The sequence below is a fragment of the Dipodomys spectabilis genome, unplaced genomic scaffold (genome assembly GCF_019054845.1).
Source record: "Dipodomys spectabilis isolate Male_0828 unplaced genomic scaffold, ASM1905484v1 ptg000173l, whole genome shotgun sequence".
Classification (NCBI taxonomy): Eukaryota; Metazoa; Chordata; class Mammalia; order Rodentia; family Heteromyidae; genus Dipodomys; species Dipodomys spectabilis.
In genome coordinates, this window is record NW_024870850.1 from 9,990,596 (window position 1) to 10,062,684 (window position 72,089).

At 41.6% G+C, this 72,089-nt stretch overlaps 1 protein-coding gene and 1 pseudogene across 1 annotated transcript; both read left to right on the forward strand.

The window, feature by feature from the left end:
* The first annotated feature begins 25,297 nt into the window (after positions 1-25,297).
* LOC122119631 lies at positions 25,298-41,651 on the forward strand (annotated as a pseudogene).
* Positions 41,652-50,003: 8,352 nt separating this feature from the next.
* LOC122119632 (vomeronasal type-2 receptor 116-like) lies at positions 50,004-62,809 on the forward strand. Its single transcript, XM_042693635.1, has 8 exons — positions 50,004-50,082; positions 50,552-50,622; positions 50,761-50,927; positions 56,359-56,647; positions 57,025-57,834; positions 59,209-59,436; positions 60,455-60,578; positions 61,893-62,809. Exons 1-8 carry the CDS (start codon positions 50,004-50,006, stop codon positions 62,807-62,809), a joined length of 2,685 nt encoding a protein of 894 aa, XP_042549569.1.
* Positions 62,810-72,089: the final 9,280 nt, after the last annotated feature.

Sequence of the window (72,089 nt, forward strand, 5' to 3'; positions counted from 1 at the left end):
ACCTCTTCAAGGCTCCATGACTTCCTGATAGCATGAGGGGCTGGATGTCGATTCTCCATATATTCTTCAGGTCATGTTACATGAAACTGTAAGAAGGCTCAATCAATTCATTGGTTATATGTATTTAAAGATTTTGTGTTTTGATTATCTTTTCCCCTAAAGTACTGGAGTGCCTGGGATGTCAGGTAAAAGGATGAATAGTCACTACCCTTCATCTGAATGTTCCCAGACTCCTCAGTCTGTCTGCACTGAGAGCTATGGTCCTGGATTCAGGAAGGCCTCTCTGGAGGGAAATGCTACCTATTGCTTTGACTGCATTCTTTGCCCAAGAATGAGATTTCTAATGCGACAGGTGAGTCTATGACTTTTAGAGAAATTCCCCATCTCTCCTTCTTAACCTTCAGTCCATCCAAACTAGTGCAGTGATATACAGTAAAACAGCAGGAACACACATGCACCTTCACCCAAAGTTCTATGACTACCGTTAACCATACTTCTTAGAAGAAACAACCCACTGCCCCTCCATTACAATACCCTGTTCCCCTCTCCTCAGTCACATGTTTTTGTATTAAAAGAATGTATATAAAAAGAAAATATCAAGGATTAGTTGTTGATGTTTGAAATGACGTGCAAATCTAAATGGAATTGTGGATGTAACACAGAATTTCATTTGTGAATGCTCATTGCCACTCTTTCCTAATTAAATGTTATTTTCTATATAGCATACCTAGTAATACAAGAGGCTTTGGGTGTTTTTGGGGTCTTTTGCTATGATCACTCCATATCTGACACTGCCATTAGGTTGACTAGCAATTACTCAAATATCATTGATTCAGAAGTAGTTCACTATCTCCATTTCGTGTCTCTTCTCTCTCCTCAAGCTGATCTTTCTGAGATCATCTCATATCAGTGGAGGACCATTGTTTTTTTTTTTAATACATTTTTATTGTTAAAATCTTGTACAGAGGGGTTACATTTACATAGGTGAGGAAATGAGTACATTTCTTATTGAGTATTGTATTGATCAAATGCTCAAGAAGTTTGTGTTTGGGGTAAGTAGTAGGTTGAATTTTGGATTAAACCTTCTTTTTAAATTGAAGTGCTTGGGCTGATTTTATATTTTTCCATCATTTCTTGAATGAGTAGGAGAGAGCCAGGGTGGTATGACCAGTCAAGAATGTAGCAGGATGGCTAGGTAATTATACATTAAACCTTTAATCCAAGCGACTCAGGCAATTGAGATTTGAGGATGCAATGATGCAATGATGGGCAGGAAACTCAGTAAAAATCTTTTCCACAATTAAGTGCCAAAAGAGCTGGAATGCGAGCTGTGACTCAAGTGGTAAAGTGGTAGTTTTGAGAATGAATACTCTGGAAACATTCCTAGTGGCAGAGTTCAAGTACTGGATGAAAGACAAACAGACAGACAGACAGGAAAGAAAGAAAGAAAGAAAGAAAGAAAGAAAGAAAGAAAGAAAGAAAGAAAGAAAGAAAGAAAGAAAGAAAGAAAGAAAGAAAGAAAGAAAGAAAGAAAGAAAGAAAGAAAGAAAGAAAGAGAAAAAGGAAGGAAGGAAGGAAGGAAGGAAGGTAGGGAGGAAGAAAGAAAGATAGACAGGAAGAAAGAGAGAAAGAGAAATAGAGAAAGGAAGAAAGAAAGAAAGGAAGAAAGAAAGAAAGAAAGAAAGAAAGAAAGAAAGAAAGAAAGAAAGAAAGAAAGAAAGAAAGACAGACAGAAAAGAAAGAAGGAAAGAGAGAGAGAGAGAAAGAAAGAAAGAAAGAGAGAGGGGCGAAGATGGGAGGGAGGGAGGGAGGGAGGGAGGGAAGGAAGGAAGGAAGGAAAGAAGGAAGGAAGGAAGGAAGGAAGGGAAATAAACAGAAAAAAGAGAAAGGTAAGAAGGAAAGAAGAAGAAATGTGTGAAAGAAAGAGAATTCACGTGAATGTATTTTGATACGGAGAGTTATACTAGTTGATATTGAGAGCAATACAGGTCAACTGGTGAATCAGGGAAATTTAGTAGTTTGAGTAGAGGAGGATGTGAGGAAAGAGAAATATGGAACCCAGGCTAATAGTGATTCTCACTCCTCACCAAACATGGAACAGAGTGTCAGGTGTGCAGATCATCAGTTTGCCAACACCCAGAGAAACCACTGCCTGATGAAAACTGAGATCTTCCTTGCTTATGAAGAACCCTTGGGCATGGCTCTTGTCTGCATGGCTCTCTGCTGCTCTGCACTAACAGCTGCTGTTCTAGAGGTGTTTATCAAGCACCAAGACACCCCTATTGTCAAGGCCAATAACCCGGCCCTCAGCTACATACTGCTCATCTCCCTCACCTTCTGCTTCCTCTGCTCCTTGCTCTTCCTTGACCGTCCCAACACAGCCACCTACATCCTCCAGCACACTACATTCGCATTGGTCTTCACCGTGGCTGTCTCCACAGTCCTGGCCAAGACCATCACTGTGGTTCTGGCCTTCACACTTACTGCTCCAGGGAGAAGCGTGAGACAGTGCCTGGTGTCCGGGGCTCCTAACCTCATCATTCCCATCTGCACCCTCATCCAGGTGACTCTCTGTGGTCTCTGGCTGGGAATCTCTCCTCCCTAAATTGACACAGATGCACACTCTGAATATGGCCATGTCATCATCCTGTGCAACAAGGGTTCCCTCACTGCCTTCTACTGTGTCCTGGGATACCTGGGTGCCCTGGCCCTGGTCAGCTTCACTGTGGCTTTTCTGGTCAGGAACCTGCCTGACACCTTCAATGAGGCCAAGTTCCTGACCTTCAGCATGCTGATGTTCTGCAGTGTGTGGCTCACCTTCCTGCCTGTCTACCACAGCACCAAGGGGAAGGTCATGGTGGCCGTGGAGGTCTTCATCTTGGCCTCCAGTGGAGGCCTCCTGAGCTGCATCTTTGCCCCCAAGTGTTACATCCTCTTGACAAGACCTGAGAGAAATTCACTGCACAGGTTTAGGGAGAGACCAACTGAAAGAAATAAATATTAAGATGAACATAAATTTTGTCTTTGATGCTTAGAGGTTCTGAGACAAATCTACACAATTTGGGCAGGCAAAAACCATTTTAATTCGTTCATTTTGCGGGTTATGTTAGAGTTAGAGCAAGATTCCAACTAGACTGTGTAAATTTTTATTTCCTCCTGGATATCCTTTGCTTCCTCCAATGTAATCTGCCTTTTATGCTATCAATCATCCTTTTGATTACAAATCTACTGTGATTCTTACTTTCCCTATACGCAGGCTATAACACTGCTTGAATATCATTATATTGCTCAGTTCACTGATATATGAACATTCATTTTGGTGAAAGTTTCCATGCTTTGATTACCGTTACTTGAGTATATTTTCTGAGCTAGTTGTGTATTTCTGTTCAAATATTTGCTGTTCTTCAATATTACTGAGTGTATTTTCCTAGGAAATATCTCTCCATCTCCCCCTCTGTACCTCTCTCTTCCTCTCTTCCTCTGTAACCCCCCCCCCTCTCTCTGCATCTCTCTCTCTCCCCTCCAGAATTTTAGATCAGGGTATTAAGCAGCACCAGTTTCCCATGGGAATCTCTATGAGTACTTTTTTCTGGCAAAAAGGGCCAGGGCATCCATGTGACTTAAGATGAACTGGAGAAATAGTTTGATTATTGGTCATTATTCCTCATGAGAAGTTGAAGGTACAGAGTGCATGATGGTCTGAGTTGAGCCTTGTCACCTGTCTCTAAGGATCCTCAATATTAATAGATAGCAAAAAGAAAAGGATCCCAAAAGAGGGGAAAAATACATTAGATCATGCTCAGACTCAATATCTGCCCATGTTCTTTAAAAAGTACAAGAGAAGGAACAATTCAACCATTCAGAAGGCTCCTTGAAGAAATCAGACTCTGTTGCCTGCTTATTTGGACTTGAGGCTCCTTCACTTGCCATTTATGTTGTGGTTCTATGGCTTGTTCTATCCCACTTGGAATTGGCAACAGAGCAGTCAATGAAAAACCTAGAGGATAGTTCTCAAAATGCTCTAGAAACACTACTGGCAATCATGCTGAATGAAAAAGGCCCATTTGGTGACAGAGTGCAAGGGAAAGTTTATAAGGGAAAAAATGGGAATCCAGAGGTGAAAGAAGTTAAAGAAGGCCAAGAAGTGTCAGATGCTTTTAGTTGGACAGAGACAGGTGGTAATTGAGGAGGTTCTATGGTTATTATTAAAGGGATATACGGGGGGTTACAGTTACATAAGTCAGGTAAAATATACATTTCTTTTTGGACAATGTCACCTCTTTCCTTGTCTTTCCCAGTTTCTCCCTCTTTTCCCACACACAAGTTATATAGTTCCTTTGCCCCAACTGCTGCATTTGTTCACTTTGTCCCTCCATTTCCTAATCAAATTGGAAAGGCCTCACCTCTTAATACTGTCATATTGGAGAAGACACTTTCAAATGACAGCAAGGAAAAAGCTGGAAGAAAAGCTGTAGATCTGAAGAAAGAAAAGTTCAGGTGGTAGAAAATCGTTACCTTTTTAAAATCAGATGATAACAAAAATCAAAGCAATGCTTTAGAAAGACTGATTTAACACTGTAATGCTGGAGGGGAGAATGAAATGAGAACAAACTGAAGAATGATTAAATTGAAGTAGAGATTTTGTATCTTTGCATATTTAATATAAATAATACGTGATATATATGTAATAGTGTGGCAGATTTTGCTAGTTTCCGGAATTTAAGTCTAAACTATAAACATACAAATAATTAACTAAAAATGGTACACTTGGGGGAGGATTCTGAGGATACAGACCCTTTTAACAACTACTGATCAGGTGGTTTGATATTTGGCTCAGCTGAAAGGCTGAAGAGAAGGAGGTCACATTGAGGAAGAAAACTAGGGGACAGGTTGTGAGTGGTCAAGTCCTGTTTTAGGATTTGGTCAAAATAATGTCGGCAGTCTCTAAATCCTTGAGGCATACTGTCTGGGTTATTTGCTGAGCCTGGAGAGTATCTGGATCTTTCCTAGGTGAAGGCAAAGATAGGCCTTGAGGTAGTAGGTAATGGGATAATAAAGAAGGTGTCGTTTAAATCAAAAACTAAAAAGATTGGGGAGTTGAACATGTGGGACACAAGGGTTGGATAAATGAGAACAGATGAGATAACTATGATTAATTTTTGAGGTTCCTGAAGCAAGCAGTAGGAGCCATTAGGGTTTTATTTATTCCTAAAATCGGGGTTTGTGGATGAGTGAATGGGAATTAGGAGAGAGGCAGAGAGAAGCTGAAGGATAATGGACTTTAGCCCTCAGCAGGTAGCAGGAAAGAGGAGATACTCATTTGGGGTTAAAAAAAGGGATGTGAAAAGCTTTAAGGGAAATAAGAACTTGGTCATTGTGGGAGGAAATGGGGAAGAGGTTCTTGAAATGTCCCAAACTAAGAGGATTTACTTCTAGAAGGGGATTTGGGGGAGCAGAGGATTGGGTTCATTTCACCTAACATCAACTTATCTGACCTTTTCTGCTTGTCTCAGACATATACTTGTTATTGCAAATAAGGGAAACCATGGGACCTATGTTTCTTTGGGCCTGCCTTACTTCAATTAATATAATTTTTTCCAAGTCTTTCCATTTCCTAACAAACAGGACAATGCCATTCGTTCTAATGGAGGCATAGAATTCCATTTGTGTGTGTGTGTATATATATATATATATATATATATATGTATATATACATATATATACATATATATACACATGAATATATACATGAATGGATCAAGAAAATGTAATATATATTATAATAATATATATAATATACATTACATATTGTATAATATATATTATATTATACAATATGTAATATATATAATATACATAATATAACCTCAGTACATGACTGGATCAAGAAAATGTAATATATATTTATAATATTATATATAATATATAATATGCATATTATATACATTATATATAACATATATTATATATAATATTATATATTTTATAATTATATATTATATAATATGTATTATATAATATGTTATATATATTATATATTTTATATGATATATAAAAATATTTATATTATATATTTTATATAATATGAATTATGATATACATATAATATATACTATATATATTATTTTATACATATATATATTACATTTTCTTGAAACATTCATGTACTGAGGGGCATCTGGGTTGGATCTATACTTTGGCTATGGTAAATAATGCTGCAATAAATATTGTTGTGCTAGTAGCTTTAGTATGGTCTTCTTTGTGGTCTTTCAGGGGGCAAATACCCAAAAGTGGGATCGCTGCGTCATAGGGAAGCTCTATGTGGAGTCTTTTGAGGAACCTCCATACTACTTTCCAAGGTGGTTAAACAAGTTTACACTCCCACCAATAATGCAGTAGGGTCCCCTTCTGTCCACATCCCCTCCAAGATTTGTTGTTATTAGAATTCTTGATTATAGCCATTCTAACTGGGGTGAGGTGGAAACTTAATGTTGTTTTGATTTGCATTTTCTGGCTAGGGAGGTTGAGTATTTCTTCATGTGTCTATTAGCCATCCTTCTTTCCTCTTCCTAGAAGTTTCTCTGTAAGACTCTTGCCCACTTATTTATTGGGCCGTTGTTTCTTTGAGGATTTGTTGTTGGGGGATTTAATGTTTTAAGTTCAGGTATATTTTAGGTATGAGACCCTTGTCCATTGTATGGCTAGTGAAGATCTTTCTGTATTACTCTTTGAATAGCTTCCTCATGTTCATACAATTCCTGTAATTGTCTGACTGTTCTCAGCTTGCTCACACAATTCCTGTGTTTCTCTTTGACTGTTCTCAGCCTACTCAGGCAATTCCTGTCTTTCTCTTTGACAGTTCTCAGCCAGCTCAGGCAATTCCTGTATTTCTGTTTGACTGTTCTCAACCTGCTAACGCAGTTCCTGTACTAATCTTTGAGTAGCTTCCTCATGCTCACGAGATTCCTGTTAATCTTTGGTTTGCCTCCTCTTGTTCCTTATCATGCTCACACACTGAGTCCTTTGCAGGTTTTCAATCTTTTCATTCACCATGTTTACTAGTAGTGTTTGTAGAGCTTTTTGGAAAATCCTTTCTGGATTATTTATTAAATGTTCTGTCACCTCATTATCATGAGTGGGAGCTGAGATACCCAGACTTGCCATTCTTCTTATGTTTCTCTGGCTTGTTCTGCCTATTTGGTTTGAAACTAACTGCAATTTTGTGCTAGAACACTATTTTAAGGCAAGCATCAACCAGAGTCCTGTAGTTGCACAGTCAAAAAGCTGCAGATACAATCTAGTTCAACAGATACAATCTGTTCAACATCAAATAACTATGGGTAAATGGGCTAAGAACAGCACCAAAGGATTTGGCAGAAATTTATTAGATTTAGGGAGAAATATGAGGAAAAATAGGATTAGAGGGATGTGGAGAGGTAAAAGGAGAATGAATTTAACCAAATCCTAATCTCAGAGAGGGAAATGGATTGGACAGATCATAGGAGAAAGATTAAAAAAAAGAAAAACTGGAAACACAAAAATTTAAATTTAAAAATTGAAACCCTTAAAATTATTTAAGTTTAAAGAAATGATATTTGAGAAGAAAAGGATAGGATAAAAGGAAGGGAGGGATAGAAAGGAAACATGAAAAACTAAAAAATAAAATTCTTAAAATTGCTTACTTGAAAATTATAGGGGTTAAAGAGATAATACAGCTGTTAAAGGAGTTAAGCCTAAGAGTTGTGAAATGAGTGATAAATTCCTGGATTAAGTATGTACACAATGAGCAACAAGGTCTAATAACTGATGACAGGTAAATAGTTGGGGTGAGCAGAACAGCAATTAAGTCACAGAAAAAAAGAAAGAAAGAGAGTTAAAAAAATAAAAAGAATTTTTAAAAAGACCAAAAGGTTAAAGGAGATTTTAAGAAAGCACACACACACACACACACACACACACACACACACACACACACACACACACACACCTAAAATAAAAATTATGAGAAAAAACGATTAATAGAAAACATTATAAAAATAAAAATTAAAAAAATAGGTAGAAAAAAGAGTTCTTTGATTTTGGGGGATGGGGCGGGGAGGAATTGGAAGATCCTGTATCTTACATGTGTCCATAACCAGTCTCTTAGTAGAATCTGTGGTCTGCTTGTGGTGTTTTGTTTTCCTGTGGCTTGATCGGTTTCATAAGTCAGTTTGTTTGAGCAGGCAGAAAAATACTTTGCTTTATCCAAGATTTTGTGATCATCCTCCCAGGCTAGTTCAGAGGGAAGGAGATCTACTTTGAGTATCACAAAAGAGGGAGCTGGCTGTTTCCTCTAGTTTGGAGATGCTGTGATGAGGCTAGGTTCTGGGTAGGATTGAGGCCTTTCAGCAAACAGTTGCTTTTCCCTGAAGGGCTAGCTCCTGAGACACTCACAGAGCCCAGCCTGGAGCCATTCTCAGGGTTTATGTTTACTGAGTTTCAATTGTTTGTCTAAGCTGCTGTAGGGAGGGACAGCCTCTGGCTCTGTTTACCAGTGAAGAAAGTCACTCTTCTGGGGACAGAGCTGACTCTGCTTGGGCAGCATGACTTTCTCTTCGGTGGAGCTGAGTCTAGCAGGTCAAGTCAGTGTCCTGGGACCTGCTAATGGCTCCCATTGTTTCCTTCCAAGGCCTGTGTTGAAGCTAGCTACTCAGCAAGGCCTTTGTCAGTATCAAATATGGAGATCTCTGGTGGTGGGGGAGGGGTGGCCTTCCCTCTTCTGTTCTCTGAGGAGTGAGGATGTCAGGGTTCTCCTCAAGCCAGAGCCTTGGTTCCTGGGCGGTCTCTGGTCTGTGATCTGCAGGATGAAGATATCTGTTCCTTGTCACTTCTTACTGGTGTTGAGTAGAATCTGCTCACGCACCTCATCTGGAGCCTTTGTCCCCAAATCTCTCTGTTGGTATGTTAGCTACTGCCGCTGCCACCACCGCCACCGCTGTAGCCGCAGCCACAGATACAAGCAAGTGCTCAGATATGTCTCCTGGCCTGGATTTTGCCACTCTGGCCAAACTCTCTGTACTGTAATGGCACACTTGGTGTGATTCTCTAGCCAAGGACTGTTCACTGGAACACTAAAACTGTTTTCTATGTGAGAGCTTGTTTAGCCTCTAGCTTCCCTGCTGACATCTTCCTCTGAATCCTCAACATATTGTCTTTTAAAGGAGGAGTCAGGAGAAGATGGCAGATTAGAAGCACCAACACTTTTTTGGTTGGGTGGGAGGAATAGGTTGTATGTTTTAAACTCTGGGCTTTGGCACAGTCCCTGTGCTCTTCAGCTCAAGGTGAGGGCTCTAACGCTTGAACCTCAGAGCCAAATGTGGTTTTCTAGTGATTTATTGGAGATAAAAGTCTCACAAACTTTCCTTCCCTGGCTGGCTTTGAACTGCAAGCCTCAGATCTCAGCCTCCTGAGTAGCTAGGATTACAGGTGTGAGCCACCTTTATCCAGCTGCACCAACACTTTTGTCCCCATGAATGTGAAGAATCAGAATACACAGGAAAGAAAGTAGAGCTGTGGTTCAAGTGTTAGAAGTTATTGAGCAGAAAAATTCAGGGACAGACCCCCAGCCCACAGTTCAACCCCCAGAAACACCTCAAACACACACACACACACACACACAAGAAAAACAGGAAATTCTATACTGTAGGGAAAAAAATAGAGGAAGAGCATTGGGAATCTCAACAAGAGCAAGGATAAGATCCACATGGTTATCTCAATAGATGCAGAAAAAGCATTTGACAAGATCCAACACCCATATATGATGAAGGCTCTGGAAAATCTAGGAATCCAGGGAACATTCCTCATTACAATAAAGGCTATATATGACAAACCAACATCCAGCATTATAATTAATGGTGAAAAACTAAATCCATTTTTCTTAATTCAGGAATGAGACAAAGATGTCCACTCTCCACTGCTCTTCAATTGAATATTAGAATGCCTAGTAGCTACAGCAATCAGACAAGATGCAAACATACAAGGGATCCAAATAGGGAAAGATGAAGTAAAACTCTCCCTCTTTGGAGATGAAATTATATTCTATTTAAAGAATCCCAAGGAGGGGGGGGAGAGAGATTTGGTAGAGGGGGGGAGGAGGAAAGGGGAAAGAATAGGAAGGGGAAACAAAGGAGGAGGCTACAATGCTTGATAAGAAATGTACTAATTATCTTGCCCATCTTTACAGTATTTTCACAATAAAAAAAAAGAATCTAACGACTCCAATCCCAATTTACTTGAGCTGACTTAAAACATTTGGCAAAGTAGAAGGGTATATAATTAACCCTCAAAAATCAATGGCTTTTCTGTATGCCAACAATCAGAAAAGCATGGCTGAAATCAGGAAAGCAACTGCATTTGTAATAGACCCACAAAAAATAAAATAACTAGGAATTCACCAAAGAAGTGAAGGATCTCTATGATGAAAATTTTAAAAATCTGAAAAAGGAAATCAAAACAGAACTTAGAATGTGGAAACACCTCCCGGGTTCCTGGATTGGAAGGATCAACATCTGAAAATGGCAATACTGGGGCTGGGAAGGTGGCTCAGTGGTAGAGCGCTTGCCTTGCAAGCATGAGGCCCTGGGATCGATTCCTCAGCAACACATAAGAAAAGAAGAAAAAAGTCGGAAGTGGCGCTGTGGCTCAAGCGGTAGAGCGCTAGCCTTGAGCTGAAGAGCTGAGGGACAGCGCCCAGGCCCAGAATTCAGGCCACAAACCGGACCCTCCCCCCCAAAAAAAGAGAAAATGTCAATACTTCCCAAAGCTATCTACAAATTCAATGTGATACCTATAAATATTCCAACCTCATTCTTCAAAGAGATAGAAGAGGCAATCCAAACATTCATATGGAACAATGAAAGACCCCAAATAGCAAAAATGATCCTTAACAGAAAGAATTGTGCTGGGGGAATGTCAATACAAAATTTCAAACTCTACTACAAAGCCATAGTAATCAAAACAGCTTGGAACGTTCACAACAACAGACTTCAGGACCAATGGAATACAATTGAAAACCCAGAAATGAACCTACAGACATATAGCAATCTAATCTTCAATAAGAGAGCTAAAAAAATAGAAGGGAAGAAAGACAGCCTCTTCAGTAAATGGTGATGGCAAAATTGGTAAACTGCTCGTAGAAACCCAAAGGTAAATCCTTATATGTCACCCTGCACCAGAATCAACTCCAAATGGATCAAAAACCTTGGAGTCAAAGCAGACACTCTGAAAATATTACAGGATGGAATAGGAGAAACCCTCGGTCTCCTTGGCTCAGGCCAAAATTTTCTGAATAGAGACCCGGAAACACAACAAATCAGAGAAAGGTTGGACAAATGGGATTGCATGAAATTGCAGAGCTTCTGCATGGCAAAGGATGGCAAAACTACCAAAATCAATAGAAAGCCCACTGATTGGGAGAGGATCTTCACTAGCCACACAACGGACAAAGGTCTCATATCTAAAGTATACCTGGAAATCAAAAAATTAAATCCCCCAACAACAAATCCTCAAAGAAACAACTGCCCAATAAATAAGTGGGCTAAAGACTTAAAGAGAAACTTCTCTGAAGAGGAAAGAAGTATGGCCAATAGACACATGAAGAAATGCTCAACCTCCCGAGCCATAAAAGAAATGCAAATCAAAACAACATTGAGATACCACCTCACCCCAGTTAGAATGGCTACAATCAAGAACTCTAATAACAACAGATGCTGGAGGGTATGTGGACAGAAGGGAACCTTACTGCATTGTTGGTGGGAGTGTAATCTTGTTCAACAACTTTGGAAAGTAGTATGGAGGTTCATCAGAAGACTCCACATAGAGCTCCCCTACGACCCAGCAATCCCACTTGTGGGCATTTACCCAAATGATCACAAACAATACCATATTAAAGTTAACAGTACAACTATGTTTAAGGCAGCATTATTTACCATAGCAAAGACATGGAACCAACCCACATGCCCCTCAGTTGATGAATGGATCAAGAAAATGTGGTATATATACACAATGGAATTCTATGCCTCAATCAGAAAGAATAACATTGCCCCATTTGTTAGGAAATAGAAAGACGTGGAAAAAATTATATTAATTGAAGTAAGCCAGGCCCAAAGAAACATAGGTCCCATGGTTTCCATTATGTGCAATAACTAGTAAATGTCTGAGACAAGCAAAAAGGGCAGATAACTTTAAGTTAGGTGAAATGAACCCAAAGATAAGAATTCAAATATTTTTGCTTTCATGCAATTGTTTCTTACATATTTATAAGATTATTTCTTCATTGCTTTGTATGTCCTTCCCCCACGGTATAACCCCTGCTTTTACTGTATTTGATGTTGGTATAATTTGTGGAGAGTAAGGGAAAAAACAAATCATTTAAACAGGGATACAGGTGGAGCCATTGCAACAATGAGATGCACATGTTGCTATGTCAAAAAGGAACTTTACAACTTTAATGGGGAGGGAGGAGGGTTGGGTTGGGGACCTGGGAAAGATGGCAAGGGATGGGGAGGGGAAACGAAGTAGGAGGCTACAATGCTTGAAAAGAAATGTACTCATTATCTTGCCCAGGTAATTGTAAACCCTCCATACATTATTTTCACAATAAAAAAAGAAAAGAAAAAGAAAAACGAACTTTGCAACTTTGCCAATTGAGGGGTGGGGACGAATGGAAGTGGGACAAGGGAAGGGATGGGTAGGGGAAGCAAAGGAGGAGGCTACAATTCTTGATAAAAAATGGAGTCATTATCTTACCTATGTAATTGCAGCCCTTCTGTATGATATTTTCACCAAAAAGAAAGAAAAGAAAAAGAAAGGAAACCATTAAAATGAAAAAAAGAAAGAAATGAGTCATGTTGCTTAAGTTTTGGGGGAGCATTTTCTCAGGAAGATATATTTCCTGCCAGACAAATATTAATTCTTGGGGTAAGATATGCACCTCACAGGAAGGAATGCACCCTGGTGTCTCTCTTTGAAGCAAAGATAGTGCTTCTGTATTTCTTTTTTTTAATTTTATTTTTGTGAACATACTGTACAGAGGGGTTACAATTACATGGGCAGGATAATGCGTACATTTCTTATCAAGCATTGCAGCCTCTTCCTTTGTTTACCCTTCACATCCCTTCCCAGCCTGTATGTTTCCTCAATTTCTCCTGCCTCATTTTCCCCTAAAATGACTTTCTTACCTTAATATTAAGGGAAGTGGATGGATTACCTTTAAGCATGAGGGTTTTTTGGTCATGTCTGGTAACCATTTCCCATGCCTCATTTTCCCTGGATTACCTTGCATTTTCCCCTGAAATGACTTTGTTCCCTGAATCATAAAAGATGTAGATGGGTAAAAATCTTCTGTATTAGCTACTAGCTTTTTTAATTACTGTCAATTATTTACCCTGCCACAGTTTTCCGAGGTTATCCTGCCTTACTCCCCTCAAATGACTTTGGTCCCTTAATATTAAAGGACATTGATTGGTGAAAACCTGTTTCTGTCACTGCATTAGGCTGAGCAGGGACATTGACAGTTCAAGTCTTGTCCTATCTTATCAATGGGCGACATGGGAAGTTCTGTTGTTGAATTGTCAGTTGGGGACAACATTAGGAGCATTCTTAACCAAAAACTGGAAAGGAAGTCAAACAAGAAATTCTGAAGCATAATAATCCTCAGAAGCTATATAAGGTGCAGTAGATCAATACACCCTCACCTATTAATGCCATAAATATAAATAACAAATTTCCCCACAAGTCATTCCAGAGAACCATTAAGCAAGGCATTTGTTAAAACTAAGAGCAGAGTCAGACTTAGTATCAATTTGAGTGTGTAGAACCAGAGGGTCTGGGGAGATATTTGAGTTGTGTGGAATATACACACAGCATTTAACCTTTACAGTTCTGCAGGTTCCTCCTTGGGCTGCAGGAATGATAGCTAAAGTCTTCCTGTTCTGCAGGAGAGTTTTTCCCATCCCATTGACTATAAGTATGAGAGTGCTATTTCCAGAAGAGAGAAGTCTTTGAGCTCAATTGCCCAAGAGTGGAAGTTAGTCACAAATAACCTCCCTTGTATAAAATTGGGCCCACTGTCAAAATGGGTTACTTTCCAATTCAGCCCAGGAAATAGTCATTAGAAAAGGTGACTTCTTATACATCCTAAGCATAATGAAGGAGCTTTAACAATTGTTCTGAGACTAAAGAATGCTATTTATAATTGAGTCAACAGAAATTTAAAATTGGAAACTTGATCACACCATTCAGGCAATGTGGTTAACTCTCCTTTTATTAATCTTGAAGAGGAATCTCAAGCCTTTTAGAGGCTTACAGGTAGAGAAGTCCTGTGAGACCTCGTGTCTACATGAATCTGAAACCTGAGATTGGGGATAAAGATATAAAATTTTTATTCTAGAAATGTGTATCCAAGAGGTAACAACAGACAATTTTACAGATGTGGGAATACTGAGAAGAACTGAACAGGGTCACTTCCATTTAGGTAAAAGTTGATCTGAAGAAATTTGAGCATAGAAGGGATCCAAGCCATTTTTGGGTGGGGATTCTTCTTAAAACTATTTATTTTATTGTAAAGATGCTGTACAGAGGGCTTACAGTGACATCAGTAAGGTAATGAGTACATTTCTAGTCCAACATTATTACCCCTCCTTTGTTTTTCTCCTACCATCCCTTCCCTCTCCCACCTCCCTCACTCCTCTCTCCCCCAAATACATAAAGTGCATTTCCAACATAGCGTCTTGTGAATATTATTGTTGCAATGGGTCATCCCGTGTCTTTCCTTCAGAATTTTCTTATTCCCATTTCCCCTCCCCAAATTTGATAAATGTAGATACATGATTCAAGGTACTTAAATCAAATACAGTGACAACAGGGATATACCATAGGAGAAAGAACATATATAAGAAACAGAAAATCACATAGTACATTAAAAACAACAACAAAGGAAAACCTCATGTGTCTGTACCTTGGGGTTCATTTTGCTGAGCATCATTTTATATGGTCATATGTACATAACTTTTGAGCTTTTCAGATCATCTGATAAGATTAGCCTAGACATATACCAGAATTACAATTAAGGGAAACCATGGGACCTATATTCCTTTGGGTGTGGCATACTTTACTTAATCTGATTTTTTCCAAGTCTTTCCATTTTCTAGAAAATTGGGCAGTGTCATTCTTCCTGATGGAGGCATAGAATTCCAGTGTGTGTGTGTGTGTGTGTGTGTGTGTGTGTGTGTGTGTGTGTGTGTGTGTGTCACATTTTCTTGATCCATTAATCTACTGAGGGGCATCTGGATAGGTTCCATATCTTAGCTGTGGTGAATAATGCTTCTATAAGCATAGTTGTGCTGGTAGTCAAGCCATTTTCCTACAGCAGATCACTACAGCCTGCTTAGCACTCTGGTGTGCAAAAGCATTTCCCTGGTTGACTGGAGATCCTGAACTGTGGTGACCATTACACTGCATATCAGCTTTCTGTGAAGCTTCCCAGATATCTTTGAATGGGGACAAGATCTTAGATCCATGATTAATTGGGGTTTTACAATACCAAGAAAGAATATTTAGAATGTATATGAATACTGCTTTACATCTGTGTGAACTCTATTAGAGCCAAATGGCCAGATGTCCTATTTTGGGCTTGTGAGAAGAGGCTTTTGATTAACTAACACTCCAGCCTTACCCTCTTTATCAGACCGGCTGAGTATATGTATCTGCTTCCATATCAAAAATTTACTTCCAATCATAGCCTTGAGCAGAGAGTAGAGGCTGCCCTTTGGATAATTTTAAGCTATCCCCAATTTCACAACCACAGCCTTAAAAACAAAATCTTACCTTACATAAAAATAATAGGTAATACATATAAATTCCTGCCCAGTTAGAAGGAAAGCAGATATGGGCATCAAATAGACATACTTTTCAACTATTTTCTTTTGACCTCCCACCTGTGCTTAGTTTTGCAAGGACAAGCACAAAGTGACTCCCTTTAGGATCTGACACCATCCCTCTTATGAATGCAGTTTCCACTGGCATCGGGATGATCACTCATCCCCAGGATCCCTCCAAGCCAGGACAGACTTTTTGTTCCAAGAGATTGTCTTTTTCCTCAGATAATGTCCTTACCGGTAATGGCGATAATGATGATTATGATGATATTATTATTATTATCATTATCATTATTATAATTATTATTATTATTGTCGGTAGTGGGGCTTAAACTCTGGTCCTGGGCACTGTCCCTGTGCTCTTCAGCTCAAGGCAAGCACTTTACCACTTTACCCACAGCACCACATCCGGTTCTCTAGTGGTTTATTGGAGATTAGAGTCTCTTGGGCTTTTCTGCTCCAACTGACTTTGAACTGTGATCCTTAGATCGCAGTCTCCTGAGTACTTAGAATTAAAGGCATGAGCCACTGACACCCGGCTCTAATTGCTGTTTTTGCCAACTAGGATCTCAAACATTTCTTCATTTACTTCAGATACAGACCTAATCTTCATATATTTCATACACAGACCTACTTCAAGGTACTCAATGACTTGGTGAGGGAACTAGACAAGCTCTATGGCCCAGATATTAGTGCTTCTTATGTATCCACAAATGACAGAGAGGAAAAGTCAGCTCATTCCCTCTCTATCTCAGAATAGCAATCCAGTGTTCATTGATCAAATCCTGGTTCAGGAACTCTCCCAATTTTCATTATCTTCCTAACGATCCAAATTCTAATTCCATCCTCTTTGAAGACAGGCTCCAAACATATTACTGTGTGTACAGAAAACCATTCAATTCAACAAAGTATTGAGATTTCAACTTAATCCTTTGTAATACATGTTTACATACCTGAATCTCTGTGCAGGTTCAACTAAGGAAATGCCAATGAGTTCTGTCCCTGACTCTCGCAGTTGAGGAAATCAATACAATCCCCATCTGCTACCCAACATGACCCCAGGGTTTGAGATCTATAATTCACATTATGTAGAAACTGATGTGTTAGAGAATCCATTGACCTCGCTGTCTGGGAAAAATCAAAACACCCCTAATTGCACCTGCAGGAGAGACAGCAAAGATTTAGCAGTACTCACAGGAAAATCAAGCACATCTGCCCAATCTTGACACTTCTGGACCTCTACAAACTTCCACAGGTGAGTATGGGAGGGGAGGGCAGATGTAAAGCTAAGTCCACCTTGAACCTGTCCTCAATAGGTTGAAGAAGTGGTGAAAAGAGGTGGTATTATGAGCCTCACATACTGAATGGCCTCAAATGAAAAAATCCCCACATTGGGTGGGCATCCACATTATCTTTGTTGGAAGAGATCAAAGGAGAGTTTATAAGAGAGCAAAGAATGAGCCCAGGCTCTGATCCTGTTCTATACAATTCTACAAAAATCTTGGAGCATGAGAGATAATATTACAAGTGGGATAAGCAAGCCAGGCACTGGTGGCTCACGCCTGTAAACCTAGCTACTCAGGAGGCTGAGATCTGAGGATCGTGGCTCAAAGCCAGCCAGGGCAGGAAAGACCATGAAACTCCCCAAGAAACCACTAGAAAACTGGACATGGTGCTGTAGCTCAAGTGGTAGAGCGCTTGCCTTAAGCTTAAGAGCTGAGGGACAGTGCCCAGGCCCAGAGTTCAAGCCCCACAACTGACAAAAAAAGAAGTGGGATAAGCAAACTTTCACTACCACCACTGCAAGCGGTTGTTGGCTACTCATCAGGACTGTGACCCTGACAATGACCATCCTCTTCCAGCTATTGTGATTATTTTTCCCCCTTTAGTTAACCTATTGGTCTTTTGATCCCCTCCTGAATGACCATGGACAGTTCGGTGCTGTCAATCAGATAGTTGCCAAGGATTCAGCTCTAGCCCTGGCCATAGTCTCCTTGATGCTTCAATTTGGCTGGACCTGGGTGGGACTGCTCATAACCTCTCAGAATTGAGAGAGGAGATGGACAGGAATGGAGTCTGTCTTGCCTTTTAGAATATGATCCTGACAAACAGCTCATTAGATTTATCAACTGATCAACCAAGATATCGCCAGATCATGGAATCCTCAACCAATGTGATAATCATTTACGGAGAAATTGAATTGCTACTAAGCTTTATTCTTAAATTGGGGATTTTTTAAATACAGAGAAAGTCTGGGTGATGAACTCACCCTATGATGACATGACCCTTAGCAAAAGATACTTCCTGCTACACTCCTTCCATGCACCTCTCATCTTCTCTCACCACCATAAAGACATTTCTGGATTCACCAATTTTGTCCCAAGAGATAACGATTCCAAGGACTCAGGAGATATTTCTCTTCCTAGGTTATGGATTTGGGTTGTTCACTGCATACTGATTAAATCTGATTATAGAAAATTAGGGCAGTCTTCATCCAATGCCACTGTGGCTTGGTGCAGGGACACACTTTTGATATGGCTGTGTCACAAGAAAGTTATAATATCTACACCACCATGTATGCTGTGGCCCACGCCCTCCACGAGGTGCTTCTTCATCACATAGAAGAGCCACCAGCACACCATGAGCAACAAAGGACATTTCTGTCCTCGCAAGTAATGACTTTTATGTTAGGTGATATGTTCCAGGCATAGTGACTTTCTAGAATCTTTCATAGCAGATGGAATTAGGTAGTCTGCCTCCTTTAGTGAAAATACAAGGTACACTTGCCCTGTCATGCTCTCCATGACGTGACTTGAAGAACACAGCATCTGTGATAAGGAAGTGCTATGTCTCCTGTCCTCATCCTCACTTTGTGTGATATAAGCTCTCAACTTTTCAATAGTATAAATCCAAAATATCACTCTGGAGGAAGATGGCTGAGGAGAAGCTGGAGGCTAAATAAGGTCTTTCATAGAAAGCAGTTTTAGTGTTCCAGTGAACAGTCCTAGGCTAGAGAATCATATCAAGTGTGCCATCACAGTACAGAGAGTTTGGTCAGACAGGAAAAATCCAGGCAGCGTGGTCAAGAAGACAGATCTGAGCACTTGCCAGTAGTCACAGCGGGGTGGAGGTGGCAATGGTGGAGACAGTTACCCCGCCCACCATCTCAACAGAGACGATCCAGGACAAAGGCGCCAGACACGGTGTGTGAGCAGATTCTATTCACCAGCAGCAAGAACTGACAAGGAGCAGAAATTTTCTTCCTGCTATTCGCAGACCAGGGACAGCCCAGGAATGGAGTCTGGCATGAGTAGAAGCTAGATAACCTCAATCCTTCTCATAGAGCTGCAGTGGGAAGTTAGGTCCTCCCCAACCACTGGAGAATATCTCCATCTTTGTTACTGACAAATGCCCTGCAAGAGTAGCTAGCTCCAACTCAGGCCTTGAAAGAAAACCATAGGAGCCATTCAACAGGTCACAGGAACCTGACCTGACTTGCCAGGTTCAGCTCTACTCAGAGAGAGGAAGCTCCACTTTGGGAGCAGTGACTTTCTTCACTGGGTAAACAGAGGCAGAGGTTGCCCCTCTCCACTGCAGCCTAGACAGCAGAAGGGGTAAACCACAAAGAATTGAAACTCAGTAAACATAAACCTTGAAAATGGCTCCAGGCTGGGCTCTATGTGTGTCTTAGGAGTTAGCTCCTCAGGGAAAAGCTACTGATTGCTGATAGGCCTCAACTCTACCCAGAACCTAGCCTCAGCACAGCAACTCCAACTTAGAGGAAACAGACATCTCCAGCTTTTCTGATACTCAAAGTAGAATTCCCTCCCACTGAACAAGACTGGAAGGAGGATTACAAAGTCCTGGGGGAGGCACACCTTCTTTCTGCTTGCTCTAACAAACTTAAGAAACCAATCAAGCCACAGGAAAACCAAACACCACAAGCAGACCAGAGACTCCACCAAGAGACTGGTTACAGACACAGGGGAAATAAAAGATCTCCCCCTCCACCAAAAAAAAAAATTAAAGAACTCTTTTTTCTACTTAAATTGTTAATTTTTTGAAAAAGTTTGTGTTTTACTATTTTTTTTCTTTCATAATTTTTATTTCAGGTGTGTGTGTGTGGAATCTCTTTTAACCATTTAGTCCTTTCTTCTTTCTTTTTTGAGTTATTAATTGCTCTTCTGCTGATCCCCAAATATATACCTGTCATCGATTCTTAGACCTTATCCCTCATTGTGTACATATTTAATCCAGGAATTTATTACTTAATTCACAACCTCTTAGGCTTAACTTCTCTAATACTAGTATTATTTCTTTATAATTATATAATTTTTAAGTATTCCATTTATAAAATTTTTTATTTTTTCATTTTTCCTTCTTATCTCTCTCCTTCTCTCATCCTATCCCTTTCTTCAGCAATAACATTTCTTCATTGTTCCATAATTTTAAGTAAGTCAGTTTTTAAATTTAAATTTTTGTTTTTCTTATTTCTTCTTTTTTTTATCTCTCTCCTTTCATTAAGTCCTATCCATTCCCTCTCTGAGATTAGGATTTGGTTAAATTCACTCTTTCCTTTTACCTCACCACATTCCTCTAATCCTATTTTTCCTCACAATTCTCCCTAAACCTATTTAGGTCTGGTCCTCTGAATCCTTCTTTGATGTCCTTAGCCCATTAATCCATTGTTGTTTGATGATGAATAGATTGTATCTGTTGAACTAGATTGTATCTGCAGCCATTTTAATGTGTAACTACAGAACTCTGGTTGATGCTTGCCTTGAAATAGTGTTCTAGCTCAAAATTGGTATTACTTTCTTACCAAATGGACAGAACAAGCTGGAGAAAGACAAAAAAAATGGCTAGTCTGGGTATCTCAACTCCCACTCATGATAATGAGGTGACAGAACATTTAATGAAAAATCCAGAAGAGAGTTCCCAAAAAGCTCTACAAACACTAACGGTAAACATGATGAATGAAAGGTATGAAAATGTGTAGAGGATTCAGTGTGACCATGATAGGAAGCAAGGTGAGGGCAACCAAAGATTAATATGGGAACTTCATGAGCATGATAAGGTTAACCAAACATTAATATAGGAATCTCATGAGCATGAGGAAGCTAATCAAAGATTACTACAGGAATTGCATGGCAGGCTGAGAACAACCAAAGAGAAAGACAGGAATTACATGAGCAGGCTCAGAACAGTCAAAGAAAAATACACGAATTGTATGAGCATGAAGAAGCTTATCAAAGAGTAAGACAGGAATTGTGTTAGCAGGATGGGAATAGACAAAGATCAATAGAGGTATACATGGAATCCATAAACCGACCGCTTGATGCACCAGGTGAGGCCTGCACCCTAGGTTGGTTGGCCTGGTAGGGGTAGATCTGGAAGCTCCCAGAGGCAGAAGCTGCACTCCTGCACTAACAGGTGGTGAATGGCTCATGGACCAACCAGACTGGGTACTGTGATCTGGAAGTCTCTGCATCTGTTCCCAGGAGGATCTGGCAATGTACTGGTAGCTTCCACCAGCCAAAAGGATAGAAGGTAGAAATTTTCTAACTGGCTTTGAGACCATCCAAAGCTAAGAATATTGCCTTGAGTTTTATGGTTTTCTTATTTTTCTTCTCTTATTTTGCCACTTCTTGCCAATATTAACTCATCCAAACTCATATTTGCCTTTTTCCCCACCCCCCAGGATTCCTTTGATAAAACAATGGTGCAGTGTGTATTCAGATTTTCTACTTTCTTATAGATATGGGTCAGATAGATAACTCTGTATGCTCTACATACATATTTTTCCCATTGTGGTTTCTTTTAAAGGACAAAAAAAAGTAGAAATTACGTTTAAATTTTCATGGCTTTGGTTAGATATTTACTTCAATGAAGAACCTATGTTACTCGATTCTTTTTTTTTTTGTCGGTCATAAGGCTTGAACTCTGAGCCTAGGCTCTGTCCCTCAGTTCTTCAGCTTAAGGCAAGCAATCTACCACTTGAGCCACAGCACTCCTAGTTTTCTCAGTGCTTTAGTGGAGATAAGAGTCTCACGAAGTTTTTTGCCAGGGCTGGCTTTGAACCGTGATCCTCAAATCTCAACCTCCTGAGTAGCTAGGATTATGGGTTTGAGCCACTGGCTCTCAGCTATTGCTCAATTCTTTTATTATTATTATTATTGCTCAATTCTTTACACACCAAAAGGCCAATGTATGAGTGTTGTTAACTAAAAGTTGCTTTCCTTTAAATATTACCTGAAGAAAGTTACAAGTGTGATATGTAAAGTGATGCAATCAGCTGCATTTTGAAAACACCAAGAGATGGTCTGAGATCCCTCAAGTTTGTTAAGTTTGGACTCCTCATGCAATGTCAGTCTACATGTGATTCTTCTGTTCTCCCTGCTTTAAAACCAAACGGGAAATATCAATTTATAACCAGTTTGTCTAAGGATTACTACTTTACATCTTTAAAAATGTCATTTTGAGATCAAATGTTTTCAAAGAGTTAATTAAACATGTAATTTTTAAAAATTCAGTAAGGAATCCAGGTGCCAGTGATCCACACCTGTAATCCTAGCTACTCAGAAGGTTGAGATCTGAGGATCAGGGTTCAAAGCCAGCCCAGGCATGAAACTCTGTAGGACTCTTATCTCCAATTAACCACCAGAAAACCAAAAGCAGTGCTGTGGCTCAAGGGATAGAGCATTCTCCTTGAGCTGAAAACTGAGGCACAGCACCTAGACCCAGAGTTCAAGTCCCATGACCAAGGGAAGTAGTAAATGAAAGTCTTGAGGAAGAGGTGTCATTTGGATAAAAAATGACTTCAGAAGCAAAAACAGTCTTCAATTTTTTTTGTTGGGTTGTGGGGCTTGAACTCTGGGCCTGGGCACTGTCTCCCAGCTCTTCAGCTCAAGGCTAGCACTCTACCACTTCAGTCACAGCACCACTTCCCGTCTTCAATTTTTATACCCACAAAATGTTCAAGTAAGTAGCAGATGAGTACATCTTGAGTTTCATAAAATAGAACTCATTATAAAATAATTAGCTATAAATAAGTTGATTGATTTTCCAGAAAATTAAAAACAGACACTAATGTGGATATGGCCAAAAGAAATATTATAACACCGTTGGTAATATAATATGACAAAAGATATAATTTTATATGCATATTACACACACAGGAATATTGGTGTTTGTTATGTCTATGTTTACATATGGTGAGTGTTTATCATGGCACTACTTAGAAGCTGAGTTGCAGAACCAGGCTCCATTCCAATCAACACATGAATGGAAAAAGTAAATTGAGTCACACAGACACAAGGAGTCTTGAGCATGCAATTCTATGTTAGAGTCAGGAATATGGGAGGAAGTGGAGAACATCGTGTTCAGTTAATCACCCTGGTAAATGCAGCAGTGGTATATACTGGACACCGTGTGAACAATGAAGCATACAACCTGTGGGTGGGACAGGGAGGGAAAAACTGGGTAACATTGTAAAAACAGAAATGTACTCAATACCGGATTTACATAATGGTAACTCCTCTGTACAACACATTTACAATATACACAGACAAACAGACATACAGAAAGAAAGCACTCAGATAGACAGAGGCAACACATTTCCCCAAGATTTCTTTTATTTTTGAAATGTAGGGGGAAGACGGCATAGAGTACTAGAACAGACATCAATGACAATGAAGTAGAAATTGTTAGCTTCTCCAGCAAGGAAACCTGATACATGGATCAGGCAGAAAAGGCAAATTGCGCACCCTCAGGAGATGGAGGCCCATGGAGATGACAGAGGAAAAGGGGGAAAACAAGAAAATAAAAAGAGAGAGAAAGGGACTTGTGCTGAGCCAGGACCACAGCGGATGTGGAAGTGACCACAGAGTCTGGGGAACTTCTCACTGTGCTAGGGAAGTGTGACCAGGATGGTACAGGAAGTGACCTCTATGGATGAGGAAGTGACCTCAGATTGTGGGGTCCTTTGCTGACTCCCAGTCAGGTGATTGACAGGTGACTACTGGTTTCAGGCAAGTGAAGATGAAGTGGGGAGGGCCTGTTCTCTTGGGCAGACTGAACAAAAATAGTTAGAGTAATAGATAAGGAGAATGGGATAAAAGTTTGTCCTCTGAGCCAGCCACAGCTGGCTCATACCGATAATCCTGGGTCTAGAAGCAACAAAGATTTCTACCTCAGAACCCAAGTCAGGTTGGCCCCAGCACTGATGCTCTTGCAAGTTCTTGCTGGCTACCAACACCAAATAGCATTTGCATCCTTACTTTTCCAATTTACATTTGCCAAGACCTTCCTAATAAATATATGCCGCCAATTCACAGAACCAGCCACCATGGTGAAGTCTGTGCAGAGCAGGAACCTATGTTGTGACCGTGGTTTCACTTCTAGTATGAGGAACTAATAGAGAAGACAGGTAGGGAGACATGGACAGAGCTGGCACCACGCAGCTGTCCAAGTGGGAACAAGAATTCCCGGGGTAGTCAGGACATGATGGGGACACAGCAGAGCAAGACCCATTCATACACCCACAGCTACCAGGATCCTCAGTGTGTAGGCCTGCTATGTTCCCAGAAAGTCATAGATCATAGAACATCTCTGTCTAACCATGGACTGCCAATATATTGATAGGTGCAGTCTGATGGTCAACAACATGCAAGCACTGAAGTAGTTCAAGATTCAGAGTGCAAAGGTCTAATTGGATAAGTGCATTGACCTTGAAGTATTGATCTGTAATGGTAGAATTCCAGGACACTGTTGGTAACACCTGCAGCAGTAAATAAATATATTGAGCTCTTCTGGATTCTTATGCATGTGCAGTTGGTATAAAAACCTGAATGGGTCATTTCACCAAACTTCTGCGTCTCCCTTTTCCCTAGGTTGTGAGCCTGCCCATCCTCATCTTTGATAGTGCTCCAATAACTTTGACTGCGCCTTTGCTGGCCATGGCGTTCTATGATCATTTGACCTTCACATGGCATCCACTGCTGCCATCCATTCCCATCATCCCTAGTGACCCTTGATTGGTTGTGCTTTTTTTGCTTTCAACTTTTTGCTTTCACACAAGTTTGTGAACAACTCAACAAGAGAGGAATCCATCCCTGGAGTTTCATTATCTACAGTCTTGGATGAAATCATGGTCCTAAGAGTGTGGAGAGGAAGATGGTACACATGTTTTCTAACTTCTGTTTTGACCTTGAATCTGGGCCCCAGATGCAGAGCCAGAGGGCAGAACAGGCTCTGTATTCCTCTAGGACAGTGGAGGCCATCCAGGAAACAAGAAGCCACAAAAAAGATCCATTTAGACACCCACCTGACGCTGCAGGCACAGTCTACATCCAGAATCACAGCTCCATGTCAAATCAGCAACAATGTTCCCTGTGGCTCTGACACTGCTTCTCCTCCAGCATCCTCTCCTGATCACTTTCTCTGAAGATGGCAGACACAATTGCACAGAGAAATCTGTGGCGTGCAGCAGGGGAGATATGGTCATTGCTGGGTTTTACCCCCTCTATTCTTGGGAATTGGTCGTTCAAGGCATGAATGACCCTACCCTGCAGCAACAGAACATTCAGTAAGTAATTTCTTGGATTTTCTTAAATTTTGAATTTTCTCATTGTGTTACAGTCAGATGTGGGGGAAGTTTGCACACAATCATTGATGTGCTCTGCATCTTCTACACTGCCCTCACTACAACAGCTCTACTTCATTTCAGGTGTTCCCAATGAATATTTTCTTTCTTTGAAGGGTACAGAGGTTTCTGTCTGTCTTCACTCTCCTCCCCTTTCCAGAGATGTCCAGACCACCCCACCATCACTGTGACTCCTCCACTCATCACTGTTACTCAGGGTGACTGGGGTGACCAAGAGTCCATACAAAGACATTAAAGTGCAATGTCCCCATCCATAGGGCAAAGGCCAGGGAATCTTCAATCCATTCTGTTCTTTATACTTCTTAAAACAGGACCAGTGTTTGGACCTCCTTCAGGGCAATGTTTCTTAGGATAGACATGCAGTTTCTGCTTCTGGGGTTATTTCATGTCAGCAAAGCTTTGGAAATGGGGAGCTGTGGGAAGATCAGTAATAAGAGATGCATGACACATTTGATTTTTTCCCCTTAACTAATGCAAGTAAGCTTCTGTCCTGCTATCCATGTCTTGGCCTGTCTCCTATGTCATTCCCAGAAACTGTGTTTCCATTCCTTGTTCTCCAACATTTTTCCAAGCTTATTTATTTTTCCCTGCTCATAACTTCCTAAACTAGATTTGAATGTTTTTTTCATATATATTAACAGTAATGGGTCTTGATCTCAAGGCTTGGATACTGTCCCTGTGCTATTCAGCTTAAGACAAGTGCTCGATTGCTTGCGGCACAGTGCCATTTCCAATTTTCTAGTGGTCTATTGTTGATAAGAGTCTCATGGACTCTTCTGCCCTGGCTGGCCTTGAACCCTGATCCTCAGATCTCAGCCCCCTGAGTAGACAGGATGACATGCGTGAGCAAAGGTGCCTAGCTTTTTCATATGTTTTATACACACTTTCATTCATGCATTTGACCCAGGTGAGTTCACTACTTTCAGATCTATAGAATTCTCTGTGAACTAAGGAAATCATGGATGAATCTTCTCAGACAAGTTGTGTGAAAACACCCTGTATGGGGTTTGTTCAGGAGAGGAATACTTTATTCCATGAGAGATTTATGAGAGATACTGAAACCAAATTAATGTGGTGAGGAAGTGAGCGAGAAAGATGTGGCTTATGTGTAAAGCCAGCATTAGAAACATACCCCATGGGAGGTGGCAGACATCAGAGCTATCCTCTTCTCTGTCCATTCTCTAATTGAGCTGTGTGTGTGTGTGTGTGTGTGTGTGTGTGTGTGTGTGTGTGTGTGCATGTTCACACACACTCTGGTACTCAGGCATCATCTCAAGTCCTGATGGCTGTCCCTTGGCATTTTTTCTGTCATGGCTGGCACTCTAACACTTGACCTACAGCTCTGCACCAGTTTCTGTGGAGTTGTTTGCACATAAAATGTGTCACAGACGTTCCTGCCCAAAGTGACTACAAAACATAATTCTCCTATATCATCTTCCTTAGTAGTTATAATTGCAGGCCTGAGCCACCAGTTCCCAATTCATATTTATTATTACTGACATTCAAGATGTCAAGCCTCAGTTACATTGCACACAATGACATCAGCAAACATCCATGAGAGTAGAGATTCTCTCTATGAGAATTTCCCTAAAATGATTATATTGAATGCTAGGAAAACTCATCGTTCTGGAACATTCTTGATTCATATTGACATGTGATATCATCTGGCCTTTGAAATGTCTCCGAATTATACCAGTCTGACTGGTCTGGCTTTGTGCCTGTCTTTCCAGAAATTCCAGGCAGGCTTCACTGTTCCTGAGTCTGTAGTGACTTCCACAATGGCAACACTAGAGGGAGCTCAAGGCCTATGAGAAGTCAGCTGTGAGGCAATAAACCACTTCAGTACCAGAGAAAACCAAAGGCAATTTTAGTCACAAGTACTCTGTGGTTCTAAAAACCTCATGAGAACCCCAATGACTCATGGGTCCAAATATGCCTTCTCCTGGGTGCACAGGGGGACCATATGCCTCATCCACAGGGAATGGCCTTGTGCATAGATTCTGCCTAGTAATAGAAAGATCTGTGTGCTGGAACAGGCATTAGACACAGCTGTGGCCGCCGAACTCTATTACACCTGGAATACCAAACAGCAGGGTCGCCAAAGTAGATGAAGGCTAATGAAGTTTCCCTCTAAAAGTAGGGACTCTTCTCTTGGGATCCTGGACTCTGATCGCAGAAGAAGAAATTCTAGACAAGTCACAACAGGAAGAAAATGTGGCAGAGCTTTCCTGAGTAAGGAAGCAAACAAACAAGCAAGTAGACAAACAGGAAGCAGAAAGGCAAAGACACAATCTAACTGAGGAGAGACACAGCTCTTGGGCTGCCAGGGGTATTCAGATGGTAAAGGCAGGACGTCTGACTTCAAAGTTACACAAACATAGGTTTGTCGTCTTTGCTCTAATCACTCCTGGTGTTACACTTTCTGAGTTTCTGTATGTTTTGGCCATTCTTTCCAGATGATTATCCTTGAGGGAAGGAAGGTGTGCTGTTGCCTATATTTGGCATAGGATGTTGCATAAGTTTTGGGGGAGTGTTTAGGGGGGAAGGCATTTGCCCTACAAGACAACTGCTAATTCATATGATGAGAAATGCATCTCTCAGGAAGCAATGCAACCTGTTGCCTCTCTTTAAAGTAAAGATAGTTGCCCTGTGTTTCTAAATCACATGTTTCTGAGTTGCCTTCTCTAGGACTCATTTTTTCCTTAATTTATCCACATTCTTTTTGTGCTCAATGACTTTGGTCCCTTAATCTTAAGTTATGTAGATGGATGAATAGCTCTCTGTTTGCTGTGAGCTTCCCATACCTCATTTTTTGCTAATCTATTCTACTCCATTTCCCCTTAAATGACTTCATTCCCTTAGTAAAAAGGGAAGTAGATGGACAAACTTTAAGCTTGAGTTTTTTAATTCCTGGCATGCATTAACCAGTACTCATTTTCTTTAGTCTATCCTGCTTGAGTACATCATCCTCAGTCTACTGATATCAAGACCAATAAAGTGCTGGGTGAGTACTAAGATTGACTCAGGTTGAATGTGGTAGAGGTGTGCTCATGAGCCAAGATGCCCACAACCATACACAATTAGTTATAGCTGATATAGAATTCAGATTGTCTGGTGGTAGATGACTTTCTCAGGTATTGAGGTGATAACAGAGTCTGCCAGAGGCTGTCCTGGCTATATGGTCATGGCACAGTTCTAGTGCTATTATCTAGCCCACACTAAGCTGTGGGACAATATCACCATCTTACTTCCCTGTCTTACCTATTATAATTGGGATGGAAAACCATGCAATGCTACAGCACCATGGTAAGGTTTGTAAAGGAAGCCACAAGCCGGGCACGGGTGGCTGATGCCTAGAATTCTTGCTACTTAGGAGGCTGAGATCTGAGGACTTGGGTTCAACGCCAGCCCAGGCAGAAAAGTCTGTGAGACTTTTATCTCCAGTAAAATAAAAGAAAGCCAAAAGTGGCGCTGTGCCTCAAGTGCTAGAGAGCTAGTCTTAAGCTGAAAATTTTACGGTGAGATCCCAGGCATAGAGTTCAAGCCCCACAACCAACCACAAAAAAAAGTAAGCCACAGGACCATCTTGGTGAACAGCACCATCTACTCAGGCTATCTAGCATCACAAGGGTAAGCAAGAAGACGGGTGTCAGCCTACTCCACCCATGGTGGAAACTGATGCAAATGGCATTTGGTTCTGCCTCAGTGACCTTCCAAAACCTCCTGAAAGATTCTAATGGAAGCTGTGGGGCTAGCACCAAACAGTGCCTCTAGATTATTCTGGATAATTGGTCCAACCATGACATGCCTGACAAAGGGTTCTAAGAAAAACTCTGACCCAATCTTCTGCCCTGCTCACTATAAGGTTGTATCCCATACTTGCTGTCGTTCAAGAGATTGGAGGAGAGAGGTTGTGGCAGTGTCTTCCTTCTCTGTCCTAGACCAGTACCAGAGGCACATTCTAAAGGTCTGGACACAAGAGTAGAAACTATAAGCACATCCCCATCACTGGTCTCAGTGTATAGGGATGGTGCTGAGATTTAACTTTAATTCTCTCCCTCCCTGCAATGTTAGAGGATTTCTGTCCATAATGAGGTATAATGCTATTGATGGGGAGGAACATGGAGATGGCTTCTTCCCCCTTTTCTCACACATCCTTTTCTGTTGTTTGTTCTACTAGAGAAGTATCCTCCAGTCCATACTCCCTGACTCTCATCTGTTCTTTGTTGGGTGAGGCAATCTTCATGTTCTAGCTTCCTGGGCTGCCATCTTGCTCTGCTTCAGAGGAATCCCCTTGAATGATGAAATTCTCTGAGTCAGCTTAGTGTGCCTCTACCACATCAAATGAATTTTGTACTTCTGTGATTTCTTTACTTTCCTCACAAGGAAAGATTCACTTCTTTGCAGAAGGATGCACCATTGGCAAATGTGTGGCAAGTGAGCACAGACACAAAACAGCCTGCTTTCTTATTTACTCCTAACACAGCAGGCCCTGCCTCTCTGTTCATACTGGTGGAACTCAGGTGGACAATCTGCTCCCAATTGGAATTGTATTTCTTAAGAGTTTTTCCAAATGCACAGCTACTTTAAGTTACTAAATGATTTGGGATGTGACCTGGGCCTGTTCCTATGTCACAGCAGACAGCAGTGTTTTTCACATATCCATACAGGTTAGAGAGGAAAAGCCAGCTTGCTCACTCCCCCCACCCTCTCTCTCTCTCTGCAATCTCAGAAGAATAGTCATCTCATGTATGCTGATCAAGACCTGTTCAGGAACTCTCCCAATTCAAACAACTTTTCTTAGACTCCAAATTAGAATGCCATCCGGTGAAATCTATACATATTACTGTGTGTAGAAATCAACATTTGATTCAACAAAGTCATGAGATTTGCAGTTAATCATTTGTAATACTAGTATACCTACCCAAATTTTGTGATTTCTGGGCAGGAACAACTTAAAGAAATACCACTTGCTTCTCACCCTGCTGCTGGCTGTGGAGGAGATCAACAAGAATCCCCATCTGCTACCCAACATGACTCTGGGGTTTGAGATCTATACTGTGCATTACTCAGGTACTGATCTGTTAGAGGATCCACTCACCTGGCTGTCTGGGAAGAATAAAAGCATCCCTAATTACACCTGCAGAAGAGACAGCAAAGCGATAGCAGCACTCACAGGAACCTCAAGCACATTCTTCTCAATAGGGACACTGCTGGACCTCTGCAAACATCCACAGGTGAGGCTTGGAGAGGTGGGCAGATGTGAAGCCATATCCACAGTGACTCTGTCCTCAACAGGCTGAAGAGGAGGTGGTATCACAAACCCTTCCAAATGCATAATCTCACAGGGAGAAGCCTCCAAAAGTGGGTGGGAATACACATTTTCATTGCTGCAAATAAAAGGAGGGGTGTTGAGAGGAAAGGATGACCCAAAGCGCTGAGCCTTATCTGTACATGTCTACAAAGACTTCAGAACATGGGAGATGACTTTGCAAATGGGAAAAGCAAACTTTTGTTCCCACCACTGTACTACCAGTTGTTGTGTCGTTCACATCAGGACTGAGATTTGCCTATGACCATACTCTTCCTGATGTTGTTTCCATTTGTTCCCTGTAGTTCACCTTTGAGTCTTTGATCCTCTCCTGAGTGACCATGAAAAGTTTGGTACTGTCTATCAGATGGCTGCCAAGAACTCAGGTCTAGCCCTGGCCATGGTCTCATTGATGCTTCATTTCAGCTGGAACTGGGTGGGACTATCCATGACGGAAAACAACATGGTATGTGGTTCCTCTCAGAATTGAGAGAAGAGATGGGCAAGAATAGAGTCTGCTTTGCCTTTGAGAACATGATCACTTACAGTGTCCTTTCAGATTTATCAAATGATCTATCGATGCAGCGCCAGCTAATGGACTTATCAACCAATGTGATTATCCTTTACGCGGACAGTAAATTTCTACTAAGCTTTATTCTTAAATTTAGGCACTTTTTAATTCAGGCAAAGTCTGGGTCCTGAACTCACCCTATGATGATGTGACTATTATTAAAAGGCATTTTCTGATTGACTCTTTCCATGCACCTCTTATCTTCTCTCACCATCATAGAAACACTGCTGCGTTCACCAATTTTATTCTGACAGAGTCCTTCTCCAAGAACTCAGCAAATAACTCCCTTCCCAGGTCATGGATTCAGTCTGTTTATAGCCTACTGATTAAGTCTGACTGCAGAGACTTGGGGCACTGTTCATACAATGCCACACTGCATTGGTTGCTGAGGCACATTTTTGACATGACCATGTCAGATGAGAGTTACAACATCTACAATGCTGTGTATGCTGTGGCCCATGCCCTCCACCAGATGTTTCTTCATTACATGGTAGAGCCAAGAGTGCACAATGGCAACCCAGGGCATTTCTCTCTTCACAGGTAATGGTTTGCTTTTGGGTGACCTACTCTAAGCATGCAAAACTTCTATGTAAGATTTCATAGCAGATGCAACTAGGTTGTCTGGCACCATTTTGGCAAATACTAGAGAGTCTGTTGTGCTCTCCATGAAGTGACAGTAGAGCTGTGAAGACAATGTTCTTGAAGAAGGTTGCATCCGTGACAAGGAAGTGCTGTGTCTTCTGTCCCCATCCTCACTATGTGTGTAAAAAGCCGTCCCCTTTTCAATAGGATATATTCAAATTCTCCTTGTACCTTTTTAAAATAACAGATTAAGGGTGAGTAGTTCTTTTTTTTGTGTGAAAATACTGTACAGAGGGGTTACAATTACATTGGCAAATAATGAGTACATTTCTTATCAAGCATTGTAGCCTCCTCCTTTGTTTCCCCTTCCCATCCTTACCCATCCTCCCCACGCCCCACCGTCCACAACCAATCCTCCCCCCCCCACCCAAAGCTGTGAAGTTCATTTTCAACATAACGACTTGTACATCTCATTGTTGCAATGGGTCCACCTGTATCTCTATTTAAACGATTTGTTTTTCCCCTTCCCTCCACGAATTATACCAACATCAAATACAGTAAAAGCAGGGGTTATACTGTGGGGGAGGGACATACAAAGCAACAAAGAAATAATCTTATAAATGTGTTAGAAACTATCACATGAAAGAAAAAAAAACATTTCAATATATAACTTAAGGTTCATTTCCCTAACATCACCTTATCTGAACTTTTCTGCTTGATTCAGACGTATACTAGATATTGCAAATAAGGGAAACCATGGGTCCTATGTTTCTTTGGGCCTGGCTTACTTCACTTAATATAATTTTTTCCAAGCCTTTCCATTTCCTAACAAATTGGGCAATGTCATTCTTTCTGATGGAGGCAGAGTTCCATTTTGTATATATAACACATTTTCTTGATCCATTCATCTACTGAGGGGCATCTGGGTTGGTTCCACATCTTAGCTATAGTAAATAATGCTGCAATAAACGTAGTCATGCTAGTAGCTTTAGTGTGGTCTTGTTTGTAAACATTTGGTCCCAAAAGTGGGACTGCTGGGTCATAGGGGAGCTCTATGTGGAGTCTTTTGAGGAACCTCCATACTACTATCCAAAGTGGTTGAACATGTTTACACTCCCTGCAGCAATACAGTAAGGTGCCCTTCTGTCCACATCCCCTCCAGCATCTGTTGTTATTAGAGTTCTTGATTTTAGCCATTCTAACTGGAGTGAGGTGGTATCTCAATGTTGTCTTGATTTGCGTTTCTTTTAAGGATAGGGAGGTTGAGCATTTCTTCATGTGTCTATTGGCCATCCTTCTTTCCTCTTCAGAGAAGTTTCGCTTTAAGGCTTTAGCCCACTTATTTTTTGGGCAGTTGTTTCTTTGAGGATTTCTTATTGGGGCATTTAATTTTTGAGTTCCAAGTATATTTTAGATATGAGAACCTTTTCCATTGCATAGCTAGTGAAGATCTCCTCTAAGAGTGACTAGTTCTTGAAAACCTAATATTGCCTAGACACAAGTGGCTCACACCTGTGACTCGCTCATGACTACAATTAACCACCAAAAAGCCAGAGGGGGAGCTGTGGCTCAATGGACAGAATGATTACTTTGAAAAGAACAACAACAACAAAAAAAACCAAGTTGAGTGCCTAAACTGTGAGAACACACCACAGAGCAGGCATACACACACATACACACACACACACACACACACACACACACACACACACGCAGAGAACGAAGTCGTGCTTAAGGTAATCTTTCATAGTTGTCACAAATATTCTATGATTCTACTTAGTTTCTTATTTACCTATATTTCAGACTTATTCTCTTATCAGAATCACAAAACAAGTGATTGGAATGCACTTTAGAGAGTCTGTTGGGGTCTATCATATGATAATTCATTATTTTGTTGGATGTGGCTAGAGTTTCATTCCCTTGAAATTGAGTTTCTGCAACCGATCCTGGATACCAAGGTTTTAGAACTTGGTAGCACTTTAGTCTGCTGTGGGCCTGCATTTGATACAGTTGGTTGGATTTCTGTGGTGTGTGTGAATCAGGGGATGGGAATGAAGAGTAATCCATTGTTCTGGGGTTCTGTGATAACACTGGAAAGCACTTCACCATACTGTAATGTGTCCCTTTTAGCTGCATCCCTTTTTGAAGAAGATCCAATTTACCAATCCTCTTGGAGACCAAGTGGTTTAAATGAGGAAAGGAAATTGGAGGCAGAGTATGACATTAAGAGCTTTTGGAATTTTCCAGAAGGTCTGGGACAAAAGGTGAAAGTTGGCAAGTTTTCTCTATTTAAGCCACATGGTCAACAACTGATTTTGTTTGAAAATCTGATAGAGTGGCCCATAGGAATTACCAAGGTGGGTCATTTCTACTTTTTTTACTCTCTCCTTTTAAAACATGTATTGTTATTAGGAAGTAGTTGAAGAAAGAGCTTACAATTCCCTAAGTCAGGTTATGATCACAATGCTTGTAGACAATGTCACCACATCCTTATTTCTCCCCAGGGGTCAGTCTTTTCTAACCATAATGGCATGATCTATGTATAAATGAGCAATAAGCTTATCCTGTTTTAAAGTTTGTTCAATAAAACTATGGCTCAGTGGTGTACATTTCAAAACTTTCTTCTGGAAGTTTCTTGCTAACAGATTCATGTAGGGAACAGGGGTACATATCATGACCAATATGTTGTTCTATGTTTGCATAGTGAATATCATAAAATTAAATGACCCCTGTGAATCATCATTCCAGCACTGTGACAAAATATCTGAGGGAATCAAATGAGAAGGCAGAAAGGCTTGCTTTGCTTCTGCCTGGAGATTTCAGACCACGGTTGGATAGATTGTTGCTTCTTAGTCTAGTGAGACAGGATGTAATGAAAGGAGCATCGGCCAGTAAAATTCACCCACTTCGTGACAGCTAGGAAGCCAAGAGAGATGTGAATGGCCCTGGGTACAGCAGCACCTCCAAAGCAATTAGCCATGCTTTAGAGTGTGGGCTTGAAGTTTCCTTGAGTGATTGTCCTATCATGCTCTTATTCAACTATGAACAGATCACCTGAATTCAAGAATAGGATGCAGGATTAACTATCATTTCCTAATTTCCTAGAATTAACATCCAACACTTCAAGGCTCCATGACTTCCCGATAGTATGAGTGCTGGGTGTTGAGGCCCCACATGTTCTTCAGCTCATGTCAGATGAAACTGTAAGAAGATTCAGTAAATTCATTTGCTGTGTGCATATAAAGATTATGTGTTTTGATTATCAATTCCCCTAAATCACTGGAGTGTCTCAGATGTCAGGAAAAGGATACATGGTCACTAACTTTCATCTGAGTGCTCTATATAGTTTTTTGGGTTTTTTTTTTGTTTTGTTTTGTTTTTTTGTCGGTCATGGGGCTTGAACTCTGGGCCTGGGCGTTGTCCCTCAGCTCTTCAACTCAAGGCGAGTGCTCTACCACTTGAGCTACAGCGCCACTTCCACTAACTTTCATCTGAATATTCTCAGACTCCTCAGTCTGTGTGCAGTGAGAGCTGTGGTCCTGGATTCAAGAAGGCCTCTCTGGAGGGAAATGCTACCTGTTCCTTTGATTGCACTCCTTGCCCAGAGAATGAGATTTCTAATGTAACAGGTGAGTCTGTTAGTTAGAGAAATTCCCCATCTCTCCTTCCTAACTTTAAGTCCATGCAAGCCAGTGGAGTGATCTACAGTAACATGGCAGGAACACACGTGCACCTTCATGCAGAGTTCCAGGGCTACCGTTAACCATACTTCCCTTAGAAGAAACACCCACTGCCCCTCCATTACATCTCTGGTTGTATTTTCTAATCTATTACAGGCTTCATCTTGAGAATACCCATGTTCCCCTCTACTCAGTCACATTTTTTGTATTTAAAGAAAATGTTTACCCATGATTTCCATTATTTGCAATAACTAGTATAAGTCTAGGACAAGCAGAAAAGGTCAAAAGCTATGTACTTATGACCATATAAGTTGATGTTAAGCGAAATGAACACCAAGATAGGGACACAAGTGGTTTTTTCTTTCTTTTTTAATGTATTTATAATGTACTATGTGATTTTTCTGTTTCTTTGGTATGTTCCACCCCTATGGTATAACCCCTGTTTTCAATGTATTGGATTCTAGTGCCTCGCATCTTGTATAAACATTTTCCTAATTTGGGAAGGGCAAGGAAAAAACAAACTGCTTAAATAGGGATACACCTTGACCCATTGTAACCATGAGATGTACAAGACACTATATTGAAAAAGAACTTTACAACCTTGGCATTGTCGGGGGAGTACTGGGTAAGTGGAGAAGAAAGGGATAGAAGGGGAAAAACAAAGAAGAAGGCAACAATGCTAGGTAAGAAATGTACTCTTTACCATACTCATGTAACTGTGACTCCTCAGTACAGTATTTTGACAATAAAAATAACATAAAAAAAACAAAGGAGGGGTAACAATGTTCGATAGGAAAAGTACTCATAACCTTACTCATGTAACTGTAACCACTTGTACAGTATCTTTACAATAAAAACATATATTTAATAAACAAGGAAGAAGTGGAGAAAATAAAAGCTAAAGACTGAAAAAAAGAAAATATCAAGGAACAGTTGTTGATCTTTGAAATGATATGCAAATCATCATGGAATTGTGGATCTAACACAGCCTTTCATTTCTGAGTGCCTATTGCTACTCATTTCTAATTAAATTTTATTTTCTATTTAGCATGCACTAATAATACTAGGGGCTTTGTTATGATCACTCCATGTCTGACACTGGCAGTAGGCTGACTAGCAATTCTTCAAATATAAAAGATTCAGAAGTAGTTTATCATCTCCATTTCATTTCTCTTCTCCCTCCTCCAGCTGATCTTTCCCAGACCTTATCATATCAGTGGAGGAGCACTGTTCTTGACACAGATCAAATGCTCAAGAAGTTTGTGTTTGGTGTAATGAGGAGATTGAGGCTTGGATTAGGTCTTCTTGTACAACGTGAAGTGGTTGGGCTGATTCTCTATTCTCCATTATTTCTTGAATGAGTAGCAGAGTGCCAGAGTGGTATAACCTGTCAAAAATGCAGCACATAATGCTGGTAATTATGTATCACACCTCTAATCCAAGCAATTCAGGCAGGTGAGATTTGAGAATGGAGCTTCGATGTAATTATGTATGGGAAACTCAGTAAGATTCTTTCCCATCATTAAGCACCCAAACAGCTGTAATTCTAGCTGTAGATCAAGTGGTACAGTGGTAGTTTGAGCATGAATATTCTGGAAAAGGTGCCGTGGCCAGAGTTCAAGCACTGGAGGAAAGACAGACAGATGGAAAGAAGGAAGGAGCTAGAAAAGGAAGGAGGAAAGGAGTGAAGGAGGGGGAGAAGGAAGGAAGGAAAGAAAGAAAGAAAGTAAGTAAGTAAGAAAAAAGAAAGAAAGAAAGAGATAAACATAAAAAATAGAAAGGGTGGAGGGTTAGAAGAAATGTGAGAAAGAGATATGATGTGAAAGCTGTTAGGTTTTTAAAAAGAGGTTGCCGAGTAAGAACAGCACCAGCACGCACATGGTATTCAGGTAAGGGGTAGGTTTATTCAGTAGACCTGCTGGGACCAGGCAAGGTTGGCACCCCACGTGGCAGGGAAAGAGAGAGAGCTGGTAAAGAGAGAGAAAAGAGCTAGAAAAGAGCAGAGAGAGCTAGAATAGAACAGAGAGAGCAGAGGTAAGAACAGAGAGAGCTAGAATAGAACAGAGAGAGCAGAGAGCTAGAAACGAACAGAGAGAGAAAGAGTCTGGGCCTGAGCTAGCCCTTATCTAGGGTATGGGCGGGGAAAGGTGTGGCCACATCAAATTCAGATGTGACCTCAGCGGATGCAGATGTGACCTCTTCCAGGTGTCCCAGTTGCCTAGGTAATGCAGGTACTGGGTGGAGACTTTGCTGCGAGGAGGGTGGAGTCTGCTAGCCATCCAGGAGTGAACCTTACATTCCAGCCTTTTAATAATCATGAAATAGGGCGCAGATTCTCTGGCTACTTCCTGCTGACAAGGGGCGTCGACAATAGGGGTAAAAGGCTGGAATTTGGTCTCCTCCCAGAGAAGGCAGTGAGCAGCAGCTGTCCCTTGGTGGATTGAGTCCTTAGGTGAAGTCTGGAGAAGTCTCATGAGCATTGAGGGGCTGGAAAAAAAAATACTAAGCAGCAAATAAATGACAAGAGGAAGGACTTGGGGCTGAAAATGTTGGTAGAAATGTCCCTAGATACTTCTGACATCTGGCGACTAGGTAGAGAAGTCAGGTGACAAAGGCAAGAATATAAATTCCTGTTCCATTAATAGGTAGACAGGTATAGACATTGGCTGGGTAGGCTTCTTACTTCCACTGACCTCCCGGCTCTGGTTAATTTTGAAAGGGCAGGCACAAAGTAGCTGAGGTGACATTATCTCCTCTTACTCTTCTCCACGTTCCCTTGTTCACCAGACTGGCTGAGTCTAGGTGCTCGTTGCTGGGATGGCTTGTCCCAGTTGGTATTCAAGATTTGAACTCAAGGCCTGGGTACTGTCCCTGAGCACTTCTGCTCAAGGCTAGCACTGAACCACTTTGAGTTATAGTACCACTAATATTCAAGGAGGTTTGAACTCAAGGCCTGGGCACTGTCCCTGAGCACTTCTGCTCAAGGCTAGTGCTCTACCACATTGAGTTACAATAGCACTTCCAGTATTTGGCTGGTTAGAGATAAGAGTCTTGAGCCATGCTTCCAGCCTGGCTCTTTGCAGGTTAGTTGGGAGATGGAGTCTTAGGAATTTTTCAGCCTGGGCTGGCTTTGAACCGAAATCTTTGCCACAAAAGCCCTTTATTATTTCCAATTAAAGCAACAAGGAGATCAAGTAGAATAAGTAGAGCTTACCTGGTTCTTATCAAGAATTGACCAACAAATATTCTGAAATGACAAAACTCATTAGATGTGATGATAATTTTAGCACAGATATGCCCAGTATTTTAGAACCATGTAGTCAGTAGAATACACAACATTGAACAAAAAAGGCAAAACTCAAAACCTAAAATTTCGACAACATTTAGACATCTTTGCTAACAAAGCATATCAGATGGTTGTGCCTCCATTACCAGGGCCTGTGAAAAGAGCAACTTGTTAGCAAGGCACCTTAGAATAGATGGAGTAGTAAACTTAGTGGAAGGTTAAGGGTCAGATGGGGCCAAACCTTTAACCCACCACGTGGCCAAGATGGCGAATTCAAGATGACGAATTTCTGAAAGAATGCAAAGAAAGCCTGAACAAATAGACCAAGCCTACATTGGCTAGCCTTTGAGAGGGAACCTAGAGGGGGGTTCCTGGGACCCAGCCTGCGTCACACTCTTCAAGGCACAAGCCAAAAAGTTGTAGAAAAAAGGGTAGAAAGTTGGACATGAATGGCAGAGAGCAAAGAGAGCCCGAAAGTAAACAAACTTCTGACCATTTACCATTGCAGTAGCAAAAACTGTGTACTTCTGAGAATGGCATAAAATTAGGCTCTCTGGCTTTCCAGGGAGCCCAGGAAGCATTTCAAAGGGGTTTCACGGCTCAGGCGTGATTCGTAGCACCCCATCAAATGAGTAGAGTCAGTCTGGTGAGTAAAGGAGAGCTCACCAGGCAGAAGCAGCGTCCCGATTTCCCCCAGAGCCCTCTAGAGAGAAATGGCCAAGCCCTCAAAACCAAGGGTCCTCGGCTTCAGAGGTGACCGGCCTTTCAGCTAAAGGCCGTAGGAGCTCTCTGGCATGGCGCCACGTCTGGACAGAGACTGAGCAACAGAGAGCCGTAGAGTAGTTTCACTCACCAGAGTAGAGAAGTGGTGTGGACGTGGATGTGAAGGCCAGCAATGGTATCGATGCGCTGTTTCTGCAGCAGACAGGTTCGCAAAAGGCCATCAGAACTGTGGGTATTCCTCAGAGCAAAAAGGGAAAAAACAAACAAAAAAGAAAAAAGAGGAAAAAAACAGAGAGGAATCCCAGCTATCCTGACTTTAAGCCCTTTATCCGAGTCACGGCACCATTTATGTTAGGATTTTAAAAAGAGGTAGCCGAGTAAGAACAGCACCAGCACGCACATGGTATTCAGGTAAGGGGTAGGTTTATTCAGTAGACCTGCTGGGACCAGGCAAGGTTGGCACCCCACGTGGCAGGGAAAGAGAGAGAGCTGGTAAAGAGAGAGAAAAGAGCTAGAAAAGAGCAGAGAGAGCTAGGATAGAACAGAGAGAGCAGAGGTAAGAACAGAGAGAACTAGAATAGAACAGAGAGAGCAGAGAGCTAGAAACGAACAGAGAGAGAAAGAGAGAGTCTGGGCCTGAGCTAGCCCTTATCTAGGGTATGGGCGGGGAAAGGTGTGGCCACATCAAATTCAGATGTGACCTCAGCGGATGCAGATGTGACCTCTTCCAGGTGTCCCAGTTGCCTAGGTAATGCAGGTACTGGGTGGAGACTTTGCTGCGAGGAGGGTGGAGTCTGCTAGCCATCCAGGAGTGAACCTTACAAAAGCATTTTGATATAGAGAGTTACTCTATTGGTATTGAACTCAATACAAGTCAACTGGTAAATCCGGGAAAATGAGCTAGCTATTGGAATGAAGGGGCCTGAGAGGAAAGACAAATACTGATCACAAACAAATAGTGATTCTCACACCTCACCAGACATGGAGCAGTGTATCAGGTGTGCAGACTATCAGTTTGCCAACATCCAGAGAAATCACTACCTGAGGAAAACTGAGAGCTTCCTGGCTTATGAAGACCCCTTGGGTATGGCTCTGGCTTGCACAGCTCTTTGCTGCTCTGCACTCACAGCTGCTGTTCTTGGGATGTTTATCAAGCACCAAGACACCCCCATTGTCAAGGCCAATAACTGGGCCCTAAGCTACATCCTGCTCATCTCCCTCATCTGCTGCTTCCTCTGCTCTTTACTCTTCCTTGGCCGTTCCCACACAGCCTCCTGCATCCTCCAGCACACCATATTCGCAGTGGTCTTCACTGTGGCTGTCTCCACGGTCCTGGCCAAGACCATCACTGTGGTTCTGGCCTTCACGCTCACTGCTCCAGGGAAACGCATGAGGCAGTGGCTGCTGTTCTGGGTTCCTAACCTCCTCATCCCCATCTGCACCCTTATCCAGGTGACCCTCTGTGGCCTCTGGCTGGGAATCTCTCCTCCCTTTGTGGACAAAGATGCACAATCTGAACATGGATACATCATCATCCTGTGCAACATGGGCTCCCTCACTGCCTTCTACTGTATCCTGGGATACCTTGGCTCTCTGGCCCTGGCCAGCTTCACTGTGGCTTTTCTTGCCAGAAACTTGCCTGACACCTTCAATGAGGCCAAGTTCCTGACCTTCAGCATGCTGGTGTTCTGCAGTGTGTGGCTCACCTTCCTGCCTGTCTACCACAGCACCAAGGGGAAGGTCATGGTGGCCGTGGAGGTCTTCTCCATTTTGGCCTCCAGTGCAGGTCTCCTAGGTTGCATCTTTGTCCCCAAGTGCTACATCATCCTGATAAGACCTGAGAGAAATTCTTTCTCCAGGTTCAGGGAGAGATCACGTTCTGGAAAAACAAACATTAAGATAAACATAGATATTGCCTAGAATGTTTATAGGCTCTGAGAGCAATCTGTATCACATCTTAGTTTAATGTGAGGACTTCTTTGAACAAACAAGTTACTCTTATTCATTTCTCTGGTTATGTTAGAGACATAGCACATTCCCAACAAGACCTCTTAAATTTGCATTCTAACTTGGATATTTTATGATTCCTCTAGTGTAATCTGTCCTTTATACTTTCATACTTCCTAATGACTACATTATCTACTGTGCTTTTTCCTTTCTCTTTCCTGTCTCAATTATTCTTCCTACCCATCCTATATCACTGATTGAATATCACTATATTGCTAATCTACTAGTATAAGAAGTTACGATGTTGAACATTTCCATGCTTTCATTATGGTAATTCAAGTCCATCCTCTGACCTAGCTGTATATTTCTGTTCCCATATTGTCTATTTTGCTATATTACTGAGAGTATTTTACTGGAAAATCTCTCATTCTCTCTCTTCTTTCTTTAAGAATTTTAGAGCAGAATGTTAATCTGTTGCAGTTTCCAACAGGAATATATGAATGTATTTTTTAGTGAAGAAATCCAAGTGCACCAAAATAACTACAGTTGTCCAAATGAGCAGCTGCAGCAACAGTTTGCTTATTTGTCATTATGTCTTATTGAAATCCAAAAATACAGAGTACACAATTGGCCAAGCAGAGCCTTGTCATCCCAGTCCCTAAGAATCCTCAATAGTAATGGATGGAGAAATTGAATCAGTTATAAGAAGAGAAAAAGCTCCCCAAGAGAGGACCAAAACATCAGATAGGCTCAGACTTCAAAACTCTCAATGATCTTTACAATTCTATGAGAACAAGAATGATTCAGAAGAGTCCCTAAGAAATCAAAGTGTTGAAGAGCTTGAAGTAGGAATATTGTCAGGCCACCACCACATTGTACAGCCAGGAGGAGTCCAATGGACAAATAAGTACATGTGTTTGAGTCCAGAGATCTTGACGTCATTCAATGCTGTAGCTGTGGCTCAGTGGAGTGACGTCACCCACACATGCATGACAGAGATACACATAGTGCTGTCTCTAATTCTGCTGGGCCATGGATAGAAAACAAAAAAGCATCTGCACAGAGACAGAAATGTCTGGAAGCCAAACAGATTATCCCACTTACAATGACTCAAAGGAGAGAGTGCTCACTGTTCTGTATAGGTGCTCATTAATGATTACTACTTCTTGTTTTTAGTGGTCCATTAGAGAAAAGAGTTTCATGGAATTCCCTGCCTGGGATGGCTTTGAACTGCAATTCTTTTTTTTTGGGGGGGGGGGGGTCCGGTTGTGGGGCCTGAACTCTGGGCCTGGGCACTGTCCCTCAGCTCTTCAGCTCAAGGCTAGCGCTCTACCACTTGAGCCACAGCGCCACTTCCGGCTTTTCTCTTTTTGCTTATGTGGTGCTGAGGAATCGAACCCAGGGCCTCAGGCATGCAAGGCACGTGCTCTACCACTGAGCCATCTTCCCAGCCCCTGAACTGCAATTCTTAAAGATGTCCTACACATAGAAAACCAACAAGACCACAAGAAAGGCCAAGAAACTGCACCCAAACTGAGAATCCAAGAACCATAGGAAGAACCCAGTTGCCTGAGTGCCCAAGAAGATGGATAACATGGCAGGAACTCCCAAACACCTCTCAGTCCTAACTCTCAACATTAACGGACTTAACTCTCCAATTAAGCAACATAGACTGCCTAGTTGGATTAAAAACAAGATCCTTCTATCTGTTGGCTTCATGAGTCACACCTTGCCCATAAAAACAGAAACATTTTGAATGTGAAAGGCTGGAACAAAATCTACGAAGCAAATGGCTCCCATAAACAGGTGGGAGTTGCAATCCTAATATCAGATAAAATAGACTTCAAATTAAAATTAGTGAGAAGAAATAAAGAAGGTCGCTACAAACTAATTAGGGGATCTCTTCTTCAGGAGGATATTACAATTCTAAATAACTGCTCGCCACAAAACGGAGCACCCAAATTTATCCAAGAAACACTACTTTCCCACAAATCTCACATATATCCAAAGAAATTAGTTGTTGGCGACTTTAATGAAGTACTATCTCCACCAGCTATACCAACTCGGTAAAAACTCAAAAGAGAAACCACAGATATAAACAAATGCATTGATGAACTAGATTTAACAGACATCTATTGAATATTTCACCCAGCAACATCAGAATACACATTTTTTTCAGCAGCACATGGAACATTTTCCAAAATAGACCACATTTTAGGTCACAAAGCAAACTTGTCCAAATTCAGAAACATTGAAGTTATACCTTGCATTCTTTCAGAACACAAGGGAATAAAATTAGAACTCAACAGCAAAAGCCACTAAAGAAAGTCCTGTAACACATGGAAGCTGAACAACACACTATTGAATCACCAGGAGGTCATGAAAGAGATTAGAAAAGAAATTCAAATGTTCATGATATTTAACAAAAATGAATACACAAATTACCAGCTCCTCTGGGACACAGCAAAGGCAGTACTAAGAGGCAAGTTTATAGCTCTGAGTTCCTATAACAACAAATTGGAGAGATCTAAAACTGACAATTTAATGAGATATCTGAGCCTCCTTGAAAAAGAGCAGCAAGATAAACAGCAATCCAGTAGACAGAGAGAAATAATTAAAATTAAATCAGAATTCAACGAATTACAATAAAAAAAAAAACCATAGAAAGAATCAACACAAAGAGTTGGTTCTTTGAAAAATTAACAAAATTGACAAACCCTTAGCAAATCTTATCAGAACAAGAAGAGAATATTCCCAAATAAATAAACTCAGGGATGAGAATGGAAACATCACCACAGAAAAAACAAGATTCAGAATATTATAATGGAATACTTCTCAAAACTTTATGCTAATAAGTTTGAGAACTTAGCAGAAATGGTCCTTTTCCTAGCAAATATAAACTAAACCAAAATGAATTAAACCATCTTAGCAGGCCCATAACAAGCATTGAAATAGAAACAGCAATAAGAGGCCTCCCATCTAAGAAAAGACCAGGACCGGCTGGGAAGGTAGTTCAATGGTAGAGTGTTTGCCTTGCATGGCTGAGGTCCTGGGTTCGATTCCTCAACACCATATAAGCAAAAAGAAAAAAGCCGGAAGTGTGCCGAGGCTCAGGTGGTAGAGCACTAGCCTTGAGCTGAAGAGCTGAGGGACAGTGCCCAAGCCCAGAGTTCAGGCCCCACAACTGGACTCAAAAAAAAGACCAGGACCAGATGGATTTACAGCAGAATTCTACAAGGCCTTCAAAGTAGAGTTCACACCAATACTCCTCCAACTTTTCAATGAAATTTACAGAGAAAATTCACTACCAAACACATTCTATGAAGCCATCATAACCCTCATCCCCAAACCAGAATGGACTCGTCAAAGAGAGGGAACTATAGAGCCATTTCTTTGATGAACATTGATGCAATAGTTCTCAAAAAATGTTTGACCAATAGACTTCAACAATTCATCCAAAAAATCATACACCACGATCAAACAGGATTCATTTCAGGGATGCAAAGCTGGTTAATATAATTCGTCACATCAACAAGAGCAAGGATAAGAACCACATGGTTATCTCAATAGGTGTAGAAAGGGCATTTGAGAAGATCCAACACCCCTTTATGATGAAGATTCTGGAAAAATTAGGAATCCAGGGAACATTCCTCCTCAATAAAATAAAGGCTGTGTATGACAAACCTACAGCCAGCATTATACTTAATGGTGGAAAACTAAAGCCATTTCCTATTAACTCAGGAACAAGACAAGGATGCCCACTCTCTCCACTTCTCTTCAATTTAGTATTAGAATGCCTAGCTACAGCAATAAGACAAGATGCAAACATAAAAGGGATCCAAATAGAGAAGATGAAGTAAAACTCTCCCTCTTTGAAAATGACATAATTTGGTATTTAAAGAATCCCACGGACTCCACTCCCAAATTACTCAAGCTGATTAAAAACTTTGGCAAAGTAGAAGGGTATAAAATTAGCCCTCAAAAAAATCAATGGCTTCTCAGTATTCCAACAATTAGAAAAGCATAGCTGAAATCATGAAAATAACTCAATTAGTAATAGCCACACAAAAAATAAAATACCAAGGAATTAACGTAACCAAAGAAGTGAAGGACTTCTATGATGAAAAATTTGAAAAACCTGAAAAAGAAAATCAAAACAGAACTACTTAGAAAGTGGCAAAACCTCTCATGCTCCTGGATTGGAAGGATCAACATCGTGAAAATCGCAATACTTCCTAAGGCTACCTACAAATTCAATGTGATACCTATCAAAATTCCAACCTCATTCTTCAAGGAAATAGAAGAGGCAATCCAAAAATTCATATGGAACAATAAAAGACCCCAAATAGCAAAAACGATCCTCAACGGAAAGAACACTGCTGGAGGAATATCAATACCAAATTTCAAACCCTATTACAAAGTCATAATATCAAAACAGTTTGGTACTGGCACAAGAACAGACCTCAGGACCAATGGAATAGAATTGAAAACCCAGACATGAACCTACAGACGTATAGCCATCTAATCTTCAATAAGGGAGCTAAAAAAAAGATAGAACGGAAGAAAGACAGCCTCTTCAGTAAATGGTGATGGCAAAATTGGTTAACTACTTATAGAAAACTAAAGCTAGATCCTTATATATCACCCTGCACCAGAATAAACTCCAAATGGATCAAAGGCCTCAGAGTCAAAGCAGACACTGAAAACATTACAGGATGAAATAGGAGAAACCTTAGGGCTCCTTGGCACAAGCCAAAATTTTCTTAATAGCAACCCAGAAACACAACAGATTAAAGAAAGGTTGGACAAATTTGATTACATGAAATTGCAGAGCTTCTGCATGGCAAAGAACATAGCTGGAAAGATCAATAGAAAGCCCATGGATTGGAAGAAGATCTTAACTAGCCACACAACAGACAAGGGTCTCATATCTAAAATATACTTGGAACTCAAAAAATTAAATCCCCCAACAACAAATCCTCAAAAAAACAACTGCCCAATAAATAAGTAGGCTAAAGTCTTACAGAGAAAGTTCTTGAAGAGGAAAGACGGATGGCCAATAGACACATGAAAACATGCTCAACCTCCCTAGCCATAAAAGAAATGAAAATCAAAACAACATTGAGATACCACCTCACCCCAGTTAGAATGGCTATCATCAAGAACTCTAATAACTACAGATGCTGGAGGGGATGTGGACATAAGGGCAGCTAGCTGCATTGTTGGTGAGAGTGTAAACTTGTTCAACCACTTTGGAAAGTAGTATGGAGGTTTCTCATAAGACTCCATATAGAGCTCCTCAATGACTCAGCAATCCCACTTTTGGGCATTTACCCAAACGATCACAAACAAGACCACACTAAAGCTACGAACACAACTATGTTAATTACAGCATTATTTACCATAGCTAAGATATGGAACCAACCCAGAGGCCCCTCAGTATATGAATGGATCAAGAAAATGTGGTATACATATACAATGGAATTCTATGCCTCCATCAGAAAGAAGGACATTACCTCCTTTGTTAGGAAATGGAAAGACTTGGAAAAATTACATTAAGTGAAGTAAGGCAGGCCCAAAGAGACACAGGTCCCAAGGTTTCCCTTCTTTGCAATAACTAGTACATGTCTGAGACAAACAGAAACTGTCAGACAAGTTGATATTAGGTGAAATGAACCCCAATATAAGGATTCAAATGGTTTTTTTCTTTCTTGCAATTGTTTCCAACATATTTATAAGATGATTTCTTTGTTACTTTGTATGTCCCTCACCCAAGGTATAACCCCTGGTTTCACTCTATTTGATGTTAGTATAATTTGTGGAGGGTAAGGGAAAAACCAAATTGCTTAAATAGAGTTACAGGTAGATGCATTGTAACAATGAGATGTACAAGACGTTATGTCAAAAAACGAACTTTGCAACTTTGGCAGTGGGGTGGGGGTTGGAGAGGGGAAAGGATGGGAAGGGGAAACAAGGGAGGAGTCAACAATGCTTGATAAGAAACGTACTCACAGAAACATAGGTCCCATGCTTTCCCTTATTTGCAATATCTAGTGTATGTGTGAGTCAAGCGGAAAAGGTCAGATAATGTGATGGTAGGAAAATGAACCCTTAGATATGTATTTTAATGCTTTTTTATTTCATGCATTTGTTTCTAACGCATTTATAAGATTATCTCTTTGTTGCTTTGTATGTCCCTCCCCCACAGTATAACCCCTGCTTTCACTATATTTGATGTCAGTATAACTTGTGGAGGAGATGGGGAAAAACAAGTCATTTAAGGCTACAGGTGGACCTGTTGCAACAATGAGAAGTACAAGGTCATGTCCAAAACGAGCTTTACAACGTTAGTGGGAGGGGGGGAGGAGGGAGGACTGGGGGGGGGGGGGAGGGGGGAGGTAGGGAAGGGATATGAAGGGTAAACAAAGGAGGAGGCTGCAATGCTTGGTAAGAAATGTACGCATTATCCTGCCCATGTAATTGTAACCCCTCTGTACAGTATGTTCACAAAACAATAAAATTAAATTTAAAAAAAAAGAAATGTACTCACGATCTTGCCCATGTAATTGTAACCCCACTGTATAGTATGTTCACAATAAAAAAAGAAAGAAAGAATGAATGAATGAATGAAAGAGAGAGAGAGAGAGAGGAAGGAAGGAAGGAAGAAAGGAAGGAAAGAAGGTGCTTACTAGCTTACACATGTAATTGTAACCCCTCTGTATGGTATTTTCACAATAAAAAAATGTTTTAAAATAAAAAATAGAAAAATGAGATAAATAATAATAACAGACGCTATTGGAGATGTTGCCAAAAGGAATGTTAAAACACCATTGGTAACATAATAATACAAAAGGTATAATATTACATGCACATTACACACACACAAATATTGGTGTTTGTTATGTCTATGTTTACATATGATGAGTGTTTATCATGACACTACTTAGAAGCTGAGATGTAGAACCAGGCTCCATTCCAATCAACACATGAATGGAAAAAGTGAATTCAGTAATACAGACATAATGGAGTCTTGAGCATGCAATTATGTTTGAGTCAGAAATACGGGAGAAAGTGGATATCATCATGTTCAGCTGACAAATGCAGCAGTGGTATATACTGGACACCATGTGAAAAATGAAGCATACAGCATATGGATGGGGCAGGGAGGGAAAAACTGGGTAACATTATCAAAACATAAATGTACTCATTACCTGACTTACATAATGGTAACTCGTCTGTACAACACATTTACAATACAGACAGACAGATAGACAGACAGATAAAGAGAGATGCATTAACACCCAACAAAGATCCCCAAGTTTTCTCTCATTTTTGAAACGTAGGGAGAAGAAGGCTTAGAGTACTACATTAGATATCAATGACAGTGAAGTAGAAATGGTTAGCTTCTCCAGCAAGGAAACCTGCTACATGGTTCAGACAGAAAAGGCAAACTGCCTACCCACAGTACATGGAAGCACATGGAAAAGACAGAGGAAAAGGAAAGAGAGGAACAGAGAAAGAGAGAGAAGGGGACTTGTGCTGAGCCAGGATCACAGCGATGTGGAAATGACCACAGAGTCTGGGGAACTTCTCACTGTCCTATGGAGGCGTGACCAGGGTGGTTCAGGAAGTGACCTCCGTGGATGAAGAAGTCACCATGGAGTGTGGGGTCCTTTACTGAATCACAGTCAGGTGACTGACAGGTTATTACTGGTTTCAGGTAGGTGAAGGGGATGTGGGGAGGGCCTGTTCTCTTGGGCAGATTTAACAGAAATACAATAATAGATAAAGAGAACAGGATAAATGTTTCCTTCTGAGCCAGCCACAGGTGGCTCATACTGGTAATCCTGGGTATAGAAGCAACAAAGATTTTTACCTCAGAACCCAAGTCAGGCTAGGCCCCAGCACTGATGCTCTTGCAGGTCTTGCTGGCTACCAATATCAAATAGCATTTGCATCCTTACCTTTCCAACTTACATTTGCCAAGCCCTTCCTCATAAATATATGCAGCCAGTTCACCAGACCAGCCACCATGGTGAACTCTGTGCAGACAGGGCCCTATGTTGTGACCTTGGTTTCACTATTATGAGGAACTAATAGAGAAGACAGGTAGGGAGACATGGACAGAGCTGGCACCACACAGTTGTACAAGTGGTAACAAGAATTCCCAGAGCATTCTGGACATGATGGGGACACAGCAGAGCAAGACTCATCCATACACCCACAGCTACCAGGATCCTCAGTGGGCAAGCCTGCTACACTCCCAGAAAGTCACAGATCATAGAACATCTCTATATTGATAAGTGCAGTCTGATAATCAACGACATGCAAGCACTGAAGAAGTTCAAGGTTCAGAGTGCAAATGTCCAATTGGATATGTGCATTGACTGTGAAGTATTGATCTGTAATGGTTGAATTCAGGGAGACTGTTGGTAGCACCAGCAGCAGTAAATAAATGCATTGACCACTTCTGGATACTTATGTATGTGCAGTTGGTACGGAAACCTGAATGGTTCATTTCAGCAAACTTCTGTGGCTCACTTGGCCCTGGATTGTGAGGCTGCCCATCCTTATGTTTGACGGTGCTCCAATAACTCTGATTGGGCCTTTTCTGGCCATGGCACTCTATGACCATTTGACCTTCACATGGCATTTTCTGGTGTCATCCATTCCCATCATCCCTAGTGACCCTTGATTGGTTGTGCTTTTTTCTGTTCAACTTTTTGCTTTCAAATTAATTTGTGAACAACTCAACAAGAAAGGAATCCATTCCTGGAGTTTCATTATCTACAGTCTTGGATGAAATCACGGTCCTGAGGGAGTGGAGAGGAAGATTGTACACATGTTTTCTAACTTCTGTTTTGACCTTGAAGCCGGACCCCAGATGCAGAGCCAGAGGGCAGAATGGGCTCTGTATTCCTCTAGGACAGTGGAGGCCATCCAGGTAACAAGAAGCCACAAAAACTGAAGAGCCATTTAGACACCTTCCTGACACAGAAATCAGAGTCTGCATCCAGAATCACAGCTCCAGGTCAAAGCAGCAACAATGTTCCCTGTGGCTCTGACACTGCTTCTCCTCCAGCATCCACACCTGGTCAGTTCCTCTGAAGACAGCAGACGGATTTGCACAGGAAAATCTGTGGTACGCAGCAGGGGAGATGTGGTCATTGCTGGATTTTACCCCCTCTATTCTTGGGAATTCTTCTTTCAAGGCTTGAATGACCCTACCCTGCAGCAACAGAACATTCAGTAAGTGATTTCTCGGGTTTCCTTAAATTTTTAATTTTCTCTTGGGTTACAGTCAGATGTGGGGGAAGTTTGGACACAATCACTGATGTGCTCTGCATCTTCTATACTGCCCTCACTACAACAGCTCTCCTTCATCTCAGATTTTCCTGATGAATATTTTTCTTTCATCCAAGGGTACAGAGTTTTCTGTCTGTCTTCCATTCCACTCCCCTTTCCAGAGATGTCCCGACCACCCCACCATCACTGTGACTCCTCCACTCATCACTGTTACTCAGGGTCACTGGGGTGACCAAGAATGCATACGGACACTAAAGAGCAATGTCCCCATCCATAGTGCAAAGGCCAGGGAATCTTCAATCAATTCTGTACTTTACACTTTTCAAAATAGGACCAATGTTTGGACCTCCTTCATAGCAACCTTGGTTAAGATAGACATGCAGTTTCTGCTTCTGGGGCTATTTCATGTCAGCAAAGCTCTGGAAATGGGGAGCTGCTGGTCAGATCAGTAATAAGAGATTCAAGACATGTTTGATTTTTTCCCCTTAACTAATGTAAGTAAACTTCTGCCCTGATGTCCATGTCTTGGCCTGTGTCCCATGTCATTCCCAGAAGCTCTGCTTCCATTCCTTGTTCTCCAACATCTTTCCAGGCTTATTTATTTTTCCCTGCTCATAACTTCATAAACTAGATTTGAATGTTTTTTTCATATATATTGTCAGTAATGGGGCTTCAACTCTGGGCTTTGATGCTGCCCCTGTGGTATTCAGCTTAAGGTAAGTGCTCTACTGCTTGTGCCACAGTGCCTCTTCCAATTTTTTGGTGGTTTATTAGAGATAAGAGTCTCATGAACTCTTCTGCCTTGGCTGGCTGTGAACCCTGATCCTCAGATCTCAGCCTCCTGAGTAACTAGAATGATAGGCGTGAGCCAAGGTGCCTGGGTTTTTCATATGTTTTATACACACTTTCATTCATGCATTTGACCCAGGTGAGCTCACTACTTTCAGATCTACAGAATTCTCTGTAAACTAGAGAAGTCATGGATGAATCTTCTCAGACAAGTTGTGTGGAAACACCCTGTTTGGGGTTGGTTTAGGAGAGGAATACTTTATTAAATGAGAGGTATGTGAGGGATATTGAAGCAACTGAACCTGGTGAGGAAGTGAGTGAGAAAGAAACGTACCCCATGGGAGGTGGGAGATGTCAGAGCTATCCTCTTCTCCGTCCATTCTCTAATTGGGCTGTGGGTTTGTGTGTGTGTGTGTGTGTGTGTGTATGTGTGTGTGTGTGTGTGTGTGTGTGTGTGTGCATGTTCACACATACTCTGATACTCAGGCATCATCTCAAGTCCTGATGGCTGTCCTTTAGCATTTTTTCTCTCATGGCTGGCACTCTACCACTTGACCTAGAGCTCTGTACCAGTTTCTGTTGAGTTGCTTGCACATAAAGAGTGTCACAGACATTCCTGCACAAAGTGACTACAAAACATAATTCTCCTATATCAGCCTCGTTAGTAGTTATAATTACAGGCCTTAGCCACCAGTTCCCAATTCCTATTTAGTATTACTGACATTCTAGCTGTCAAGCCTGAGAGTTAAATTGTACACAAGGACATCAGCAAACATCCATAGGAGTTGAGATTCTATGAAAATTTCCCCAAAATGATTACAATGAATGCTAGGAGAACTCATTGTTCTGGAACATTCTTGATTCATATTGGCATGTGATACCATCTGGCCTTTGAAATGTCTCGGATTTACACCAGTGGTCTGGCTTTTTGCCTATCTTTCCAGAAATTCCAGGCAGGCTTCAGTATTCCTGAGTCTGTAGTGACTTCCACAATGGCACCACTAGAGGGAGCGCAGGCCTTGAGGGAAGTCAGCTGTGAGGTGATAAACCACGTCAGTACCAGAGAAAACCAAAGGCAATTTTGGTGACAAATACTCTGTGGTTCTAAAAACTTCAAGAGAACTCTAATGAGTCGTGGGTCCAAGTATGCCTCCTCCTGGGTGCACAGGGGGAACATATGCCTCGTCCACAGGGAATGGCCTTGTGAGTGGATTCTGCCTAGCAGTGGCAAGATCTGTGTGCCTTTGTCACAGCTGTGGACACCAGAACTTTATTACACCTGGAATACCAACCAGCAGGGTCACCAAATCAGATGAAGGTTAATGAAGTTTCCTTCTAAAAGTAGGGACTCCTCACTTGGGATCCTGGACTTTCATCGCAGAAGAAGAAATTTTACACAAATAACAACCTTAAGAAAATGTGGCAGAGCTTTCCTGAGTAAGGAAGCAAACAAACAAGCAGGTAGACAAACAGGAAACAGAAAGGCAAAGACACACTCTAACTGAGGAGAGACACACAGCTCTTGGGCTGCCAGGGGTATTCAGATGGTAAAGGCAGGACGTCTGACTTCAAAGTTACGCAAACATAGGTTTGTCATCTTTGCTCTAATCACTCCTGGTGTTACACTTTCTGAGTTTCTGTAGGTTTTGGCCACTCTTTCCAGATGATTATCCTTGAGGGAAGTAAGGTGTGCTGTTGCCTATATTTGGGGTAGGACATTGCTTAAGTTTGGGGAAAGCATTTTGGGGGGAAGGCATACACAGTACAAGACAACTGTTAATTCATATGATGAGAAATGCATCTCTCAGGAAGCAATGCAACCTTTCGTCTTTCTTTGAAGTAAAGATACTAGCCCTGTGTTTCTAAATCACATGTTTCTGAGTTGCCTCCTCTAGGACTCTTTTTTTTTTTAATTTATCCAGCTTCTTTTTGTGCTCAATGACTTTGTTCCCTTAATCTTAAGATATGTAGATGGATGAATAGCTCTCTATTTGCTGTGAGCCTCCCAAACCTCATTTTTTACTAATCTATTCTACTCCACTTTCCCCTAAATGACTTCATTCCCTTAACCTTAATGGAAGTAGGTGGACAAGCTTTAAGCTTGATTTTTTGAGTTCATGGCATGCATTAACCTTATTAATCATTTTCCTTAGTCTATCCTGCCTGAGTACAGCATCCTCAGTCCACTGCAATCAAGACCAGTACAGTGCTAGGTGAGCACTAAGATCGACTCAGGTTGAATGTGGTAGAGGTGCTTTCATGCACCAAGATGCCCACAACCATACACAATTAGTCATAGCAAGAATAGAATACACATTGTCTGGTGGTAGATGACTTTCCCAGGTACACAGTTCTGCAGAGGCTGCCCTGGCTATGGAGTCATGGCACAGTTCTACTGCTATCACTTGGCCCACACTAAGCCATGGGACAATATCACCATCTTACTTCCCTGTCTTATCCATGCCAAGTAGGATGGAGATCTATGCTGTGTCACAGCAGCTTGGTAAGGTTTGTAAAGGAAGCCACAAGCCGGGCATGGGTGTCTGACGCCTATAATCCTAGCTACTTAGGAGGTTGAGGTCTGAGGACCAGGGTTCAAACCCAACCCAGGCAGAAAAGTCTGTGAGAATTTTATCTCCAATAAAACATCAGAAAGCCAGAAGTGGCGCTGTGCCTCAAGTGCTAGAAAGCTAATCTTGAGCTGAAGACTTTAGGGTCAGATCCCAGGCCTAGAGTTCAAGCCCCACAACTGGCAAAAGAAAAAAGGAAGCCACAGGGACATCTTGGTGAATACCACCATCCACTCAGGCCAGCTAGCATCCAGAAAGCCCAAACTGACATGTGGATACACTTAAGCCACACTCTAGATTATGCTGCTGTAGACCAATGCACACTGGATTCCTAGAGTGACTTCAGTTTCTGCCTGGTGCCATCTTGAGCACTGTCCTTCTAGGGCAGTGGTCCCTGAGATGATTCACTGAGCAACAAGACTGGGACTGACCAAATGACAACAGAGTCACATAGCCACAGTGCCTTCACCAGGTTAATTAGGAAGACAGATGTCAGCCTACTCCACCCATGGTGGAAACTGATGCAAATGGCATTTGGCTCTGCCTCAGGGACCTTCCAACACCTTCTGAAAGATTCTAATGGAAGCTGGGGTGCCAGCACCAAACAGTGCCTCTAGTTTATTCTGGATTATTGGTCCAACCATGACATGCCTGACACAGGGTTCTAAGAAAAACCCTGACCCACTCTAATGCCCTCTTCACTAGGAGGTTGTATACCATACCTGCTGTCGTTCACAAGATTGGAGGAGGGAGGTTGTGGCACTGTCTTCCTTCTCTGTCCTAAACCAGTTCTAGTGGCACAATCTAAAGGTCTGGACCCAATAGCAGAGATTATAAGCACTTCCCCAGCACTGGTTTCAGTGTAGGAGATGATGCTGAGATGTAACTTTAATTCTCTCTCTCCCTGCAATGTCAGAGGTTTTCTGTCCATAATGAGCTACTAGTGCTGGTAATGGGGAGGAACATGGAGATGGCTTCTTCCCCCTTTTCTCACACATCCTTTTCTGTTGTTTGTTCTACTAGAGAAGTATCCTCCAGTCCACATCCCCTGACTCTTATCTGTTCTTTGTTGGGTGAGACAATCTTCATGTTCTAGTTTCCTGGTCTGCCATCTTGCTCTGCTTCTAGGAATCCCCTTGAATGATGACATACTCTGAGTCAGCTTAGTGTTCCTCTACCACATCAAATGAATTGTATTTCTCTTTTTTCTTTTTCTTTTTTTTTTTGTTCCTTTTTCTCCGGTCATGGGGGCAGAACTCTGGGCCTGGGTGCTGTCCCTCAGTTATTCAGCTCAAGGCTTGTGCTCTACCACATGAGCCACAGCACCACTTCTGGACTTTTCTGCTTAGGTAGTGCAGGGGAATATAACCCAGAGTCTTATACATACAAGGCAAGCACTCTACCACTGAGCCACCTTCCCAGCCCTTCTTTGTTTTCTTTACTTCCCTCACAAGGCAAGATTCACTTCTTTGCAGAAGGATGCCTCATTGGCAAAAGTGTGGCAATTAAGTACAGAGACAAGGCAGCCTGTTTTCCTATTTACTCCTAACACAGCAGGCCCTGCCTCTCTGCTGATATTGGTTGAACTCAGGTGGACAATCTGCTCCCAATTTGAATTGTATTTCTTAGGAATTTCTTCATATGCACAGCTAATTCAAGGTACTCAATGGCTTAGTATTTGAGCTGGGCATGCACCTCTGTCCCAACAGACAGCAGTGTTTTCACATATCCATAGGTGACAGAGAGTAAAAGCCACCTTGCTCATCCCTCCTCCTCTCTCTGCAATCTCAGAAGAATAATCATCTCGTATATGCTGATCAAGGCCTGTTCAGGAGCTCTCCCAATTCCAAGAACTTGTCCAACACTCCAAATGATAATGCCCTCCTGTTGGAAGATAGGATCTACACTTACTAGTGTGTGTAGAGTTAAGCATTTGATTCAACAAAGTCAAGAGATTTGCAGTTAATCATTTGTAATACTCCTATACCTACCCACATGTTGTGTCCTCTGTGCAGGATCATTTTAAAGAAATACCAATTGCTTCTCACCCTGCTGCTGGCTGTGGAGGAGATCAACAAGAATCCCCATCTGCTACCCAACATGACTCTGGGATTTGAGATCTATAGTGCACACTACTCAGGTACTGATCTGTTAGAGGATCCACTCACCTGGCTATCTGGGAAGAATAAAAACAACCCTAATTACACCTGCAGAAGAGACAGCAAGGCTATAGCGGCACTCACAGGAACCTCAAGCACATCTGTCCCAATCGGGACTCTGCTGGACATCTACAACCTTCCACAGGTGAGGCTGGGAGGGGTGGGCAGATGTGAAGCCATGTCCACATGGCCTCTGTCCTCGACAGGCTGAAGAAGTGGTGTTAGCACAAACCCTTCCAAATGCATGATCTCACAGGGAAAAGACTCCAGAAGTGGGTGGTACACACACATATTCATTGCTGCAAATAAAAGAACAGGTTTTAAGAGAGAAAAGGATGACCCAAAGCTCTGAGCCTTATCCGTACATGTCTACAAAGTGCTTGGAACATGGGAGATGACTTTGCAAATGGGATAAGCGAACTTTTGCTTCCACCTCTGCCAGTTGTTGTGTAGTTCACATCAGGACTGAGACTTGCCTATGACTATCCTCTTCCTGGTGTTGTGTTCATTGTTTCCCTGTAGTTCATCTTTGGGACTTTTGATCCTCTCCTGAGTGACCATGGAAAGCTCGGTACTGTCTATCAGATGGCTGCCAAGGACACGGGTCTAGCCCTGGCCATGGTCTCCTTGATGCTCCATTTTAGCTGGACCTGGGTGGGACTGTGCATCACCGAAGACAACTATGGTGTGTGGTTCCTCTCAGATTTGAGAGAAGAGATGGACAAGATAGGAATCTGTTTTGCCTTTGAGAACATGATCACTTACAATACCTTCACAGATTACTCAGATGATCTTTCCATGTATCGCCAGCTAATGGATTTATCAACTAATGTGATTATCATTTATGGGGACAGTAAATTTCTTCTAAGCTTTAGTGTTAAATATGGGCTCATTTTAATTACAGGGAAAGTCTGGGTCATGAACTCCCCCTATGAGGACTTGACCATTGGTAAAAGATATTTTCTGATCCACTCCTTCCATGCATCTCTCACCTTCTCTCATCATCATAGAAACACTGCTGGGTTCACCAATTTTATTCTGACAGAGACCTTGTCCAAGAACTCAGGAGATAATTCCCTTCCCACATCATGGATTCAGTCTGTTTATTGCTTCCTGATTAAGTCTGACTGCAGAGACTTGGGGCACTGTTCATACAATGCCACACTGCATTGGTTGCTGAGGCATATTTTTGACATGACCATGTCAGACGAGAGTTACAACATCTACAATGCCGTGTATGCCTTGGCCCATGCCCTCCACCAGATGCTCCTTTATCACATGGAAGAGCCACGAGCGCACAATGGGCAACCAAGAGCATTGCTCTCTTTACAGGTAATGGCTTTGCTTTGGGGTGACCTACCCTAGGCGTACAGACTTTCATAGAAGCTTTCATAGCAAATGGAACCATCTGGCTCCATTTTGGAAAATACAAGAAACAAGGGCTGGGAAGGTGGCTCAGAGATAGAGTGCTTGCCTTACATGCATGAGGCCTTGGGTTTGGTTCCTCAGTACCACCTAAGCAGAAAAAGTCAGAAGTGGCACTGTAGCTCAGGTGGTAGAGAGCTAGCCTTGAACTGAAGAGCTGAGGGACAGCGCCAGTTCAGGGCCCACACATGACAAAAAAAAAGTCTTTTCATAAGCTGGGTGCTCATGCCTGTAATCCTAGCTACTGAGGAGGCTGAGATCTGAGGATCACAGTTCAAAGCCAGCCCAGGCAGAAAAGTCCATGAGACTGTTACATCCAATTAACCACTAGAAAATTGGAAGTGGCACTGTGGCTCAAGTGGTAGAGCACTGGCCTTGAGCTGAAGAGCTCAGGGACAGAGCCCAGACCCAGAGTTCAAGCCCCACAACCAACAAACAAAAAGAAAAGGAAATACAAGGGACACTGGGCCTGTCGTGCTCTCCATGAAATGATTGTAGAGCTATGAAGACAAGCTCTTGAAGAATGCTGCATCCATGACAAGGATGTCCCCATCCTCATTCTGTGGGGAAAAACCATCCCCATTTCAATAGCATATATCCACATTGTCCTTGTACCTTTTTAAAATAACAGATCAAGGGTGACTAGTTCTTGAAAACCTAAGATTGTCTGGACACAAGTGGTTCACACCTGTGGCTCTCTCCTGACTACAATTAACTACCAAAAAGCCACAGGTGGAGCTATAGTTCAATTGATTGAATGTTTACTATGAAAAGGAAAAAAATCACCTCAAGTTGAGTGTCTAGGCCCTGAGGTGGAGCCACAGGACAGGACACACACACACACACACACACACACACACACACACACACACACACACTGAAGTAAGTCTTGCTTAAGGTCATCTTTCATAGCTGTCATAAGCCTTCTATGATTCTACCTAGTTTATTATTTACCTATATGTCAGACTGACTGTCTGATCACAATCATAAAATAGTGCACTTCAGAGAGGCAGTTGAGATATGTCATATTGTAATTCATTATTTGGTTGGATGTGGCTGGAGTTTCATTCCCTTGAAATTGAGTTTCTCCATCCCATCTTGGATAAACAGGCTTTAGAAACTTCTTAACATGTTAGTCCGCTGTGGGTCTGCATTTGATACAGTTGGTTGGATTCCTGTGGTGTGCCTGAATCAGGTGGTGGGAATGAGGAGTAATCCATTGTTCTGGGGTTCTGTGATAACACTGGGAAGCACTTCACCATACTGTAATGTCCCTTTTAGCTGCATCCCTTTTTGAAGAAGATCCAGTTTACCAATCCTGTTGGAGACCAAGTGGTTTTGAATGAGGAAAGGAAATTGGAGGCAGAGTATGACATTAAGAGCTTTTGGAATTTTCCAGAAGGTCTGGGACAAAGGGTGAAAGTTGGCGAGTTTTCTCCATTTAGGCCACATGGTCAACAACTGATTTTGTTTGAAAATCTGATAGAGTGGCCCATAGGAATTACCAAGGTGGGTCATTTCTACTTTTTTCCCTCTCTCCTTTTTAAAAAAAAAATGTATTGTTATTAGGAAGTAGTTGTAGAAAGAGCTTACAATTCCCTAAGTGAAGTTATGAGTACAATGCTTGTAGACAATGTCACTACATCCTTATTTCTCCCCCAAGGTTGGTCATTTCTAGCCATAATGTTATGATCTATGCATAAATATGCAATAAGCTTATCCTGTTTTTGACCATGTCCAATAAAAGTGAGACTCAGGCTCGGTGTACATTTCACAAGGTCTGTTTCTGGAAATTACTTACTAACAGATTCATGAAGGGAACAGGGGAACATATCATTACAATATGTTGTTCTATGTTTGCATAGTGAATATCATAAAAGGTGAATGACACCTGTGAATCATCATTCCAGCACTGTGACAAAATATCTGAGGGAATCAAATGAGAAGGCAGAAGGGCTTGCTTTGCTTCTGCCTGGAGATTTCAGACCATGGTTGGATAGATGCTGCTTTTGAGTCTGTGTTGAGACAGGATGTAATGAAAGGAGCATCTGCCAGTGAAGTTCACCCACCTCATGGCAGCTGGGATGCCAAGAGAGAGATGTGAATCACCCTGGGTACAGCAGCAACTCCAAAGTAATTAGCCATGCTTTAGAGTGTTTGAAGGTTCTCTGAATGATTTTTCTCTCATGCTCTTGTTCATCTGCTCACAGATGAATAAAAGAGAAAACACATCATCACCTGAAATCAAGAATGGGATGCAGGATTAACTCTCATTTCCTAATTTCCTAGAATTAACATCCAGCTCTTAAAGGCTGTATGACTTCCCGATAGCATGAGAGTCTGGGTATCAAGGCCCCAGATGTTCTTCAGGTCATGTTAGATGAAACTCTAAGAAGGCTCAATCAATAATTGGCTCTGTGTATATAAAGATTATGTGTTTTGATGATCTTTTCCCTGAAAGCACTGGAGTGTCTGGAATGTCAGGTAAAGGATGAAGAGTCACTAACCTTCATCTGTCTGTTCTCAGACTCCTCAGTCTGTCTGCACTGAGAGCTGTGGTCCTGGATTAAGGAAGGCCTCTCTGGAGGGAAATGCTACCTGTTGCTTTGACTGCATTCTTTGCCCAGAGAATGAGATTTCTAATGCGACAGGTGAGACTTATAGAGAAATTCCCCATCTCCCTTCCTAACCTTCAGTCCTTCCAAGCCAGTGGAATGATCTACATTCGCAGGGCAGGAAAATACATGCACCTTCATGCAGAATTCCACGGCTACCATAAACCATACTTCCCCTTAGAAGAAACAACCCACTGCCCCTCCATTACAAATCTGATTGTATTTTCTAATCTATTATAGGCTTCATCTTGAGAATACCCCTGTTCCCCTCTCCTCGGTCATATGTTTTGTATTTAAAGAAAACACAAAAAAAGAAACAAAATATCAAGGACCAGTTGTTGCTCTTTGAAATGATGTGGAATTGTGGGTCTAACACAGCCTTTCATTACTGAGTGCCCATTGCTGCTCTTTCTAGTTAAATTTTACTTTCTATTTAGCATAACTAATAATATAAGGGGCTTTGTTATGATCACTCCATGTCTGACACTGGCACTACATTGACTAGCAATTACTCAAAAGTAATTGATTCAGAAGTAGTTTACCATCTCCATTTCATTTCCCTTCTCCCTCCTCCAGCTGATCTTCCCAGACCCTCTCATATCAGTGGAGGAGCATTGTTTTTGACACAGATCAAATACTCAGGAAGTTTGTGTAAGGAGTGTAAGGAGTAGGTTGAGGTTTGGATTAGACCCTCTTGTTAAATTGAAGTGGTTGGGGCTGATTCTATATTTTCCTTTATTTCTTGAATGAGTAGCAGGGAGCCAGAGTGGTATGACATGTCAAGAATGCAGCAAATAAGGCTAGGTAATTATATATTACACCTGCAATCCAAGGTACTCAGGAAGTTGAGATTTGAGGCTAGAGCTTCGATGCAATAATGGGCAGGAAAGTCAATACAAATCTCTTCCACAATTCAACACTCAATAAGCTGGAATTTGAGCTGTGGCTCAAGTGGAAGAGTGGTAGTTTTGAGCATGAATACTTTGGAAAAATTCCCAGGACCAGAGTTCAAGCAATGTAGGAAAGACAGAAATAAAGAAAGATAGAAAGAAAGGATGGAGGGGAGGAAGGAAGGAAGGAAGGCTAGAAGGAAGGAAGGAAGGAAAAGAGGGAGAGAAGGAAGGAAGGATATAAACAGAAAAAAGAGAAAGGGAGGAAGGAAAGAAAAAATGTGAGAAAGAAAGAGATTTCACCTGAAGGTATTTTGATATAGAGAGTTACAGTACTTCTTATTGAAAGCAATACAGGTCACCTGGTGAATCAGGGAAAATGAGCTGCTTGAGTGGAGGTGGATGAGAGGAAAGAGAAATTACTGATCACAGACTAATAGTGATTCTCACTCCTCACCAGACATGGAGCAGTGTGTCAGGTGTGCAGATCATCAGTTTGCCAATCCCCAGAAAAACAACTGCCTCATGAAAACTGAGAGCTTCCTGGCTTATGAAGATCCCTTGGGTATGGCTCTGGTCTGCACAGCTCTCTGCTGCTCTGTACTAACAGCTGCTGTTCTTGGGGTGTTTATCAAGCACCAAGACACCCCCATTGTCAAGGCCAATAACCGGGCCCTCAGCTACATCCTGCTCATCTCCCTCACCTGCTGCTTCCTCTGCTCTTTGCTCTTCCTTGGCCGTCCCCACCCAGCCTCGTGCATCCTCCAGCACACCACATTTGCAGTGGTCTTCACTGTGGCTGTCTCCACAGTCCTGGCCAAGACGGTCACTGTGGTTCTGGCCTTCACACTTACTGCTCCAGGGAGAAGCATGAGGCAGTTACTGGTGTCCCGGGCTCCTAACCTCATCATCCCCATCTGCACTCTCATCCAGGTGACTCTCTGTAGCCTCTGGCTGGGAATCTCTCCTCCCTTCATTGACACAGATGCACACTCTGAATATGGCCACATCATCATCCTGTGCAACAAGGGTTCCCTCACTGCCTTCTACTGTGTCCTGGGATACCTGGGTGCCCTCGCCATGGCCAGCTTCACGGTGGCTTTTCTGGTCAGGAACCTGCCTGACACCTTCAATGAGGCCAAGTTCCTGACCTTCAGCATGCTGGTGTTCTGCAGTGTGTGGCTCACCTTCCTGCCTGTCTACCACAGTGCCAAGGGGAAGGTCATGGTGGCTGTGGAGGTCTTCTCCATCTTGGCCTCCAGTGGAGGTCTCCTGGGCTGCATATTTGCTCCCAAGTGCTACATCATCTTGATAAGACCTGAGAGAAATTCCCTGCACAGGTTTAGGGAGCGACCACCTGAAGGAAATAAATTTTAAGACGAACATAAATGTTGTCTAGAATGCTTACAGGTTCTGAAACAAATCTATACAATTTTGTCAGTCAAAATTAGTTTGACCTGAGGAATTCCTTCAACAAATAAGTTACTCTTACTCATGTTTCTGGTTGTGTTAGAGTCAGCACAAGGTTCCATTTAGACCTCCTAAATTTCCATTTCATCCTGGATATCATTTGCTTCCTCCAAAGTAATCTCCTTTCATGCTATCAGGCGTCCATTTGAGTACATTGTTTACTGTGATTCTTCCGTTCCCTATATGTGGGCTATATCACTGCTTGAATATCAGTATATTGCTAAATTCCCTGATATATGAACATTCATCTCAGTGAAAGTTTCCATGCTTCGGTTACAATTTCTTGAGTATATTTTCTGAGATTGTTGTACATTTCTGTTCACATATTTGCTGTTTTGCAATATTACTGAATGTGTTTTCCTAAGAAACTTCTCTCCTCTCTCTCTCTGTCTCTTTCCTCTCTCTCTCTCTCCCTCCACTTCACCTCCCCCTCTCTCTTTCCTCTCTTACTCTCTACCTTTAGAATTTTAGATCAGGATATTAATCAGCACCAATTTCCTATGGGAATCTGTATGTGTACTTTTTCCTGGAAAATGGGACAGGGCATCAACGTGACATGCAGAACCACTAGAGGAATAGTTTGATTATTGGTCCTTATTTCTCACTGGAAGTGGAAGGTAGAGAGTCCATGACTGTCTGAGCTGAGCCTTGTCATCTTAGCCCTAAGTATCCTCAATAGTAATAGATAGAAAAAGAGCAAAGCATCCCAAAACAGGGGGAAATTCAGTAGATCATGCTCAGACTCAGTATCTGTCAATGTTCTTTATATAGTACGAGAGAAGGAACAAGTCAACCATTCAGAAGTCTCCCTGAAGAAATCACAATCTGTTGCCTGTTTGTTTGGAGTGGTAATTGAGGCTTCTTGACTTGCCATTTTTCTTGTGTTTCTATGGCTTGTTCTGCTCACTTGGAAATGGCAACAGAGCAGTCAATGAAAAACCTAGAGAATAGTTCTCAAAATGCTCTAGAAACACTACTGGTAAGCATGCTGAATGAAAAGGGCCCCTTTAGTGGCAGAATACAAGGGAAAGGCTATAAGGGAAAAATTGGGAATCCAGATGTGAAAGAAGTTAATGAGGCCAAGAAGGGCCAGATGCCCTTAGTTGGACAGAGCTAGGGGGTAATTGAGGAGTTTCTGAAATCTGCAGGGAGGTATAGCTCGTCCCTGATGAGAAATAATGACCCCTAGGTGTGATTAACATATGGCATAACTGGGCCTTGTCTTTCAAGGCTCTGTATCCCCAAGAAGTCAGAGGGTTAAGAAGGAGAGTGGAGGGCTGGGGAGGTGGCTCTGTGGTAGAGCGTTTGCCTTGCATGCCTGAGGTCCTGGGTTTGATTCCTCAGCACCACATAAGCAAAAAGAAAAAAAAAGAAGGAGAGTGGATTGCTGGGTTGTGTTTTTTTTTACTAATTCCTAAAAGATATTTATTAGTTTTTGTCAACTTAAAAATGTTTATTGTTATTATAAAGGTGATATACATGGGGGGTTACTGTTATACAAGTCAGGTAAAGAATAGATTTCTCTGTGGACAATGTCTCCTCTTTTCCTGTTCTTTCCCAGTTTATCCCTCCATTTACACCCACAACTTGTATAGTTCCTTTGCCACATAGTGTCTAGTGAGTACAACTGCTGTATTGTTTCACTCTTTGTCCCTTCATTTCCTAATCAAATTGAAAAGGTCTCACCTCTTAATACTGTCATATTGGAGAAGACACAAGCCACAGCAAGGACAAAGCTGAAGGAAGAGCTGTGGATCTGAAAAAAAGAAAAGTTCAGGTGGTAGAAAATCATTGCCTTTTTTAAATCAGGTGTTAAGAAAAATCAAAGCAATGCTTTAGAGAGACTGATTTAACACTGTAATGCTGGAGGGGAGAATGAAATGAGAACTAACTGAAGAATAAGTAAATAAAAATAGAGATTTTTGTATCTTCACATTATTTATTGCAAAGAATATGTGTTCTATATGTAACAGTATAGCAGATTTTGCTAGATTCAGTTAAGTCTAAACTATAAACATACAAATAATTGATTAAAAATGGTACACTTAGGGGAGGATTCTGAGGATATAGATCCTTTGAACAACTAATGAGGAGGATGCTTGATATTGGCTCAGCTGAAAGGCTGAAGAAAAGGAGGTCGTATTGGAGAAAAAATAGGGGATAGGTTGAGATTGGTCAAGACCTTTTGTAGGGTTTGGCCAAAGTAATGGGGGTGGTCTCTAAAGCCTTGAGGCAATACTGTCTGGGTTTAGTTGCTGAGCCTGGAGAGTATCTGGGTCTTTCCTAGGTGAAGGCAAAGATGGGTCTGGAGGTGATGTGTAAAGGGATAATAAAGAAGATGTCCTTTAAATCAAACACTGAAAAGACTGGGGAGTTAGAAATGTGGGAGAGGAGGGTTGGATGGGAACAGATGAGATCTCTAATTTTTCAGGGTCCTCAAGCAAGCAGTAGGAGCCATTAGGGTTTTTTTAATTCCTAAAATGGGGGTTTGTGGGGAGAGTGAATGGGAATCAGGAGAGAGGCAGAAAGAAGCTGAAGGATAATGGGCTTTAGCCCTCAGCGGGTAGCAGGAAACAGGGGATATTCATTTGGGGTTGAAAAAAAAAAGGTGGGAGGCAATGGCAGGAGGGGTGTGTCCTGAAGTGTCCCAAACTAAGGGGATTTTAGCTAGGATTACAGATGTGAGCCACAGGCTTACACTGATAATCGTTTAATAATGACAGTTGCCCTACTATATATTACTAAGGACTAAATTCTTATTTGGGACATTTGGCTCCATGTTGTGATACAGGGTTTCAATTAAATGCTCTGATCATCACAACACTCTGAGAAGCAAGCTAAGTACAGCAGTAGCATATTGAAGATCACAGGTTCTTTAATATCAGATTAGTTTTGAATTCTAGGAACTTTTTTTTTTCTGTGCCTGTTCTAGAGCTTGAACTTAAGGCTTTGTGCTCTCACTTGGCTTTCTTTCTTAAGTTGAAAACTCCACCACTTGAGTCATAGCTTCACTTCTGACTTTTTGCTAGTTAATTAGAGATCAAAGTCTTATGGACTGTTCTGCTCAGGCTGGCTTTAAGCTGAGATGCTCAGATCTCACCCTTCTGAGTAGCTAGTATTACAGGTGTGAGCCATCAGCACCATGGGCATATTTTAAGACATTTCAAATGGCAGACAGGTCATAAGGTGAGTATTTCTCATGTGGTGTGATGTATTACTCAGGACTCTGTCAAGAAATAAAAACCCAACTGGTAACTTTATTGGAGAGAGTGGAACATGGACAATTGGTTGGATAGATGGTGACGTCAGAGCAAATGCAAGATCAGGACAATGCATTCATAAACATATTCGTTGAAAGGAACTTCTGACCACCACAGATGGCTTAGATAGTTCTGCTCTGCAATTTCCACAGGGCACTTTGAATCTTCCTGTTCCTCAGGCTGTAGATAAAGATGTTCAGCACAGGGGTGACCAAGGTGTACATCGCTGAGGCCATTGCACATTTCCTTGGAGAATAGGACACTGTTGACTCTAGGTACATACCAATGGCAGTTCCCCCCTACTAATGTGATCCTCAGAATAGAAAAAATTATTGTATAGTAAGACAAAATGATCCCAGAGATGGGAAAGAAACCCAATAGGGAACCCACAAAATATATGATTAGGTTCTTGATGAGCATTTCAGAGCAGTCAAAGCTAAACACTTGAGAAGGGTCACAATAACAATGAGCAATATCCACATCCTTAAGGCTGCTAAAGGCAGAGTGTGCACCTGTGACTCCAAAATGCTAATGAGGAAAGACACCAGAATCAAGAGTGCACAGACATGAGGGTTCATGATGACTGTGTATTTTAAGAGGTAACAAATGGCTCAAACCTGTCACAGGCCATTACGGTTAGAAGCATGTCATCCACATTTCCAAAAATGATAGCAAGAGACATCTGTATGAGGCAGCCCACATAGGAGAAGGCTCTGCTGTGACCCTGTATCGTAGGGCAATAGTGTTGATGAGACCAATGCCACTGATGGACAGGATGGAGAGAAGTACATGGGGGTGTGGAGGTGGCAGTCAGAGCTGATGACCAGGATGATGAGCAGATTTCCAAGCACAGTGATCAGGGACATGGACAGGAACAGCCCAAGAGGATGGATTGTAATTTTGGATCTGCTGAGAGACTCAAGAAAGGAATTCTATGACATGTTGCTAGGTTTTGTGCTTCTACATTGCTTGGACACCTGATTTTTTTAAGAAAAAGAATATTCATTGGAGAAAAAAAATAGAAGACACAACTAAGTACCCACTACTCTGTATGGTTTTTTTTTCATTCAAGTCATCACAAGTAAAATGTTCTCACTTGAAGTCCACACAACTTCAGCAACATTTTTGGATTCTCATCAGGTAGTTACAAAAAGGAGTTTAAATTCAGCATGTCATTTATGATACAATGCATCATTTTCAGTGTTGCCCCTTCCATTTTTCTCTCCATCTCTCCAAATCCATCTGTCCTCTTCACAATTGTCCTAGTTTCATACCATATGCATTGAATTCTATGACTGCATTCTCCCTCCTTTCACTCTTCATTTGTCGACCACCACCCCTTGACCTTACCCCATTCCTTGCAAGTGCTAATTTCCGGTGTCCATTTTATTGGACTGCGAGCTTGTTTTGGTAAGGAATGACACCACATGAATTCTCTGCTTATATCATACTGTGGTAATTATCTCTGTGTACAAACCTCTTACATGTTTACTTTTATATTTATAAATTAAATCTAACTTCTACAGGTAAGAGAAAACGTGTGCTTTGTCTCTCTGGGACTGACTTACTTCACATAATTTTTTCCAGGTCAATCTATTTGTTTGCAAATGTGGTAATATCATTCTTCTTAGTGGATGAATAAAATTCTATGGTGTGTGTGTGTGTGTGTGTGTGTGGTGACATTTTCTTCATCTATTTGTCCACTGAAGGGCATCCAGACTGTTTCTTGAATTTTTTTTTAACTTTTTTTTTGGGGGGGGGGAGGGTCCGGTCGTGGGGCCTGAACTCAGGTCCCAGACGCTGTCCCTCAGCTCTTCAGTTCAAGGCTAGCGCTCTACCACCTGAGCCACAACGCCACTTCTGGCTTATTTCTTTTTGCTTATGTGGTGCTGAGGAATCGAACCCAGGGCCTCAGGCATGCAAGGCAAGTGCTCTACCACTGAGCCACCTTCCCAGCCCCTTGAATTTTTCTTTTTAATGCCAGTCTTGGATGCTGTCCCTGAGCTTTTTTGCTGAGGGCTCTCACTCTGCCACTTCAGCCACAGCTCCACTTCCAGCTTTTTTAAATTGTTTTGGTAGTTAATTGGAGATCAGTCTCTCACAGACCTTCCTGTCCGGTTGCCTTTGAATGGTAATCCTCTGAATTAACCCTCCTGAATAGCTAGTCTTACAGGTGTGAACCATCAGCAGCACCTAGCTTCTACATGTGCTTTATTACCATTGTTCCTTGTAGTAAAAATATACCTGACAGCTCACTATTTTCAGCATTTTTGTGGGCCCTAGTTAGTGGCATTAAATTCATTTATCTTGTTTTACAACGATAGCTGACATTCATTTCCAGAAATATTTACTCTTCCCAAATTGGAACTATGTACCCATTCTAAAGCTATAAATTTCTCAGATTACCACATTTAGCAAAGACAATTATACTAGAAGAAAAGATAAGGAACTAAAGACTACAAAATTTACAATAATAATAATAATTAATAATAATAATAATGTGAAAATGGGGTATATTTAACAGGTTCAGATGTTTACTTTGACTAACTTTGTTTGAAAACTGCATTGTAAATGAACAGCACAGCTCCTGAGTTTGGGATTGCTTTGTTAGGCAGACTCCACAAGATCTTTTCTCTATGTGTGTGGGTCCTGGGGCTTGAACTTAGGGCCTGGGCTCTATACTCATGTTTGTTTGTTTGTTTACCATTTGAGCCACAGCACCACTTGGGCTTTTTTTGGTGGTAAGGAGCCTGAGGCCTGGGTGACTCTATCATGAGCTAGTAACATCTTGTGAGGTATGAGTTATGCAGCTGACCATGAGCCCGACCTGAGAATGAACATAAAAAAACAATTCCCGGACAACTAGGGACATAAACAATCCTTGGGAAAACCACAGGCAGGTGCTGGAGGGCATGGTGACTCAGTAGTCAGACCACAGATGGTGTTTGTTTGAGAAAGGAACCCTGCAGTTCAGCACGTATCTCCTTAAGACTCCCCTGTAGTGCAAACCAACCATTTTAAAGTATGTCAGCCCTTTGATTTAACCAACAACCTGTTTCTGGTCCTTTCCCACTTTGTAGTGCACCAATTATACTATAAAATTGTTTTATGACTTTCCCATGATGTATAGTGATATGTTACAAGATATTATGATGTATACAAAGTCCCTACCCTCCCTAAAAAGTGTATAAAAAGTGCTGGAACCCTGGGCTCAGGGCTTCTTAGTGTCACCAGTTACCTGGTGAGTGGAAGACCAATCTCGAGCTTGCAATAAATGACTCTTTGGCTATTTACATTGATCTTGGTCTCTGGTGGTCTTCAGGGGGTCTCGAGTCCGAGTACAACATATGGGGGCTCATCCGGGATCCCCCTCATAAGCCCACCCAGACGCCTGATCAGAGAGTGGCAAGTTGAGTGGGTAAGTTGAGGCATTGCCGCTCTGTAATTATCTTGTATCTGAGTTGCCTGCAGGTTCTGTATTGGGGTTGGCAAGAGGTCTTGGCGGACGTGCTATAAGACAGCCAACGGAGCCAGTGGGAGACGTCTACCTCAGGATAAACTATCCACTAGTATGAACATTTGAGTCCAGCACTTTCAGACTGATAGTTTACAGGATAGGCTATCCACTAGTGTGGATGTTTGAGTCCGGCACTTTCTGACTGATAGCTTACAGGGTAGACTGTCCACTAGTGCAGACATTTGGGCCCATCTGTAATCCAGCACTTTCTGACTGACAATCTACAATGCACACGCTGTGAACGTGTCTTGCTCAGTATTCAGCGTTTTGTGTGTGTGTGTGTGTGTGTGTGTGTGTGTTGGAATTCTTGGAACGTTTTTCCTCCCAGATTCATCCTGATGTGAGGGCTCGGAGGAGACTGGCTAACACCCCCTTAATATCTGTTTCTAGCTCCTTTTTTATTTGTACTTTAAACTGACCTCCCTCCCTTCCCTTCACTGCCACCTCCTCCTCCCTCTCTGGATCTAGAAGGGGGCGGTGGGGGGGGAGGAACCCGGAGGATCTAAAAATAATTTGAAATGGCTGGCAGGGAAAGCTCACAGCCAGATGAAACTGCCACTGACCACCTGCAAGTGGCACCAGCAAAATCTTAGCCTTGGGCCTTGGCCCAGGGGGTCTGAGTATGGGGGGGAAAACCTGTCAGTCTAAGGGGACGGCCACTAGGGACTTCTTTTCCTTGACCCAAGATGACTGGGAATTCTCCTCCGCCTTGCAAGGCCCCTGGGTCAACGTTTGCAGGAATCTAAAAGAAAAATCCTCCAGAGGTGAGAAGAAGGCGTTTGAGTCCCCTGGTAAGTGGATTTGAGCCCCACTGTGAATGGTGGTGAGGTGTCGTCCCGTTCACTGAGACCTGATTTTGTCTTTGTGGCCGCTTGTCTGTCTTGTATACTTCTGTGTGTTTTCTGTTCTATGTTTTCTGAGGTAAGGAAGTTCTGAGTGAGAGTGGCAGGCTCACTCAGCAAGCTCTGAATTCAGCTTGAGAATGGCACAGAGTTCTGGGGGCCCATTAGTTCCCAACTCAGCCTTTGGTTGTTGTCTTGTCTAGTTCTGTTTTAGAATTGGTACCAGTTTTAAATATATGTACAACTGATTTTGATTTTTGCACACTTTAGTATCTGTGTGTGTTTTGTATGAGTTTGTGAACATATTCAAGATAAAAATTGTCAGTATGCTGTAACAATTGGATGAGGTTAAGTTTAAAATTCAGAAGGTTATGAGGTTTGGACATTACCAAAAATTTTTAAAGAATTTTCACATTGTTTTAAATGACTTTTTAAGGATTCTTTAACTTAAAAAATAGAAAATCTGGTATTTTAAGATGCATAAGGCTGTTTACACTGTAATCAAGATATCTGGCATAACAAAAATGCATTGGCAGTTTGGGATTTAGCTCCCTTGGCTAATTAAAGGTTAAATTAAAGGTTAATTTAACACTGTCAAAGACTTTACCTGTTTTGTCTGTCTAAAACTGTGTATTTCATTCAAGAATCAAGAGATTAAAAAAGGAAAACTTAGAAGCCAACAAAAGACCTATCTTTAGGGGTGAGGGGTGAAAAGGCAGAAGTGCAGTTCAGCTGGTCATGCATGGTGGGACAGGCCCTGAGTTGGTCCACAGATGGTGGGACGGGCCCTGGGAGGAGTCCATGCATGATGAAAGAGGGCAAGCTGGCACAAACACAGTTCAGCTAACCCTAAAGAGTCAGATTGGGTGTTTGCCCATTCCATAGGAGAGGCAGAATGGCCCATCTTTGTTCTGTCCCTTTTCCCTGCAGATAGACATTGGAAACATGATGGTTAAAATGAGTGATGTGATTATCTGATTAGTATTGCTCCCTTGAATGTGTTAAAATTAAAATTAAAAAGGCCTCAAAAAGAGGTTTAAAAAGTTTATTTGTATAATGTGACTTGCTTTCAATGATGTTCTACAATTAGGATATGTTTTTAAAAGTCATAAAGGTGTTAAGTCTAGCTTCTTGGTACAGTGATGGTGATTATAATTCTTGCATTAAAAAATTGTCATTTGAGTTTAAAATTTTTAATGTATATCTGTTTTAAAACAAGCAGCCAAGAGACAATGAGTGACACTTGGCCTCAAGATTTCAAGGGATCTTTTCAAAATGCAAATGAAAACTGAAGTATAAAATATTTTTTAAAAATTAATGAGGTTTTAAAACATTAGGAATGGATTTCTGGATATAAAGCTTAAAAATAAAATTGTTCTTAACACTGGCCTCAAAGGAAAAAATTAGAATTACCAAAATAATTGCTATTCCAGTTTGCTCTTATAGGTTTTTTATCCATTTCCACAAGCCTGGGCTGGTATAAACTGTGGTCCTCAGATCTCAGCCTTCTGAGTATCTGGGATTAAGGGTGTGAGTCACCAACTTCTGGCTGTTCTTCAGGCTTTAAA

What these genes read in the sequence shown, in the direction of transcription:
- LOC122119632 (XM_042693635.1), top strand. Translation starts at nt 50,004, where the DNA reads ATGCAAGCACTGAAGAAGTTCAAGGTTCAGAGTGCAAATGTCCAATTG. An exon ending in TGACTGTGAAGTATTGATCT is followed by an intron (nt 50,083 to 50,551) that starts GTAATGGTTGAA and finishes TTGACCTTGAAG; the next exon opens with CCGGACCCCAGATGCAGAGC. An exon ending in ACATCTACAACCTTCCACAG is followed by an intron (nt 56,648 to 57,024) that starts GTGAGGCTGGGA and finishes GTTTCCCTGTAG; the next exon opens with TTCATCTTTGGGACTTTTGA.